This window comes from Helianthus annuus, chromosome 13, assembly GCF_002127325.2.
Source record: "Helianthus annuus cultivar XRQ/B chromosome 13, HanXRQr2.0-SUNRISE, whole genome shotgun sequence".
Lineage (NCBI taxonomy): Eukaryota > Viridiplantae > Streptophyta > Magnoliopsida > Asterales > Asteraceae > Helianthus > Helianthus annuus.
In genome coordinates, this window is record NC_035445.2 from 17,127,892 (window position 1) to 17,199,980 (window position 72,089).

At 40.2% G+C, this 72,089-nt stretch overlaps 2 protein-coding genes, 4 long non-coding RNA genes and 1 pseudogene across 6 annotated transcripts; 4 read left to right on the top strand and 3 right to left on the bottom strand.

Annotated features, from left to right (window-relative positions):
* Positions 1-6,837: 6,837 nt before the first annotated feature.
* On the bottom strand, positions 6,838-25,647 carry LOC118485425 (60S ribosomal protein L5, mitochondrial-like). Its single transcript, XM_035981517.1, has 3 exons — positions 25,258-25,647; positions 22,783-22,965; positions 6,838-7,262 (listed from the first exon to the last, which is right to left on the bottom strand). Exons 1-3 carry the CDS (start codon positions 25,516-25,518, stop codon positions 7,008-7,010), a joined length of 699 nt encoding a protein of 232 aa, XP_035837410.1. The 5' UTR covers positions 25,519-25,647; the 3' UTR covers positions 6,838-7,007.
* Positions 7,821-12,602, top strand: LOC110897497. The gene is made up of 3 exons (XR_002568696.2): positions 7,821-7,860; positions 12,048-12,108; positions 12,437-12,602. It is a non-coding gene; the product is annotated as an uncharacterized LOC110897497 (long non-coding RNA).
* Positions 20,749-22,656, top strand: LOC110897496. Its single transcript, XR_002568695.2, has 3 exons — positions 20,749-20,788; positions 21,067-21,127; positions 22,534-22,656. It is a non-coding gene; the product is annotated as an uncharacterized LOC110897496 (long non-coding RNA).
* A 9,483-nt stretch (positions 25,648-35,130) lies between the features above and the next one.
* Positions 35,131-49,187, bottom strand: LOC118485424 (annotated as a pseudogene).
* Positions 36,106-39,600, top strand: LOC110897499. Its single transcript, XR_002568698.1, has 3 exons — positions 36,106-36,145; positions 38,752-38,812; positions 39,141-39,600. It is a non-coding gene; the product is annotated as an uncharacterized LOC110897499 (long non-coding RNA).
* On the top strand, positions 47,783-48,612 carry LOC110897498. Its single transcript, XR_002568697.2, has 3 exons — positions 47,783-47,822; positions 48,101-48,161; positions 48,490-48,612. It is a non-coding gene; the product is annotated as an uncharacterized LOC110897498 (long non-coding RNA).
* An 18,190-nt stretch (positions 49,188-67,377) lies between the features above and the next one.
* LOC110900543 lies at positions 67,378-68,445 on the bottom strand. The gene has a single exon (XM_022147431.1). The coding sequence runs from the start codon at positions 68,443-68,445 to the stop codon at positions 67,378-67,380; it is 1,068 nt and encodes a 355-aa protein (XP_022003123.1).
* Positions 68,446-72,089: the final 3,644 nt, after the last annotated feature.

The following is a 72,089-nucleotide window of genomic DNA, read 5'->3' on the forward strand; positions in this document are numbered from 1 at the left end:
CAAACTCGACTTTCCGATTTTCAGGACACTAAACATGACGAAACGTACTCTCATGCTCTCGAACCACTGTAGGAGTCCAGTTGCTCCTTCAGAACCACTAAACTTGAGTGGTTTAGCCGAATTAAAACTCTTGAAATTGCATGGAGCATTTTGGTTATTGTTGGCTTGGTTCACTTGAGCTACAATGTTTGGGAGTACTGCAGCCATGTGCTGCGCCATGATATCTGCCATTTCGGCATTAGATAGCGGATTTTCGCGTCGTGGAGGCATTCTAAAAGAGGAAACATGAGAGGAAACGAGTGTGATGATTAGATGAAAAGAATGAGATGAAACAAAATCAAGAAATGCAAAGATGGTGGTCATTTGTCTGTATCACAAAGCAAACAAACGACACACAGTGACAAATCAAAGTAAATGGGTCAAAAATAATGTATCGCGAAGACATGCTCGCCTATAAGTGAACACTCACCCCAAGAGTTCCCAGGTAAGAGTGACTGGTCCGATTATGTGGATTTGTACGAACACTCTAGCCTTAGACATAAAACCCAGGGTATAGGCATTCACTCTTCCAGTTTGCACGTGTTCACACTATTTAGAACCCAAAACTTTGACAAGATTTTGAAAATTTGGAAGGCACAAGGCCAAAATCAAACTGGAAGGGTTCAAAACCATATAATAAATCATTTAAAAACAGATGATTGATTTTCAAAAAGCATTTCGGAAAATTGGGTTCTTGTTTTGGCAATCACCTAAGGATAGGTGCAGTGCATGTTTTAAGATCTAAACACAAGATAACTTGTGTTAGGGTCCTAGAAATGTTATAGTCTAGGTCAAAGCATTACTAATAACCTAATTCCCTATAACCATTGGCTCTGATACCAACTCTTCTGTCACACCCCGACCACGTAAAACATCAAATCGTGGCGGAAACGTCGAGGAGTGTTGTAACAGAATTATTGTTTCACAACGATGGCATTCAAAGTTATGTTTTATTTATCAAACATGAAAGTTACATTGTCTTAAACGAAAGAAAACGAGAGTACATAACAGAATTAAAGAAGTTCTAGCTTCATTTTTAAGTCACTAAGGCACAGGTCCGCCCTAGTGTGTCACGAACATCCTATGCAACAGCTCCTGAAAACACATGTGAAAATAGGTACGTCAGCATAAAAATGCCTGTGAGATACATAGGTTTTATGAAAATAGGATTCATGACTTAGGTTTAAAGAAATGTTTAATGAAATTTAGTCATGAATCTTGTAAGTGTTTTCTTTTATAAATCATATGAAAACGTGATAGGAAATCAGATTATATAAAAGAAAGGTGTATGGTTAATTAAATAACCAAGTAAAATGAGTTGTATAAAATAAACTGTTTTGTAAATGTCTTGTGAAAAATATGTTATTGATGTAAAATGTTATATGTCTAAACTGAGATGTTTTAAATAACGCTATGATATGTAATACCATACAAGCACTTATATATAGGAAGTACCAGCGGCGTATCCACCATACTTGTATTATATTACACACGTCTCGTTACTTAAGTCACTTAAACAAACCACCAATGTATAATGTTCATGTTTAAACCAATTGTCAAATGTTATTGTATAAACCATGTCAAAATGTTTAATGTCAAGACGTAAATCATGTAATGTGTAAACAAATGTTATGTATGGTAAGTAAAATGTGATTACTTAAACCAAATGTAAAAATGTACGAAACAAAGTATTTTGAATATATCAAAAGTCATGTTTTGCAAAATAAATGCATGCTTTACTGATACAAACAATTATGCGGTAAGTTAAACGTATACATTCAAGCCTTGAGACTGTAGGATAACCTTAGAGTAAAGGTTATCAAAATGTTTTCGGATTCAGTCATTCCTTTCATCCAAACAAACCTAGGATGTCAGGAATGGGAGTTGTCAAGTCCTATGTTACCACTACTTACTACCGAGCGGCGTAGCTAATGTTAATGAACGTATTTTAGTCCCGTTGTACAAACTAAATGTCATACCAAATGTAAACATGTTGTGTGAAAATAATGTACTATGTATGCTAAGTTAACATACAAAGCAGAAAAGTCATGTAAATCAATGTGCTAGCATGCTAAACATACATAGCAGAAATGTAATGTAAAACAATGTACTAAGTATGCTAAGTAAACATACATAGCAAAAGAAGATGTAATGTAAAACAATGTGCTAGCATGCTAAGTGAACATACATAGAAAAACATGTAAGAAATCACGTACTATAAGTGTACTAATGAACATAGTAAGCATATGATATGAAAACATGGAAATCACGAAAGTAACAAGTAGGCACATGTGTTTCACCCCCAAAATGTTTGAAAAACAGTAAAGGAGGGGTCTATGTACTCACTTGTGATTGCCTAGAAGTCCTTGAGTAACAACTAAGCAATGCTAGAGATCACGGAATCAAACGACACCTAATAGGTATCTATATTAATAAACGGACCTAATCGGGGGATCGGGTATCATGAGGGTTCGTAAACCAAATGAGTGTAAGAACTCATGCAATATGGTTTAACAAAGCCTACATACTAAAACGGAACCTATCTTAAGTGCTTTTGACCCGTTACGACCCGTTTAGTAGCTTATGCTACTTTAACGCGTCGTTCGCGTAAAACACGTTCAGATCGCCTAACTAGTCCTATGACAAGTAGAATATGCCTTAACATGTCTAATATTGTTGCTAAATCAGTTTAGGTGTCAAAAGTTATGTTACATATGCTTAAAATGAATTTTGGCGCAAAAAGGGTATTTTGGTCATTTACCTAAGGCATATAAACTACCTATCATACAACTACTTAAACGAAGTGACCATAAGGTATAACCTCGGAAGGTTATTCCCTATGCAACTATGGTCACCTAATGTGTTTGGTCGGATCCTAATGATCGACCAAATGGGTCGGGTTCGAAAGTATAAGCAATTGTTTAGATTGCTTACCTTACGACCCTATATAAGCACAAATCTAAAAGTGACGAGTTAAACATGTCAAAACATGTTTAACGAGGTTTGAAAACAAGTTTGATATCAAGACCTTTTGGTCTTGATACCCAAAAGTAGTTTGGTCACGAAATACGCAAGAATACGCATTTTGGCCGAAACTACGACTCGTCACTAAGCCTAGATAACGTGGTAATCAGTAGGTATAGTCATTAGGGACTATAACCATCGTGATTACGCTCACGTTATGAAGTTCAAACGAACTTCGTGTTGACCATAAACTGGTCAATGCAGAAAGTCAAACAAAGTTTGACTTTTAAGCTAAAAACGTAAAAGGACGAAAGAATACTTACAAAAGGTCCAAGAACGGAAGTTTGATTCCAAATATCCTCAGGTATGAAGTGATAATCACCTCAACTTAGAGGAATTTCAGAATCAAAGTGTGGGTTTGAGAATGAAGGGTGGGGCTTATATAGTTTTCACACAACTGTTAAGATCGTTCATTGAATAACGTGCTTCGATCTCGACCGTACAAGTGCACCCCTTGTTTTGTGAAACCATGGGAGCCCCTAATATGAGCCCATGGTATTGTAAAAACCATTTGCAAGTGGAAAAATTGGCTGGAACAGCTGTTAACAGCTGGAAAAACAGATCTGTGCAGATCTGGCAGATCCTCGTGGCCCGTGTAACAGACAACAGCAGCCTACGCGGCCCGCCTGGTACCCAGATCAGCAAACAGAGTTTCAATTAATGCATTTTCAGTCCCTGCAGTTGTTTTAGCTAATTTCCGACACTTTTAAGGCCTGTTACTCCAACTTCAAGGGCCTATAAGGATGCCTAAACATATTGGACATGAAACATGCTCAAAAATATGCTGGATGTCAGTTCGTTTGGTCGTACGATCGCAATATTCGCTTAATTACGACGAAATGCGCACGAACGCGAAAAACGATCCAAATTGCGCGACGAATGGATTTTTCTTATGCCAAACACTAAAATAAAATATTTTAATGCTCACATAAATTTTTGGATGTCCGGATGTATTCAGAACGTAAGTTATGCGCGAAAATGCAAACTTATGCACTTTTTGCACACCGAACCCCTCAAAGCCTATTTCTAAGCTATGTAAAGGATATTTAAGGTATGTTTAACTTATGGTCATGTTCCGTAATGTTCGTTACAGTTCAAATCGGCATACTTTCGCAGTTTGTCGAATTTAGTCCCTGTAAGCAAATAAACTTGATTTTGCCATACCAAAGCCTTCAAAACTTATTTCTAAGTTATGTAAAGGTTATTTAAGGTATGTTAAGCATAAATTGATGTTCCGGAGTGTTTTTCGCGTTAAACTGATTACGTTTACGCACCAGTTTGCGTATAACACTCTAGAAAGCGATATAGAGTTTGAAAATGAATAAAAACCAAAACATGAAAAATGTCAATCATTATTAAACAAACATTGGGGTCAAATACGCAACACATTTGGATTAAGTTGGGTAATGGCGCCAATACGAAAGTCTGGTTTGATACATGGGATACCGTGTGTCCCTTGAGCCGTTTTATTACTCTGAGAAAGATATCAAATGCGGGATTTGAGATGTGGTTCACGGTTGTGGATATGGTCCAAAACGGTGGGTGGGCTTGGCCGAATTCATGGGTGTCTAGATTCACGGCTTTGCAACAACTTTCTAATGTGATGTTACACTCACAAGTACAAGATAGGACTACTTGGCGTTCTAGAAATGGTGAAGATATGGAGTATAGCACGTATGGGGTGTGGAATGATATTCGTCAAGTTCTAGATCAGGTTGATTGGGATCGTATAGTGTGGTTTCCTCAGGCTATCCCTCGGCATTCTTTTCTTATGTGGCTCATAGTTTGCAAGAAACTCAAAACCCAGGATATCATGTGCAAATGACGAGCGTCGGGTAATGCAAACTATAACCTATTGTGCTGTTCTTTATGTACATCGGGGCCGGACTCTCACGATCACCTCTTTTTTTAATGCGATTTTGCATCTCAAGTCTGGTATGGGGTTCGTGAGAAGGCGGGTATGCAAATAATAGGGAAGAGGTGGGACGGGATTATGGATTATCTAATTCAACATGCGGATTCAAAACGTGCCTCTCACATTATTGGTAAATTAGTGGTGGCGGCGTCGGCTTACTTTATTTGGCAAGAACGTAATAACAGATTGTTCTCTTCTAATAAAAGGAACGTGGCTCAAGTTATCGAGGTGATTCTTATGACCGTTGGAATGAAATTACATACAATGAAGTTTCAAAGAACAAGTAACGTGAATCAAGTGTTAATCGAGTGGAGTCTTCCTCGAGAGTTGCTGTTGGACCAAGATGAGTGTGGCTGATTAATGAGCACGTTTGATCGTAGCCGTGTTTTGGTTACTTGTTTGTCAGCTTTTGACTTGTTTTTATTGTTTGCTTGTGAGTTGCTTGTTTTTTGAGTGTGAAACTCTAGTAATGGCATGTCATTCTAGAGAACTGAGGTGTACACTATTCCTCACTTGTTTTATTTGGTTGATGAATGAATTTTAACCGGGGTAACCCTTTACCCAAAAAAAAACATTGGGGTCAAATAACATTGTTTTATTGATAACTTGAAATGTTTACAATGATTACAGACACAGGTGTCACACTTTCTTTAATTCCCCCCATACAGAAAGAGAGGCCTTCCTGTACGAGTAATGAAGAACTAAACGATTTTGTTTTGTTGGTTGTTGACCAACGGAAAGAAAGGGAAAAAGTAATGCCAGTCACTTAGTAAAAAGGCTCTCTAAGAGTTTGGGGTCCTTTCTAAAAGCGAGAAGAAACTCCTCGCATTCAGAGACAGAGTCTAGCTCCAAACTTTCGCCATGGCTTCCAACCTCTTTCGATAAAGTGAACTAATCGGTCCTTTACAAAAAGGGTCATTTCCGCCTTTTTTTGTCTCCACACGGAGAGGATCCGTGTTAGGATAATAAGCGGGGGGGGGGGCATGGGGTGTCTCGGCAGTGGGGTTGGCGTTTATCGCCTCATCTACCGAGGGGGATGACGAATCCGGCATGGGCTCGAGAAGCACACGCTGCTTGAAACTGTTACTTGTGCTTGAGTCCGATAATGGAACCTCCTGTGACGGGCCTACCACAAGATTTTTACTTTCCGAATCTACTTATCGCCTTCCCGAGAAAGGACCGATGTCCTCTATGGGATCAGGGCTTTGGTATCGTTTTCTAGAAGTGGGCACCCATTCGATGCCCTGCCCCTGACCTTCTGAATCAGACGGCAGGTTGAGGTATTTTTCCCAACCGCCAGAGTTACCCACCGAATCCGACCCTGCGGGCATCATGCGAAGGGGACCCGCTAGTACTTCTGAGACCCAGGCTTCTGTATTGAGGCCCTTCATAAAAACCCCTATGGCCAAGGTAAGCCCCATCGGTAGGCCTAATTTGCCTAAAGTATAGACGAGGGCTCGACCCCCTAGAGCTATTCCTATTTTAAAAAGGGGGGCCTGGAAAATGCCCAGAAAGACAAGTACAAGTAGGCCCGGCAACAAAAATAGAACATAAATCCTAAAAACCAGGGATAAACTGATCAAACTACGTAAACTTTCCAGGGATAAATTGATCAAACTACGTACACTACTAGATCAATTTTTGACTCGGGTTGAAACAAAAAACAAAAAATAAAAAGAAAGTGCAGCTGCCAGAGCCCCGTATTTACCAGCGGGGTCTCGAGATATTCTATGATCAAAGGCTTTGTGGTTGTCACGAATTGGATTCGAACCAGCGCCTCTGGGAGCAACAGGCCCAGCAAACTACCATTCATTCTGATCGCGACTTTGTTTACCCGGTTCCCCTTGCGGCTAAAAGGTACATCCCGGGCGCTCGCATGGACCTACTTACCTTGCTTCTAGACCAGCTGCAGAGCTAACCCTTGTTCTATTGGTTTGATGCTACCAAGACGATTTCTTTATACCCATCAAAACATCGTTCATGTCCATTTTTAGGGCTTCTTTTGTCAACTCGTCGCTGAGTTCTTCAGTCACATGAGACTTTCGATGTTTGTCCCGCATATCACTAGATCGATCGGTATCTTTACAAATTGAGAAAGCTTTCTCAATTTATACTTAGCTGCGAGCAATCTACGTTTGCAATCTCGTATATTTTGCTTCTCCGACATCTTACTGACTTTCCCCCCCATCTTTTGAAAAAAGCCGCTCCACGGTGGTAAAGTCTCATCTTGTGTGTTGGCCGAAGTTAAAATAGTGACATGGAACCCCCTAATATGTTCGAAGATGTAACATCCTGTTTTGTGAACCAATAAAATTATATTTAAAATTTATAATTTATATATTGTTGAACGACTAAGTAACGAGTAAAATGGTTAGTTGAAATATTTAGTTGAAATATGAGACATCTGTACAAGTCCTGGCTATTATAAGAGACCGTTTAATATTAATAATTAAATATATTATTTTATTTACCTTACTCCGTTTTTAATGAAACTTAGGTTAAAACGTAGATAAAAATATGCTTGTTTTGATGACATATTCGTCGTTTTATAAAACGTCATATTTTAAAAGTTATACAAGAAAAACGAGTGAAGCAGCTGAATTAATATAACTAAGCTAGCTAGCTAGCACGTCAAGCTAGCTAGCAAGCACGTCAATGTCCCACATCACCCAGAAAGGAATTGAGGTGTCTGCTTGCTTCACATATATATAGGAGTTAAATTGTAGGATTTTAGATACACCAAAATTTTAACGGGAATGCTCTAGTATTGAGAATCCCGCGTATACGATACCCCGTTGGGTATTGTTAGTAGTCGTTTTTGGAGCACGAGTAGGAGCAGGAGTAGGGAAACTCTACATCAACGTGCCGTAGATAGTCTTGAGGTATACTTTCGTTTAAGTTTATGTTTAGTTATTTATTATTTATTTTTAGTAGTTAATATTAGTTTTATTATTAGTAATAATATATTAGTGGTAGTAGTGTTAGTATTATTTTTAGGTACTAGGGTTATTGTCAGGGGCGGGTATTGGGTAGCCAAGCCTTAGTTAGGCATGGACTGATCAACCATGCTTAAACAAGGTAGGGTTAACCAATATCCAACCATGATAATGACTAGTTTTTTGGGTAAAGGGTTACCCCGGTGATTCTATTAAAATGCAACCGCAAATAAGTACAAGTAGTGAGGATGAGTTCCACACTAGTTCATATATAGGACATGCCCCATATATGTAAAACAAACACAAATACCAACAACCAATGACCTAAAAACCCCATAACCTAGTCTACTATACATCATGACACGACATCTAGTAGACAAACATGCAAAAACCATAAAACATAATCCTCAACCACCATCATCAAAAATAAAGAAGCCACAAAACAGCAGCCCCTTCAGACGAAAAGCAGACAGCCTATCCATTAGAGAACTTGGTAGAAGAGGTGCTTGCCCCTGCTTTCGAAGAAGAAGGATGAGTACCCGATGTCATAAATGCACTAGTTTCATTATATACTTCTTCAACCTCCTCCTCATCCGATTCCTGCCTGTTACTCGACGGTTTCTTCTCCACGCGACCCACAGTGGTACCTCCCTGATTACCAGTATCATCCCTCAGAATGTCAAACGGGTTAGACGTTGAAACCTGATTCTGCATCGGGCTCTTTAAGGACGATTTTGGTTTAGGGTTAACAACTGGCCTGTAAACTACCTTAGGCTTCTGATTTTTCATGTGGATGCCTTCGTTATTCACTTTCTTCTTCTTGCCCCCTACAACCTGAAATTCATCATTGTTCTTTTCAGCATCCCCACTAGAAGGTACCTGAATGTTCTTCGGGCACAAGCTGTCATCATGACCAAGCACACAACAAGCGGAGCATCTTAGAGGCTCCCATTCATAATCAATCTTGACTTCCACCTTTGAATACCCACTACCATCCATAGATGGGATTGCAACAGTAACACTCTTTTTTAACTCAGCCCCTGCTTGCACTTCAATAAGCGCTCTAGCATAGCTACTCCTACCCCAAGATTCAGCACACATCGAGGCAGTATACGTATCCAACATCTTAGGTGTCCCAATCATAGAGGCAACTAAACTAAGCACATCCTCAGTAAATGCCTCTAATGGCACATCATGCATCTTGACCCAAACTGGAACCACTGTAATGTCCTCTTTTTCCATCTTGATAGAGGGCGACCACTCCTTCAAAATTATGGGAACACTTCTGATTAACCACGGCCCATCCTCTAGCATTTGATTCATCCCTTCCTTAGACGAAAACTTAAAGAAAAAAAACCCGTTTGCATTCATCATGAGCCGGGAAAGACCATATTTAGCCCAGTTGTTTTTAGCAAAGCCCTTATGATGTTTGTATGCCTAAGGATGAGGGTGGTCTTGGTATTCGTAGTATATCAGCTGTTAACAAAGCCCTTATGATGTCGCATATTTGGAGTATCATAACCAATCGTGAATCTCTTTGGGTTAAATGGATCCATTCTTACAAGTTGAAAGGCAAAAATTTTTGGGAGTTTCAAGGCCGTGGGAGTTTGACTTGGAGCTGGCGAAAAATTTTATCTATTTGTCCGTTGGTTAGACCTTATGTATGGACGTTGATTGGTAGTGGTGCCCAAACAAATGCGTGGAGTGACAACTGGTGCTCGTGTAGTCCGATTCGCAATTTTATTACTCCTAGGAGAATAGCTCAAGCGGGGTTTAACTTGCAGACAACTGTTGCGGAGCTTATAGATGCGGATGGTAATTGGAGATGGCCTCAAGCATGGTATGATTTATTTCCGGTCCTCATAAATATTATGGTGCCGCCTCTTATGCCTGATTTGGATGACAGGCTGGTATGGAAAAATGTGGAGGGAAAAGTTGTGCATTTTAGCTCGTGGGAAGCTTGGAATAACCTTCGGGTTAGGGATAACAAGGTGGCTTGGGAGCATATGGTTTGGTATGGCCAATGCATTCCAAGGCACTCGTTTCATCTTTGGTTGGTGTTAAAGAACAAGCTAAAGACTCAGGATAGGTTGGCGGTTTGGGAAGCGGGGAGTGAGACAAATCTTCGTCTCATGTGCTGTCCCCTTTGTAACTATGGTCGAGATTCTAGAGATCACTTATTCTTTCAATGCACTTATGCGGCTAAGGTGTGGAACATTGTTAACAGAAGGATTGATATGGGGAATGTTAATGATACGTGGAACTCAATTCTGGTGTGGATTGAGCAGAATTCTGCTTCTAAGAAGCTGGAACACATTGTTTGTAAGCTGGTTGTTGCGGCTTTTGCATATTTCATATGGCAGGAGAGGAATAACCGTCTGTTTTCAAATGTACAAAGAAACGAAGACACGGTGGCTCAAGTTGTCCTTGATATGGTTCGGCTACGTATTATGGGATTCAAGATCGGAAGAGACGCTAACCATGGGAAGCTTTTGGAAGCATGGAGACTGATGGAAGACGAACCAGGCTGATTTTGAGTCTAGATTTCTAGTTTTTGCGTCTAGTTAGCTGTGTTTTTTCGGGTTGTTTTGTTTATTGTTGGCTGTGTGTCGGGTTGTTCATTTTGTGTGCCTAGGCTTGGCCTGTCAAGTCTAGTAGTGTGTGTCAACTTTTGCCACACCCTGTTTTTTGATTCTTTATAATATTCACCGGGGTAACCCTTTACCCAAAAAAAAAACCGTTTACCCAGAAAATATCCAAACAAAGTGTTAGCATACCTATCAGTAACTTGTTGAACCGACGACAATGGAATAACAACATCAGCCCCATCAACTTTCTCGGCAGATTCCATCGCCCGAAAATTCACTTTAACCTTCTCCTTTGTATTCTTTACAATGTGAGCGAAGGAGACAGGATCTGCAGTCCCCAAAGTACGTGCTTTACCATGAACAGCCCTGTTGTCAGCCGAGAAAGATGCACCAAATAGGCCTGAATTTGGTGAAAGCTTGCTAGGGTAATCCCAAAAATTATCTGACTTTTCAACATCCCTCTTTTCCAAATGAAACGGAACTGTGACCTTGGTGAGTTCATCAATGATGTTTGAAGACTTAGGATCATTTTGAGTTCTAATCGTTACACCACGCTGTGGCTGCAAAGTGTTCCCTTCTACATCAAGAAACCGTGCAGCAATTTCTTCAAACGATGCCCGCGGCTTCCCACGAACATCCTGTTGGTTTCCACCAGAGCCGCTAAAATCATCCATCCCAAAACTGGCAAACCCTAGTAGCCGTCAACAGAGATTCAGCACAAGGAATGTCAACCCTAGTAGCCGTCACTTTCCAATAACCTGAATAATCAGCCGCAATAAACCCTAATCAGAAGAGACTTGCCGATATTCAGAATAATGAATCAGCCGCCGCAAAACCCTAATCAGATGACCAGGATGAAGACTCGATTCCGCCAACCCCTAATATTGATTCTGCCGGAAACCCTAATCAGCAGACAATTGGAACAAAGCTTAAAATGCCAAATCAATTGGGATTATGCCGTCGCTCCAAGAACAATCAGAAAAAAAACGAATTAGAAAATCAAAATCGAGCAAAACAGAACCCTAGACCACGAATTTAATCTGATATAGGTTGTCAGCTTTTCGTCTGAAGGGGCTGCGGTTTTGTGGCCACTTTATTTTTGATGATGGTGGCTGAGATTATGTTTTGTGGTTTGCATTGTTTTGTCTACTAGATGTCGTGTCATGATGTATAGTAGACTAGGTTATGGGGTTTCATAGGTCTTTGGTTTATTGTTTTTGTTTTACATATATGGGGCATGTCCTATATATGAACTAGTGTGGAACACATCCTCACTACTTGTTCTTATTTGCGGTTTGCATTTTAATAGAATCACCGGGGTAACCCTTTACCCAAAAAAAAAGAAACAAATAGTGAATCCGTAGATGCAAACCAAGATCAATCAGACCAAGAATTGAAGGAAAACGGCTAGGGTTATAGGAGACTGCTCAAAATCGCCAAAATCGCCTTCCCTAGGGTTTCTCAGGATACGGGTCTAAGTTCACTTGTGATAATGACTAGTTAGGTGTACCATTACCTAACTTAGGATTATGTAAATTGTGTCAGGACCTTGAGATAGTACCTGATCATACTAGCAATTGTATCAACGGTTAGCTACTAGCAAGAGGTGAGTTTTATGAATGCTTTTCAAATGTGAACATGGTTGTCCTAAACTGTAATAATATGGCATGACTGTTGTACGCATGTATATGACCTGAGCATGACATACACATGATATTTGTGGTCCCTTATACGTGCCGCTACGGCGGGATTTGTCGGTACTACACCTGTGGTGTAGTGGGCATTAACTGTATGGTTATGTAAGTTACGTGGTAACGTTGGGTTATGATAACATGGGCGGGTACAAGTCATGATTAAATAATGTGAATTTTAAATTGTGTATATTCATAAACTCACCAGTGTAATATCTGACGTCTTTTAAGCATGTGTCACAGGAAATGATGGTTAGTCTTGGGCGGGTTGTTTATCTCGGATAGGCGTGACTAGTGAAATAAAGTATCTCAAACTTTCTTATCTGGTGGAAATTTTGCGTGATCAGCTAATAGTAGTTTGACCAAACTTTGTACCTTTAAGTTTCCAACTTTTGTACATTACCGTTTGTATCAATAACGTAAGTATTTACTGGTAAGTTGGTATCAATTGGGTATGGTGCATCCTTATCTGGGTGTGGTGTCACAGTTGGTATCAGAGCCAAAGGTTTTAGCGAATTAGGTATTTGGTATGGATACCTAGGCTTCAACCTAAGAGAACACGCCAGCTTATGTAATTTTTAGGATGCTCTGGCTGACTTTGAAATACGAATAATAGATAAATCCGGGTATGAACTTACTAAGGATATAGAGTCATTAGAAAATACCCATAGTAATAATTACAACCTATAAATCCTCATTTCGTTACCACTTTGTACACACTGCCCTTTTTTTTTGGGTAATGGGTTACCCTGGTGATTTTATATCATATCAACAAAAAAAAACAAGTAGGAAGGCTGAAATACCCCCTAGTTCTCTTGGTGGCATACCACCAAAGAGGAAACAAGAACACAACCAAACACAAACAACCAAAATTAGACAACTATTACATTTCTTCTAACAATGGTCATCAAAGGTCTCTACCCCATGCACGTTCCACTTCTCCAAAAACCTGCTGACATTGGCACTGGCTTTGTACTTGAAAGAGAGCAATTTTGTTCGGACCGTATGCAAAATAAGTTCCACAATTTGTTCCGGCGGTCTAAGTTGGTTGTTGAAAAATCTAGCATTCCTTTCCATCCAAATAAAATACGCCGAAGCTTCCACTATAAGTCTGCTCGTAACCTCCTTAATAGATCGATGAGTAGCTCTAGGCACCAACCATTGCATTATGACGTCCCATTTTTCATTGACCCGAGACATTTCTCCTTTCTCTCGAACTTCATACCACACCTTTTTTGAATAATTGCATTCAAAAAACAAGTGGTCCCTCATTTCAATACCTGTATAACAAAGAAGACAACACATTTGATTCATAGAACCAGTTACGGTATGATTCCAGTGAAGAATCCTGTCTTGAGTCCACAACTTCCTCTTTAGAATCAGCCAACTAATGAATGCATGTTTAGGGATATTAAACCGAGACCAGACAACATTCGACCATTCAACAGAGTAACACCGAGAACGAATAGCCGCCCACACCTCTTTAGACTCAAACGAGACCAAGTTACCTTCCGAATTCATCCACATAATTCTATCTTGAACACCAGCCGATAACGAAACGGGTTGGAGCTGAAATAGGACCGGGAATAAATTCCTCCAAGCTTCAGGCCAAACCCAGTTGCCACCATCTATAGCATCCGCAAGCTTAGAAAACATACTAAAACCATGTTGAGCCATACGTCTATGAGTAACAAAATTACTCAGCGGACAAAGACTACACCACTTATCAAACCATAAGGATATTGTTTCACCATTACCGATTTTGGACCAGAAAAAAGGCCTAACGAGATGTCTAAACTTCAGTAATTTCTTCCAACCCCATGGCGAATTACTTTGGATAGGAACGTCCCAGATGGTACGATTTTTTAACCTATGAATCAAGACCCACTTAGTCCAAAGGGATTTCCTTTCCGAAAGAATACTATAGATGTGGTACGTCATAAGAGATCGATTAACATCAAGAATACGTCTAATGCCTAGCCCCCCTTCAGACTTAGGAAGACATACCTCTTTCCAGGCAACTTTGGCTCTACCTTTAGCGGCCGTACCATAACCCCATAAGAACCACTTCATTTTATTCTCCAGCTCCTTAATTATACTCGATGGTAACAAGAAAACCGAAGCCCAATACGCATGAATAGAAGACAGGACAGAAATGACCAGCTGAAGCCTACCAGCAAACGAAAGGAACTTATTTTTCCAATCCATGATCCTCTTATCCATTCTTTCCACAAGAACTTTACAATCTTTTACAAGAAGCCGAGACGCCAAAAGAGGAACCCCAAGATATTTAATCGGCAACTTACCCTCCTCAAAAGGAACAAACTCCATGATTCTGGATTTAATGCTACTAGACACGTTGCAAAAAAACGCAGAACTTTTAGAGTTACTTGGAGCAAGCCCAGAAACATCCTTAAAATTCATCAAAGAGTCCATGATTACCCTCGCCGATTGAGTATCACCCCGAGCAAAAATAAGCAGATCATCTGCAAAGCAAACATTAATAATCATCTGTTTTTCGCACTTGTTATGGAATCTAAAAGACGGTTCCGAGTCAGCCGCTTTTCGAAGAAGTAAAGTTAAAACTTCCATAACCATGGTGAACAAATAAGGAGACATAGGGTCTCCTTGACGCAAACCCCTCTCACCCCGAAAGTATCCGTGTATGTTTCCATTGATGCTGAGAGAAAAAGAAGTGGATGTAACACATTCCATAATCCAACCGATAAAACGCTGGTTAAAGCCAAACCCATGGAGGATATCACGAAGAAAATCCCAATCCACCGTGTCGTAGGCCTTCTAAATGTCCACCTTGAAGGCACACCTCGGAGGACCAACTTGCCGGTGATAATTATGCATGAGTTCTTGAGTTAGAAGAATGTTATCCGAAATTCTTCTCCCTGGGACAAACGCCGATTGGTTCTCACTAATTATCTCATTGAGGTCCTCAAGAATCCTGTTGGTGATGATCTTGCTAATACCTTTGTAAATGACATTACAACATGAAATCGGCCTGTAGTCCGTGACAATACTAGGAGTGGCAACCTTTGGAATCAAAGCTAAGAACGTGTGGTTGATTTCTTGGAGCAATCTGCCTAATTCAAAAAAATCGAGGACCGCCATAGTGACATCAGAACCGATGATCTCCCATGATTTTTTAAAAAATTCAGACGTATATCCATCCGGACCCGGGGATTTGTTCTCATTAATAGAAAATAGAGCACCCTTTACCTCTTCAATAGTGACTCGCCTACTCATATGAGTAGCGACCTGAGAACTAAGCTTTGTTGAGATGATAACAATAACTACTCGTAAATCTTGTCTTCTTTACTCGTTAGGAGAAAATAATAGTAATAATAATAATAATAAAATCTAAAAGATAAAATGTAATACGTATATGTTGTATACATGAAGTGCATATATATAATGATACTTGTGTATTATTTGAGTAAGTAACATTTCTTCTCAATCAAGTATCATAGAGTAAAAAAAAATGAAGGCGGCCAATAGCGTAGTTCATTGTTAATATAAATAGATGCCAACCTCCTTCATACAAATCATACACAACCTTCTCTCGCACATAAAGCACATGAGCAGGTTAGTAGTATGTTTAGTTAAACATTGCCAACGCACAGGGACGCGAACGTCAGAATACAGAACGATCAGGGCAATCTGAGGGAAGCACTGCACCTACACCTACACCAACTCCACGAGAAGAACCTCGCCCGGAAAAGAAGGTAGATGATACGAAAGTATCTAAAGCTATAGAAACAGAAATCTCTAAAGAATGTAATTACAAGACTTTCATTTCATGTAATCCTCCTTCATTCGACGGGAAGAAAGGTGCTATTGAGGCACATGAATGGCTAAGTGAGGTAGAAGCCATTCTAGACGTCAGTGATTGCCATGAAAGAAATAAAGTTAGGTTTGCTGTTCATTTGTTTAAATCCGAAGCCTTATTTTGGTGGAGGATACAAAAGCAAACTAGAGGTGATGATCTGGCACATCGCCTGAGTTGGAAGGAGTTTTCAGAACTGTTTACAAATTACTTCTGTCCACCAAGCGAAACTGACAGAATAGAAAAGGAATTTTTGCATCTTGAACTCGGGAATAAGACATACCGGGAATATGTCACCAAATTCAATGAAATGTCTCGAATAGTGTCTTACTTGGTGAACCCTGAAGAAAATCGTATTCGAAGATTCCTGTGGGGACTCCCCACAGAATATCGCACGTTTATCAAGTCTACCAAACCAACTACCTATCATGATGCGGTAGAGGCTGGGGCAACTATCGCCACTGAGATCCAACAAAAGAAAACCCCAGAAACTATCCCGAAAAGGAAATGGGAAAACTACCAAGAACAAAAGAAACCCAATTACAGAGATTTCAAGAGGCAACGAGGACCCCCACCTAGGTGCCCAACTTGTGGAAAAGGACATTCCGGTCCATGTAACCAGTTAGTCTGTAGAAACTGTAAGAAACCTGGACACAACTATCGTGATTGTAGAGAGCCACGTAAGTGTTTTAAATGTGGAGAGACGGGCCACTATAGTGATAGTTGTCCTAAGAGGAATGAGGAACCTAATAAAGCAAGAGGGAGAGCTTTTGTTCTGAATACTGAAGAGGCTCATAGGAACCCTGATGTCATAACAGGTATATTTCTCCTTAACAACTTTTATGCTAAAATACTATTTGATACTGGTGCTGATAGAAGTTTTATATCTGAGCACTTTAGAGTTTTGATTAATCAGACTCCTTGTAAGCTAGATAAGCCATTTATAGTAGAACTAGCAGATGGGAGGGAAGAAGAAATTGTGAGTGTGGTAAAGGATTGTACCATCCAGATTAGTAAGACCCCAATATCCATAGACTTACTACCACTGAAACTTGGAGAGTTCGACGTAGTAATAGGAATGGATTGGTTATCTAGTCACCAAGCTCAAATATTGTGTGATAAGAAGCAAATTCAAATTAAGGACCCAAAAGGGGGAGCTGTAACAATTGATGGGGAAAGACCTAGTAAACCCATAAGTTTTATTTCCATGATAAAAGTATCCAAGTGTATTCAAAAGGGTCATTTAGCTTACCTAGTATATGCACTAGAGGCAAAGGAAGAAAAGAAACTAGAAGAGGTAGCAGTAGTGGCTGAATTCCCTGAAGTATTCCCTGAAGATCTTCCCGGATTACCACCTGACAGACAAATTGAGTTTAGAATCGACTTGATCCCAGGAGCAACCCCTATTATCAAAGCCCCGTACCGCCTTGCCCCGACTGAAATGAAAGAGTTGAGAAACCAACTCCAGGAGTTACTGGACAAAGGATTCATACGTCCTAGCACGTTACCATGGGGAGCGCCAATTCTCTTTGTCAAGAAGAAAGATGGCTCAATGAGGATGTGTATTGATTATAGAGACCTGAATAAGATCACTATAAAGAATCGATACCCACTCCCAAGAATCGATGATCTTTTTGATCAATTACAAGGCGCAAGCTACTTCTCGAAGATAGACTTAAGATCTGGGTATCATCAATTAAAGGTTAGAGAAGAAGATATACCCAAGACTGCCTTTAGGTCAAGGTATGGTCACTACGAGTTCCTAGTGATGCCTTTCGGCCTCACTAATGCACCAGCTGCCTTCATGAACCCTATGAACCAAGTCTGCAAACCATACTTGGATCAATTTGTAATCGTCTTCATAGATGATATCCTAATCTACTCTAAGAGTAGAGAAACACACGAGGGTCATCTCCGTGCCATTCTTAAGTTACTAAAAGAAGAAAAACATTATGCCAAGTTCAGTAAGTGTGAATTCTGGACTAGGGAAGTCCAATTTTTAGGGCATGTTGTTAATGAAAAAGGCATACAAGTGGACCCTACAAAGATTGAAGTAGTTAAGAACTGGGAGGCACCAAGAAATCCCACAGAAATTCGACGTTTCCTAGGGCTAGCAGGGTATTATAGAAGGTTCATTCAAGATTTCTCTAAGATAGCGATGCCTCTAACGACACTGACTCAGAAAAATGCCCCATTTGTCTGGGGCAGCCAACAAGAAGAAGCTTTTAATCTTTTGAAAACAAAGTTATCCACTGCCCCAGTACTTGCATTACCCGAGGGTACCGAAGATTTTGTAGTATATTGTGATGCTTCTCATTATGGACTAGGGTGTGTGTTGATGCAAAGAGGCAAAGTTATCGCCTATGCATCTCGACAGTTAAAGATACATGAAAGAAATTACACCACCCATGATCTAGAACTCGGAGCAGTAGTATTTGCCCTCAAGATATGGAGGCATTACTTATATGGAACTAAGTGTGTGATCTACACTGATCACCAAAGCCTAAAGTATATATATTTGAGCAAAAGATGTTGAACATGAGACAGAGGAGATGGATGGAGTTGTTGAATGACTATGATTGTGAAATTCGTTACCATCCAGGAAAAGCTAATGTAGTAGCAGATGCCTTTAGTCGGAAGGACAAAGTTAAACCTTTAAGAATACGTGCATCTAGAATTGAAGTGAAAATAGGTTTACTAGAACGAATTAAGGATGCACAGACACATGCCCTGAAAGTTGAGCAGATTAACAAAGAAAGGATGGTGGGAAAACAAGAACTACTTGTTAAAGGAGAAGATGGAATACTAAGACTCCACAATAGGATTTGGATACCTATTGTGGGAGGACTCAGGGATATGGTGATGGAAGAAGCACATAGATCAAAGTATACAATGCATCCTGGCAGTACGAAGATGTACAAGAATATTCGAGATGAATATTGGTGGCCAGGGATGAAGCAATCAATCAATGAATATGTGGAAAAATGCATGACGTGTTCACAGGTCAAAACAGAACATCAGAAGCCTGCAGGATGTTTAATCCAACCGGAGATCCCTGAATGGAAATGGGAGATGATAACCATGGATTTCATTACTAAACTTCCACGAACTAAGAATGGTCATGATACTATTTGGGTTATAGTAGATCGTTTAACTAAGTCTGCTCATTTCTTGCCAATACGAGAAGATTATAAAATGGATAAATTAGCAAGAATTTATGTCAAAGAAATTGTCACCCGTCATGGCGTACCTATCTCCATTATATCAGATAGAGATAGCTGTTTTACGTCCAGATTTTGGCAAAGCTTCCAAAAGGAATTGGGAACAAAAGTAAATTTAAGTACGGCTTATCACCCACAGACAGATGGCCAAAGTGAAAGAACCATACAAACACTGGAAGACATGCTTAGGGCATGTGTGATAGACTTTGGAGGAAACTGCGATGAGCATTTACCTCTAATAGAGTTTGCATACAATAACAGTTGTCACGCAAGCATCAAGGCGGCTCTGTTTGAAGCACTATATGGAAGGAAGTGTCGTACCCCAGTTTGTTGGACTGAGATTGGTAGAAATCCATTAGCTGGACCCGAAATTATTGAAGAAACTACCAATAAAATCATACAAATCCGAGAAAGAATGAAGACTGCTAGAGATAGACAGAAAAGTTATGCCGACAGACGAAGAAGACCCTTAGAATTTCAAGTTGGCGACAAGGTATTACTTAAGGTCTCGCCTTGGAAAGGTATCATTCGTTTCAGGAAGAAAGGAAAACTAAGTCCGCGCTATATTGGACCATTTGAGATAATCAAAAGAGTTGGTCCTGTAGCATATAGGTTAAAATTGCCAACAAAATTACAAGGAATTCATGACACGTTTCACGTGTCAAATTTAAGAAAGTGTCTAGCGGACGAGTCACTTAAGATACCCTGGCAGGAGATCCAGATCAATGACAAGTTGAACTTCACAGAGCGTCCCATTCAGATCATAGATCGACGCATAAAGAAATTAAGAAACAAGGAGTTTCCTCTAGTACGAGTCAAATGGGATGCAAGGAGAGGACCTGAAGAGACATGGGAAAAAGAAGACGAGATGAAACAAAAATATCCACATCTCTTTGCTTAAATTTCGCGGACGAAATTTCTATAAGGTGGGGAGAGTTGTAACATCCTGTTTTGTGAACCAATAAAATTATATTTAAAATTTATAATTTATATATTGTTGAACGACTAAGTAACGAGTAAAATGGTTAGTTGAAATATTTAGTTGAAATATGAGACATCTGTACAAGCCCTGGCTATTATAAGAGACTGTTTAATATTAATAATTAAATATATTATTTTATTTACCTTACTCCGTTTTTAATGAAACTTAGGTTAAAACGTAGATAAAAATATGCTCGTTCTGATGACATATTCGTCGTTTTATAAAACGTCATATTTTAAAAGTTATACAAGAAAAACGAGTGAAGCAGCTGAATTAATATAACTAAGCTAGCTAGCTAGCACGTCAAGCTAGCTAGCAAGCACGTCAATGTCCCACATCGCCCAGAAACGAATTGAGGTACCTGCTTGCTTCACATATATATAGGAGTTAAATTGTAGGATTTTAGATACACCAAAATTTTAACGGGAACGCTCTAGTATTGAGAATCCCGCGTATACGATACCCCGTTTGGTGTTGTTAGTAGTCGTTTTTGGAGCACGAGTAGGAGCAGGAGTAGGGAAACTCTACATCAACGTGCCGTAGATAGTCTTGAGGTATACTCTCGTTTAAGTTTATGTTTAGTTATTTATTATTTATTTTTAGTAGTTAATATTAGTTTTATTGTTAGTAATAATATATTAGTGGTAGTAGTGTTAGTATTATTTTTAGGTACTAGGGTTATTGTCAGGGGCGGGTATTGGGTAGCCTAGCCTTAGTTAGGCATGGACTGATCAACCATGCTTAAACAAGGTAGGGTTAACCAATATCCAACCATGATAATGACTAGTTAGGTGTACCATTACCTAACTTAGGATTATGTAAATTGTGTCAGGACCTTGAGATAGTACCTGATCATACTAGCAATTGTATCAACGGTTAGCTACTAGCAAGAGGTGAGTTTTATGAATGCTTTTCAAATGTGAACATGCTTGTCCTAAACTGTAATAATATGGCATGACTGTTGTACGCATGTATATAACCTGAGCATGACATACACATGATATTTGTGGTCCCTTATACGTGCCGCTACGGCGGGATTTGTCGGTACTACACATGTGGTATAGTGGGCATTAAATGTATGGTTATGTAAGTTACGTGGTAACGTTGGGTTATGATAACATGGGCGGGTACAAGTCATGATTAAATAATGTGAATTGTAAATTGTGTATATTTTTTTTTTGGGTAAAGGGTTACCCCGGTAAATTTTATATCAACCAAAAAAGCACAAAAGTGCAACTGAAATGTTACACACCCGCTAGCCTTGACAAACCAAGACTAGGACAACCAAAACAACCACAACCAAAAAACAGAAAACAACAACCACACAAACAACCTAGCAAACACGGCCCTAACCAATAAACCAGAAACCGGCCTAAACAATCCGCATCTAGCCAGGATCGATGACCAAGTTCGTATCCGGAATCTTCCACTTCTCGAGAAAAGATCTGCTCACAAAACCCATCTTGAACTTTAGTGTCATGAGTCGCATACGAACAATATTAATGATCTCCTCAGCCAGAATCTTCTCCGTACGCTGATTCCGAGAGAACAACCTAGAATTCCTTTCTTGCCACACAAAATAAGAAGCCGCCGAGACCACCAGCCTTCCCGTAACGTTGGCCGGTTGCTGCATATTCGAGTTCACCGTCATCCATTGCATTATGTCAGACCAACGTCCACTAACATCGCCCATACCTGCAATATCCTTGATACTATCCCAAACCTTTGTAGAGTAGAAGCATTCAAAAAACAGATGGTCCCTCGAGTCCTTTCCATAGTTACACAAGGGGCAACACATGAGGTTCAAGTTCGTGGCACTTCCCGCCTCCCAAACGGACAATCTATCTTGGGTTTTAAGTTTGTTTCTAATAACCAGCCACAAGTTGAAAGAGTGCCGTGGAATACATTGTTTAAACCAAACCATATTAAACCAATCAACAATATTCTCTCGATGCCGGAGATTATTCCATACTTCCCTCGAAGAAAAGTGAACCGGTTTACCTTCAGTATCAATCCAAACCAAACGATCTGGAGCTTCATGAAGAACCGGAGCCTGAAAATTGATTAAGACGGGAAACAAATCAAACCAAGCAACCGGCCACTTCCAATGGCCGCTAGAATCCACCAACTCTGCCACAGTAGCTTGCAAGTTAAAACCTGCATTTGCAATGTTTCTCGGACTAACATAAGCACGGATCGGACAATTAGAACACCACATGTCGCTCCAGACATTCGTAAATTGTGTATATTCATAAACTCACCAGTGCAATATCCGACGTCTTTTAAGCATGTGTCACAGGAAATGATGGTTAGTCTTGGGCGGGTTGTTTATCTCGGATAGGCGTGACTAGTGAAATAAAGTATCTCAAACTTTCTTATCTGGTGGAAATTTTGCGTGATCAGCTAATAGTAGTTTGACCAAACTTTGTACCTTTAAGTTTCCAACTTTTGTACATTGCCGTTTGTATCAATAACGTAAGTATTTACTGGTAAGTTGGTATCAATTGTGTATGGTGCATCCTTATCTGGGTGTGGTGTCACAGAAGATCTCGAAATGATCTTCCAGTTCTGAGGAGAATTTGAAAAACTCCATTTCCATCAAGAATTGAATGGACTTTTCTCGTATTTCGACCGGAAAATCTAACGGAGACATTATTGCGGAGATTTTTACCAAAAAATGAGACATTCCATGACCTCGGAGAGTGCTTTGCCGTGCTAGGTCACTAACATTGTGACAACTCGAACTTTAGACTCGTTTTGGTGTAACACTATGTGCATATGTGAACTAGACTATATGGTTGGACTAAATAAATGCTTGTTATTTTGTGCTATGTGAGCTTTGTGAATCATGTGTTGTGTTGTAATGTATGCTTGTATGTATCAAACCAAACGCACAACACCACAACCACACAAGCCCTAGTTGGGCCGTATGGATTGCACTAGCCCTTTGGGGCCGAATAGCATTAGGACAACCCATGATTGGGTTCGGCCCACTCTTGTTTGAACCGTGTAAACACAACCTTGGGGTTTTGTTTTCCATTCGTCACCAAGCAACCACACACACACACAACCCTAATCCTCCTTCTCTCTCTCGGTTACCTTGGAACCCGGCGGCACAAGATCACCCAACCATCCTTCTACTTGGATCACCTTGTTGCCTCCTAATCGGTTAGTGATTGTATGGTTTTGTTTAATTGAAAAAAATTTCATGATTGATTGTTAAGTGAATTCTGTAATAATGATCGGGCCACTCGTATGAATTGTATGATGATTGACGGCTGCTATATATTTGATTAGGGTGGTATGCGATGATGTTGATATTAATGATAATGTTTTCGTTGAATCGGTTGCATGATCATGAAATCAGAATGTATGGTATAAACCCCAATGTTAGCCGATGATGTTTACAAAATCGGCCGATGTGCTAGGTGATTCGGATTAAATGTTATGTTATGTGTTCATGTGAATCATTGAGAATTGTTCATATGTTAAAATTAGGGTTCATAAGAATTAAGGTAATAAAACCCTATTTGATCGAGTCTATGCTAGTTGAATGATGGAAATTGTGTTAATTTACATGATAAATATGGAAACTGATTTAATTAGTTGTAACCGATCGCTTGTTATTCGGTTATGTAAAACCAATCGCACAATTAGGTTGAGTCACACAAGGCCCATTCGCACAGGCCGGTTCGGTCGCACAAGAACCCCTTGGGTCGCACAAGCTGCGATGATTGGGCCGGACGTACAGTTCGGGCCGTACAAGCCCACGCTGAGTCGCACAATCTACTCCCAGTCGCACATCAAGCCCTGACCGCACAAGGGTCTTCCGACGCACAAGCACACGCTAACCGCACAAGTTGACTGTTTCGCTATTTGGGCTGCATATGTTAAATGATTATTTGATTATTTGGGCCGATCAAGTATTGGACTGTTTTATTAAATTGGGCCGAGATCATTAGGTTTGAGTTGTTAATTGATTGGGCCGTGCATGTTCAAAATGTTTGGGCAGGGTATTGTTTGGGAAACATATGATGAATCGCACAAGTGTATGACTATTGTATGCTCTTGATTGGTTACGTGCATACGTGCTTGCTTGATGTATACGTGCAATACTTGAACACCGAACCTGACTTGTATTACAACCATGCTAGGACGTGATTGACAAATTACTAGCTTATCTATACTCTTTGTGTATCTGCCGAGCAAACCAAGGTGAGTTCACACAGCCAAGGCATGGGATTCCCGGGTTGGGAATTGGGTTGGATATGATAAATGTGGAATGATTACTCGTACTTACGCATATACCAGACTATAGACCATCGTCCTCAGGTTAGTCAGGACACGTTACGTAAAGCCTACGTAACCCAGTATACTTGCCATATGTCTCCCGGGTCGGGAAGGACACGTTACGTAAAGCCTACGTAACCCAATACCATTCACTGGCTTCCAGGTCGGAAGGCCACGCTGCGTAAAGCCTACGTAGCCCCCACGCGTACCACTGTCCTCGGGGAAGGGCACGTCACGTAAAGCCTACGTGACCCTGTACGTTTTCCTGTTCTCGGTAAAGAAGAACACATGGTCGGAAGTTAGTCTAGTAAGTACCGTTGATGAGAAGCCCTCATTAGCCAGGATAAACAGGGGAAGCCCCCACTAGTTAACTCACGCACTATGATTATGAACTTACATACTGTGAACTCGCTCAACTAGTTTGTTGATTATTTGCTGCATGCCTTGCAGGGCCTTAGGTATACTTGGAGCTTGCACCAGAGGAGAAGCGGGTCGTTGTGGACAAGAACTCGTGAATGCTTATTTAACACTTTTACATTCACACATTGATACTTATGTTTTGGGTTTTACATTTAATGCTTCCGCTACTTAAACAGTGTTTGGTTTTGAACACCAATTATGTCTTTGATTATTATTAAATGCTATGTTTGATATAATTGGTGGCTTGATCCTGGTCAGTCACGCTCCCAAGCGGTGGTGCTCCGCAGGTGGATTTTGGGGGTGTGACAAACATATCCTTTTTTTTATTTGACCCCAAGGATGGATTGGATCGAAATGGCTTTCCTGTCGAAGCCCTTTGTGTTTGTATTAATTTTTGCCCGCACGGAATCTCCATAGCCAATTTTCCATTTTTTATTATGAAATCAGAAGGTGCTGCCTTTGGTACTACTCTTATTTTACACGATCCAGGAACTTCCATAACGTTGGCGTGATTCGGTTTGAGCAACGGATCCTGACGTGATACATCTTGGTAATGAAAATGGAGTGTATACATTCTCTGATTGCCTTTCTTTGATTCCCCCCATACAGAAAGAGTGGCCTTCCTGTACGAGTAGTGAAGAACTAAACGATTTTGTTTTGTTGGTTGTTGACCAACGGAAAGAAAGGGAAAAAGAAATGCCAGTCACTTATTAAAAAGGCTCTCTAAGAGTTTGGGGTCCTTTCTAAAAGCGAGAAGGAACTCCTCGTATTCAGAGACAGAGTCTAGCTCCAAACTTTTGACGATGTTGGAGGATACCTCCATATAGTGGTCATAGGTCCGTGAGAATTGCCATGGCCTCCAACCTCTTTCGGTAAAGTGAACTAATCGGTCCTTTACAAAAGGGTCATTTCCCCTTTTTTTTTGTCTCCACATGGAGAGGATCCGTGTTAGGATCATAAGCGGGGGGGGGAGGGGGTGCTTCGGCAGGGGGGTTGGGTGCCCCGGCGTTTATTGCCTCATCTACCGAGGGGGATGACGAATCTGTCATGGGCTCGAGAAGCACACGCTCCTCGAAACTGTTACATGTGCTTGAGTCCGATAATGGAACCTACTGTGATGGGCCTACCACAAGATTTTTACTTTCCGAATCTACTTGTCGCCTTCCCGAGGAAGGACCGACGTCTCTACGGGATCAGGGAATCGGTCTCGTTTTCTAGAAGTGGGCTCCCCCTCGACACCCTGCCCCTGACCTTCTGAATCAGACGGCAGGTTGAGGTATTTTTCCCCAACCGCTAGAGTTACCCACCGAATCCGACCCTGTGGGCATCATGCGTAAAGGACACGCTAGTACTTCTGAGACTCCGGCTTCTTTAATGAGGAGGCCCTTCGTAAAAACCCCTATGGTCAAGGTAAGCCCCATCGGTAGGCCTAATTTTCCTAAAGTATAGGTGAGGGCTTGACCCCCCAGAGTTATTCCTATTTTAAAAAAGGGGCCTGGAAAACGCCTAGAAAGACAAGTACAAGTAGGCCCAGCAACAAAAATAGAATAGAAATCCTAAAAAACAGGGATAAACTGATCAAACTACGTAAACTTTCCAGGGATAAATTGATCAAACTACGTACACTACTAGATCAATTTTTGACTCAGGTCGAAAAGGGCATTCTATCTTTCTTTTCTATTCGCTCATGATCTGGCCTTGTCGACCCAATCATGATTTGAAGGATGGGACCTTTTCTCGAACTCGAAAAATCCTGCCGACATACGGGCATTCTTTTTTGTACCTTGGTACACTGCCCTGGAAAAAAGAAAACTACAAGTAATCATGAAACTTGCAAAGCTTGATCTCCATTTTCTCATGACGAACACGTTGGATCATTTTAACAATTTTGAGGAGATCGCGCATCAGCTCTAAGATATTCCTTAACCCTTTTTCCGCTCTAGGAAAAGAAAGAGGTAGAATTTGTTACCGGAGTATCCTCCGCCAACTAACCTGAGCATGGTCTCTAACATCACATACGAAATTCTTTGTCTGGCTTTTATAACTCCTTAAGGAAGTGTCTCTTCCGAGTATTTTCTCACTTGCTTTCCTAAGCTAAGTCAGATATTCAAATCAAGGAAAGCGAATGAGAAACCTTCTTGGAATCAGCTTTTTTTTTGGTAAAGGGTTACCCCGGTGATTCTATTATAAAACAACCGCAAATAAGTACAAGTAGTGAGGAAGAGTTCCACACTAGTTCATATATAGGACATGCCCCATATATGTAAAACCAACCAACAAAAAACCTATTACACCACATAACCTAGCCTACTAAACATCAAAGATGACTATCTAGTAGACAAACAAAATAAAACGAAACCAAACATCATCCTCCATCATCAAAAATAAAATTGCCGTGAACCGGCAGCCCCTTCACATGACCCCGAGACAATCTATCCATTGAATAATTTTGAGGAAGATGTGCTTGCTCCTACTCTCGCAGACGATGAGGTCATAAATCTATTTGTTTCATTGTATACTTCTATGACCTCCTCATTATCCGAGTCTTGCTGATCATTATGAGCCTCACTACTAGTCTGACCCATATGAAAACCCTTATCCCGTAAAACACCGAAGGAATTCTTAGATAAAATATTCGATTGCTGAGCCGATGTATTGGTTCCCCCGTGAGGTTTAGGTCCAATCGGCCTATACTCAAACTTCTGTTTCTGCTTGTTTACAGGAAAACCTGCTTTCCTGGCCGCTTTCTTACGAGCCACATCCATAAACCCATCCTTGTCTACTACCGGCTGTTTCACTTGTTGTCTATTATTCCCTTCATAATGTTTCTGACTGTTGACCGGCTCCTTAGGATCCCTCTTAGTCTGCCTCGGGCATGTAGCATCAGAATGCCCAAACACTTTACAATGAGCACACCTATAAGGACTCCATTCATACTCCACATACAGTTTCTGTTTGACGAAACCTTCACCTTCAAGGTCAGAACTGCTATAACTATCTCCTCCTTAAAATCATTATCAGCTGAGATTTCTACTAACGCTCTAGCATAGCTACTCCTTCCCCAAGTATCCATACACATGGACGAGGTGTACGAGTCCAACAGCTCCTGAAAACACATGTGAAAATAGGTACGTCAGCATAAAAATGCCTGTGAGATACATAGGTTTTATGAAAATAGGATTCATGACTTAGGTTTAAAGAAATGTTTAATGAAATTTAGTCATGAATCTTGTAAGTGTTTTCTTTTATAAATCATATGAAAATGTGATAGGAAATCAGATTATATAAAAGAAAGGTGTATGGTTAATTAAATAACCAAGTAAAATGAGTTGTATAAAATAAACTGTTTTGTAAATGTCTTGTGAAAAATATGTTATTGATGTAAAATGTTATATGTCTAAACTGAGATGTTTTAAATAACGCTATGATATGTAATACCATACAAGCACTTATATATAGGAAGTACCAGCGGCGTATCCACCATACTTGTATTATATTACACACGTCTCATTACTTAAGTCACTTAAACAAACCACCAATGTATAATGTTCATGTTTAAACCAATTGTCAAATGTTATTGTATAAACCATGTCAAAATGTTTAATGTCAAGACGTAAATCATGTAATATGTAAACAAATGTTATGTATGGTAAGTAAAATGTGATTACTTAAACCAAATGTAAAAATGTACGAAACAAAGTATTTTGAATATATCAAAAGTCATGTTTTGCAAAATAAATGCATGCTTTACTGATACAAACACTTATGCGGTAAGTTAAACGTATACATTCAAGCCTTGAGACTGTAGGATAACCTTAGAGTAAAGGTTATCAAAATGTTTTCGGATTCAGTCATTCCTTTCATCCAAACAAACCTAGGATGTCAGGAATGGGAGTTGTCAAGTCCTATGTTACCACTACTTACTACCGAGCGGCGTAGCTAATGTTAATGAACGTATTTTAGTCCCGTTGTACAAACCAAATGTCATACCAAATGTAAACATGTTGTGTGAAAATAATGTACTATGTATGCTAAGTTAACATACAAAGCAGAAAAGTCATGTAAATCAATGTGCTAGCATGCTAAACATACATAGCAGAAATGTAATGTAAAACAATGTACTAAGTATGCTAAGTAAACATACATAGCAAAAGAAGATGTAATGTAAAACAATGTGCTAGCATGCTAAGTGAACATACATAGAAAAACATGTAAGAAATCACGTACTATAAGTGTAGTAATGAACATAGTAAGCATATGATATGAAAACATGGAAATCACGAAAGTAACAAGTAGGCACATGTGTTTCACCCCCAAAATGTTTGAAAAACAGTAAAGGAGGGGTCTATGTACTCACTTGTGATTGCCTAGAAGTCCTTGAGTAACAACTAAGCAATGCTAGAGATCACGGAATCAAACGGCACCTAATAGGTATCTATATTAATAAACGGACCTAATCGGGGGATCGGGTATCATGAGGGTTCGTAAACCAAATGAGTGTAAGAACTCATGCAATATGGTTTAACAAAGCCTACATACTAAAACGGAACCTATCTTAAGTGCTTTTGACCCGTTACGACCCGTTTAGTAGCTTATGCTACTTTAACGCGTCGTTCGCGTAAAACACGTTCGGATCGCCTAACTAGTCCTATGACAAGTAGAATATGCCTTAACATGTCTAATATTGTTGCTAAATCAGTTTAGGTGTCAAAAGTTATGTTACATATGCTTAAAATGAATTTTGGCGCAAAAAGGGTATTTTGGTCATTTACCTAAGGCATATAAACTACCTATCATACAACTACTTAAACGAAGTGACCATAAGGTATAACCTCGGAAGGTTATTCCCTATGCAACTATGGTCACCTAATGTGTTTGGTCGGATCCTAATGATCGACCAAATGGGTCGGGTTCAAAAGTATAAGCAATTGTTTAGATTGCTTACCTTACGACCCTATATAAGCACAAATCTAAAAGTGACGAGTTAAACATGTCAAAACATGTTTAACGAGGTTTGAAAACAAGTTTGATATCAAGACCTTTTGGTCTTGATACCCAAAAGTAGTTTGGTTACGAAATACGCAAGAATACGCATTTTGGCCGAAACTACGACTCGTCACTAAGCCTAGATAACGTGGTAATCAGTAGGTATAGTCATTAGGGACTATAACCATCGTGATTACGCTCACGTTATGAAGTTCAAACGAACTTCGTGTTGACCATAAACTGGTCAATGCAGAAAGTCAAACAAAGTTTGACTTTTAAGCTAAAAACGTAAAAGGACGAAAGAATACTTACAAAAGGTCCAAGAACGGAAGTTTGATTCCAAATATCCTCAGGTATGAAGTGATAATCACCTCAACTTAGAGGAATTTCAGAATCAAAGTGTGGGTTTGAGAATGAAGGGTGGGGCTTATATAGTTTTCACACAACTGTTAAGATCGTTCATTGAATAACGTGCTTCGATCTCGACCGTACAAGTGCACCCCTTGTTTTGTGAAACCATGGGAGCCCCTAATATGAGCCCATGGTATTGTAAAAACCATTTGCAAGTGGAAAAATTGGCTGGAACAGCTGTTAACAGCTGGAAAAACAGATCTGTGCAGATCTGGCAGATCCTCGTGGCCCGTGTAACAGACAACAGCAGCCTACGCGGCCCGCCTGGTACCCAGATCAGCAAACAGAGTTTCAATTAATGCATTTTCAGTCCCTGCAGTTGTTTTAGCTAATTTCCGACACTTTTAAGGCCTGTTACTCCAACTTCAAGGGCCTATAAGGATGCCTAAACATATTGGACATGAAACATGCTCAAAAATATGCTGGATGTCGGTTCGTTTGGTCGTACGATCGCAATATTCGCTTAATTACGACGAAATGCGCACGAACGCGAAAAACGATCCAAATTGCGCGACGAATGGATTTTTCTTATGCCAAACACTAAAATAAAATATTTTAATGCTCACATAAATTTTTGGATGTCCGGATGTATTCAGAACGTAAGTTATGCGCGAAAATGCAAACTTATGCACTTTTTGCACACCGAACCCCTCAAAGCCTATTTCTAAGCTATGTAAAGGATATTTAAGGTATGTTTAACTTATGGTCATGTTCCGTAATGTTCGTTACAGTTCAAATCGGCATACTTTCGCAGTTTGTCGAATTTAGTCCCTGTAAGCAAATAAACTTGATTTTGCCATACCAAAGCCTTCAAAACTTATTTCTAAGTTATGTAAAGGTTATTTAAGGTATGTTAAGCATAAATTGATGTTCCGGAGTGTTTTTCGCGTTAAACTGATTACGTTTACGCACCAGTTTGCGTATAACACTCTAGAAAGCGATATAGAGTTTGAAAATGAATAAAAACCAAAACATGAAAAATGTCAATCATTATTAAACAAACATTGGGGTCAAATACGCAACACATTTGTTGGAGAACAAAATGAAAGAGTTTTTATGGGGTAATGGTTCTGGTTCAAAGGGTAGAGCTAAAGTGGCATGGAAGGAGGTGTGTCTTCCAAAGATGGAAGGTGGGTTGGGCATAAGGCGGATATCGGATGTCAATAAATCTCTGATGGCGTATCATATTTACAGCATTCTTTCGGGTAGGAAGTCGTTGTGGACTACCTGGATAGAGTTGTATAGGCTGCGCGGCCGGAGTTTATGGGACATACCGGTTCAAGTTAATTCTCCTTGGGGCTGGAAACGTCTTATGAAATGTAAAGATATTTTTCGTGAGCATTTATGGACGAAGATTGGTAATGGTCATAGCACATCGCTTTGGTTTGATAAATGGACGTCTGAGTGCCCGTTGCAATATATAGTGACTCCTCGTCAGATGGCTCGATATGGTTTTAATATCAAATCTAAAGTGGTTGAGGCGATTAGTGACGGCCAGTGGCTTTGGCCGGAAGCTTGGAGAAGTGTCTACCCGATCCTATTTCAGCTCCAACCTCTTAACTTGGCGGATACAAAGGATATAGTTTTATGGATGAATTCGGATAACAAGCTGGTTCCGTTCTCATCTAGGGAGGTTTGGGATTCTATTCGATGGCGTGATCAGCAAACATCATGGGCGAAGGTTGTTTGGTCCGCTTTCAATATTCCAAAACATGCGTTCCTTTGCTGGCTTATTTACAAGAAGAAGCTATGGACACAAGACCGGATTCTTCGTTGGAACCATACGGTTACAGGTTCGATGAATCTCATGTGCTGTTTATTATGTTATTCAGGGTTAGAGAACCATGAGAACCTTTTCTTTGAGTGCCCTTACTCGAAGATGGTATGGAGTAAAGTGAGGAAAAAAACCCGAATGGATACGGTTCGAGAAACATGGGATGACATCACTTCGAAGCTTGTAGCTGCGGCAAACTCGAGATCGGTTTATGCTGTGGCTAGTAGATTAGTGGTGGCAGCTTCAGCTTATGCTATTTGGAGGGAAAGAAACTCGAAACTCTTCAAAAACAAGCTGAGACCCCCGGAGCAACTTGCTGATGATATTATCGACACTGTCAGATTAAAGTTAACTTCTTTCAAGTACAAGCGGAATGTGAATGTCAAGCGGTTCTTGGAAGAATGGATGATGGATAAGGAAGAATTCTTGGATGAAGAGTGAAGACCATTTTTGTTATGTCAATTGATGTAATTGGTTGTTTTTTGGTTTTGTGTTTCACTCTTTAGTGGTATGCCACTAAGAGAACTAGGGAGTATTTTCAGCTTCCTACTTGTTTTTATTTATTTTTATAAAATCACCGGGGTAACCCTTTACCCAAAAAAAAAATACGCAACACATTTGGATTAAGTTGGGTAATGGCGCCAATACGAAAGTCTGGTTTGATACATGGGATACCGTGTGTCCCTTGAGCCGTTTTATTACTCTGAGAAAGATATCAAATGCGGGATTTGAGATGTGGTTCACGGTTGTGGATATGGTCCAAAACGGTGGGTGGGCTTGGCCGAATTCATGGGTGTCTAGATTCACGGCTTTGCAACAACTTTCTAATGTGATGTTACACTCACAAGTACAAGATAGGACTACTTGGCGTTCTAGAAATGGTGAAGATATGGAGTATAGCACGTATGGGGTGTGGAATGATATTCGTCAAGTTCTAGATCAGGTTGATTGGGATCGTATAGTGTGGTTTCCTCAGGCTATCCCTCGGCATTCTTTTCTTATGTGGCTCATAGTTTGCAAGAAACTCAAAACCCAGGATATCATGTGCAAATGACGAGCGTCGGGTAATGCAAACTATAACCTATTGTGCTGTTCTTTATGTACATCGGGGCCGGACTCTCACGATCACCTCTTTTTTTAATGCGATTTTGCATCTCAAGTCTGGTATGGGGTTCGTGAGAAGGCGGGTATGCAAATAATAGGGAAGAGGTGGGACGGGATTATGGATTATCTAATTCAACATGCGGATTCAAAACGTGCCTCTCACATTATTGGTAAATTAGTGGTGGCGGCGTCGGCTTACTTTATTTGGCAAGAACGTAATAACAGATTGTTCTCTTCTAATAAAAGGAACGTGGCTCAAGTTATCGAGGTGATTCTTATGACCGTTGGAATGAAATTACATACAATGAAGTTTCAAAGAACAAGTAACGTGAATCAAGTGTTAATCGAGTGGAGTCTTCCTCGAGAGTTGCTGTTGGACCAAGATGAGTGTGGCTGATTAATGAGCACGTTTGATCGTAGCCGTGTTTTGGTTACTTGTTTGTCAGCTTTTGACTTGTTTTTATTGTTTGCTTGTGAGTTGCTTGTTTTTTGAGTGTGAAACTCTAGTAATGGCATGTCATTCTAGAGAACTGAGGTGTACACTATTCCTCACTTGTTTTATTTGGTTGATGAATGAATTTTAACCGGGGTAACCCTTTACCCAAAAAAAAACATTGGGGTCAAATAACATTGTTTTATTGATAACTTGAAATGTTTACAATGATTACAGACACAGGTGTCACACTTTCTTTAATTCCCCCCATACAGAAAGAGAGGCCTTCCTGTACGAGTAATGAAGAACTAAACGATTTTGTTTTGTTGGTTGTTGACCAACGGAAAGAAAGGGAAAAAGTAATGCCAGTCACTTAGTAAAAAGGCTCTCTAAGAGTTTGGGGTCCTTTCTAAAAGCGAGAAGAAACTCCTCGCATTCAGAGACAGAGTCTAGCTCCAAACTTTCGCCATGGCTTCCAACCTCTTTCGATAAAGTGAACTAATCGGTCCTTTACAAAAAGGGTCATTTCCGCCTTTTTTTGTCTCCACACGGAGAGGATCCGTGTTAGGATAATAAGCGGGGGGGCATGGGGTGTCTCGGCAGTGGGGTTGGCGTTTATCGCCTCATCTACCGAGGGGGATGACGAATCCGGCATGGGCTCGAGAAGCACACGCTGCTTGAAACTGTTACTTGTGCTTGAGTCCGATAATGGAACCTCCTGTGACGGGCCTACCACAAGATTTTTACTTTCCGAATCTACTTATCGCCTTCCCGAGAAAGGACCGATGTCCTCTATGGGATCAGGGCTTTGGTCTCGTTTTCTAGAAGTGGGCACCCATTCGATGCCCTGCCCCTGACCTTCTGAATCAGACGGCAGGTTGAGGTATTTTTCCCAACCGCCAGAGTTACCCACCGAATCCGACCCTGCGGGCATCATGCGAAGGGGACCCGCTAGTACTTCTGAGACCCAGGCTTCTGTATTGAGGCCCTTCATAAAAACCCCTATGGCCAAGGTAAGCCCCATCGGTAGGCCTAATTTGCCTAAAGTATAGACGAGGGCTCGACCCCCTAGAGCTATTCCTATTTTAAAAAGGGGGGCCTGGAAAATGCCCAGAAAGACAAGTACAAGTAGGCCCGGCAACAAAAATAGAACAGAAATCCTAAAAACCAGGGATAAACTGATCAAACTACGTAAACTTTCCAGGGATAAATTGATCAAACTACGTACACTACTAGATCAATTTTTGACTCGGGTTGAAACAAAAAACAAAAAATAAAAAGAAAGTGCAGCTGCCAGAGCCCCGTATTTACCAGCGGGGTCTCGAGATATTCTATGATCAAAGGCTTTGTGGTTGTCACGAATTGGATTCGAACCAGCGCCTCTGGGAGCAACAGGCCCAGCAAACTACCATTCATTCTGATCGCGACTTTGTTTACCCGGTTCCCCTCGCGGCTAAAAGGTACATCCCGGGCGCTCGCATGGACCTACTTACCTTGCTTCTAGACCAGCTGCAGAGCTAACCCTTGTTCTATTGGTTTGATGCTACCAAGACGATTTCTTTATACCCATCAAAACATCGTTCATGTCCATTTTTAGGGCTTCTTTTGTCAACTCGTCGCTGAGTTCTTCAGTCACATGAGACTTTCGATGTTTGTCCCGCATATCACTAGATCGATCGGTATCTTTACAAATTGAGAAAGCTTTCTCAATTTATACTTAGCTGCGAGCAATCTACGTTTGCAATCTCGTATATTTTGCTTCTCCGACATCTTACTGACTTTCCCCCCCCCCCCCCCATCTTTTGAAAAAAGCCGCTCCACGGTGGTAAAGTCTCATCTTGTGTGTTGGCCGAAGTTAAAATAGTGACATGGAACCCCCTAATATGTTCGAAGATGTAACATCCTGTTTTGTGAACCAATAAAATTATATTTAAAATTTATAATTTATATATTGTTGAACGACTAAGTAACGAGTAAAATGGTTAGCTGAAATATTTAGTTGAAATATGAGACATTTGTACAAGTCCTGGCTATTATAAGAGACCGTTTAATATTAATAATTAAATATATTATTTTATTTACCTTACTCCGTTTTTAATGAAACTTAGGTTAAAACGTAGATAAAAATATGCTTGTTTTGATGACATATTCGTCGTTTTATAAAACGTCATATTTTAAAAGTTATACAAGAAAAACGAGTGAAGCAGCTGAATTAATATAACTAAGCTAGCTAGCTAGCACGTCAAGCTAGCTAGCAAGCACGTCAATGTCCCACATCGCCCAGAAAGGAATTGAGGTGTCTGCTTGCTTCACATATATATAGGAGTTAAATTGTAGGATTTTAGATACACCAAAATTTTAACGGGAATGCTCTAGTATTGAGAATCCCGCGTATACGATACCCCGTTGGGTATTGTTAGTAGTCGTTTTTGGAGCACGAGTAGGAGCAGGAGTAGGGAAACTCTACATCAACGTGCCGTAGATAGTCTTGAGGTATACTTTCGTTTAAGTTTATGTTTAGTTATTTATTATTTATTTTTAGTAGTTAATATTAGTTTTATTATTAGTAATAATATATTAGTGGTAGTAGTGTTAGTATTATTTTTAGGTACTAGGGTTATTGTCAGGGGCGGGTATTGGGTAGCCTAGCCTTAGTTAGGCATGGACTGATCAACCATGCTTAAGGATGAGGGTGGTCTTGGTATTCGTAGTATATCAGCTGTTAACAAAGCCCTTATGATGTCGCATATTTGGAGTATCATAACCAATCGTGAATCTCTTTGGGTTAAATGGATCCATTCTTACAAGTTGAAAGGCAAAAATTTTTGGGAGTTTCAAGGCCGTGGGAGTTTGACTTGGAGCTGGCGAAAAATTTTATCTATTTGTCCGTTGGTTAGACCTTATGTATGGACGTTGATTGGTAGTGGTGCCCAAACAAATGCGTGGAGTGACAACTGGTGCTCGTGTAGTCCGATTCGCAATTTTATTACTCCTAGGAGAATAGCTCAAGCGGGGTTTAACTTGCAGACAACTGTTGCGGAGCTTATAGATGCGGATGGTAATTGGAGATGGCCTCAAGCATGGTATGATTTATTTCCGGTCCTCATAAATATTATGGTGCCGCCTCTTGTGCCTGATTTGGATGACAGGCTGGTATGGAAAAATGTGGAGGGAAAAGTTGTGCATTTTAGCTCGTGGGAAGCTTGGAATAACCTTCGGGTTAGAGATAACAAGGTGGCTTGGGAGCATATGGTTTGGTATGGCCAATGCATTCCAAGGCACTCGTTTCATCTTTGGTTGGTGTTAAAGAACAAGCTAAAGACTCAGGATAGGTTGGCGGTTTGGGAAGCGGGGAGTGAGACAAATCTTCGTCTCATGTGCTGTCCCCTTTGTAACTATGGTCGAGATTCTAGAGATCACTTATTCTTTCAATGCACTTATGCGGCTAAGGTGTGGAACATTGTTAACAGAAGGATTGATATGGGGAATGTTAATGATACGTGGAACTCAATTCTGGTGTGGATTGAGCAGAATTCTGCTTCTAAGAAGCTGGAACACATTGTTTGTAAGCTGGTTGTTGCGGCTTCTGCATATTTCATATGGCAGGAGAGGAATAACCATCTGTTTTCAAATGTACAAAGAAACGAAGACACGGTGGCTCAAGTTGTCCTTGATATGGTTCGGCTACGTATTATGGGATTCAAGATCGGAAGAGACGCTAACCATGGGAAGCTTTTGGAAGCATGGAGACTGATGGAAGACGAACCGGGCTGATTTTGAGTCTAGATTTCTAGTTTTTGCGTCTAGTTAGCTGTGTTTTTTCGGGTTGTTTTGTTTATTGTTGGCTGTGTGTCGGGTTGTTCATTTTGTGTGCCTAGGCTTGGCCTGTCAAGTCTAGTAGTGTGTGTCAACTTTTGCCACACCCTGTTTTTTGATTCTTTATAATATTCACCGGGGTAACCCTTTACCCAAAAAAAAACCGTTTACCCAGAAAATATCCAAACAAAGTGTTAGCATACCTATCAGTAACTTGTTGAACCGACGACAATGGAATAACAACATCAGCCCCATCAACTTTCTCGGCAGATTCCATCGCCCGAAAATTCACTTTAACCTTCTCCTTTGTATTCTTTACAATGTGAGCGAAGGAGACAGGATCTGCAGTCCCCAAAGTACGTGCTTTACCATGAACAGCCCTGTTGTCAGCCGAGAAAGATGCACCAAATAGGCCTGAATTTGGTGAAAGCTTGCTAGGGTAATCCCAAAAATTATCTGACTTTTCAACATCCCTCTTTTCCAAATGAAACGGAACTGTGACCTTGGTGAGTTCATCAATGATGTTTGAAGACTTAGGATCATTTTGAGTTCTAATCGTTACACCACGCTTTGGCTGCAAAGTGTTCCCTTCTACATCAAGAAACCGTGCAGCAATTTCTTCAAACGATGCCCGCGGCTTCCCACGAACATCCTGTTGGTTTCCACCAGAGCCGCTAAAATCATCCATCCCAAAACTGGCAAACCCTAGTAGCCGTCAACAGAGATTCAGCACAAGGAATGTCAACCCTAGTAGCCGTCACTTTCCAATAACCTGAATAATCAGCCGCAATAAACCCTAATCAGAAGAGACTTGCCGATATTCAGAATAATGAATCAGCCGCCGCAAAACCCTAATCAGATGACCAGGATGAAGACTCGATTCCGCCAACCCCTAATATTGATTCTGCCGGAAACCCTAATCAGCAGACAATTGGAACAAAGCTTAAAATGCCAAATCAATTGGGATTATGCCGTCGCTCCAAGAACAATCAGAAAAAAAACGAATTAGAAAATCAAAATCGAGCAAAACAGAACCCTAGACCACGAATTTAATCTGATATCAATTGATTGGAACCTAAAGAAACAAATAGTGAATCCGTAGATGCAAACCAAGATCAATCAGACCAAGAATTGAAGGAAAACGGCTAGGGTTATAGGAGACTGCTCAAAATCGCCAAAATCGCCTTCCCTAGGGTTTCTCAGGATACGGGTCTAAGTTCACTTGTGATAATGACTAGTTAGGTGTACCATTACCTAACTTAGGATTATGTAAATTGTGTCAGGACCTTGAGATAGTACCTGATCATACTAGCAATTGTATCAACGGTTAGCTACTAGCAAGAGGTGAGTTTTATGAATGCTTTTCAAATGTGAACATGGTTGTCCTAAACTGTAATAATATGGCATGACTGTTGTACGCATGTATATGACCTGAGCATGACATACACATGATATTTGTGGTCCCTTATACGTGCCGCTACGGCGGGATTTGTCGGTACTACACCTGTGGTGTAGTGGGCATTAACTGTATGGTTATGTAAGTTACGTGGTAACGTTGGGTTATGATAACATGGGCGGGTACAAGTCATGATTAAATAATGTGAATTTTAAATTGTGTATATTCATAAACTCACCAGTGTAATATCTGACGTCTTTTAAGCATGTGTCACAGGAAATGATGGTTAGTCTTGGGCGGGTTGTTTATCTCGGATAGGCGTGACTAGTGAAATAAAGTATCTCAAACTTTCTTATCTGGTGGAAATTTTGCGTGATCAGCTAATAGTAGTTTGACCAAACTTTGTACCTTTAAGTTTCCAACTTTTGTACATTACCGTTTGTATCAATAACGTAAGTATTTACTGGTAAGTTGGTATCAATTGTGTATGGTGCATCCTTATCTGGGTGTGGTGTCACAGTTGGTATCAGAGCCAAAGGTTTTAGCGAATTAGGTATTTGGTATGGATACCTAGGCTTCAACCTAAGAGAACACGCCAGCTTATGTAATTTTTAGGATGCTCTGGCTGACTTTGAAATACGAATAATAGATAAATCCGGGTATGAACTTACTAAGGATATAGAGTCATTAGAAAATACCCATAGTAATAATTACAACCTATAAATCCTCATTTCGTTACCACTTTGTACACACTGCCCTTTTTTTTTTTGGGTAATGGGTTACCCTGGTGATTTTATATCATATCAACAAAAAAACAAGTAGGAAGGCTGAAATACCCCCTAGTTCTCTTGGTGGCATACCACCAAAGAGGAAACAAGAACACAACCAAACACAAACAACCAAAATTAGACAACTATTACATTTCTTCTAACAATGGTCATCAAAGGTCTCTACCCCATGCACGTTCCACTTCTCCAAAAACCTGCTGACATTGGCACTGGCTTTGTACTTGAAAGAGAGCAATTTTGTTCGGACCGTATGCAAAATAAGTTCCACAATTTGTTCCGGCGGTCTAAGTTGGTTGTTGAAAAATCTAGCATTCCTTTCCATCCAAATAAAATACGCCGAAGCTTCCACTATAAGTCTGCTCGTAACCTCCTTAATAGATCGATGAGTAGCTCTAGGCACCAACCATTGCATTATGACGTCCCATTTTTCATTGACCCGAGACATTTCTCCTTTCTCTCGAACTTCATACCACACCTTTTTTGAATAATTGCATTCAAAAAACAAGTGGTCCCTCATTTCAATACCTGTATAACAAAGAAGACAACACATTTGATTCATAGAACCAGTTACGGTATGATTCCAGTGAAGAATCCTGTCTTGAGTCCACAACTTCCTCTTTAGAATCAGCCAACTAATGAATGCATGTTTAGGGATATTAAACCGAGACCAGACAACATTCGACCATTCAACAGAGTAACACCGAGAACGAATAGCCGCCCACACCTCTTTAGACTCAAACGAGACCAAGTTACCTTCCGAATTCATCCACATAATTCTATCTTGAACACCAGCCGATAACGAAACGGGTTGGAGCTGAAATAGGACCGGGAATAAATTCCTCCAAGCTTCAGGCCAAACCCAGTTGCCACCATCTATAGCATCCGCAAGCTTAGAAAACATACTAAAACCATGTTGAGCCATACGTCTATGAGTAACAAAATTACTCAGCGGACAAAGACTACACCACTTATCAAACCATAAGGATATTGTTTCACCATTACCGATTTTGGACCAGAAAAAAGGCCTAACGAGATGTCTAAACTTCAGTAATTTCTTCCAACCCCATGGCGAATTACTTTGGATAGGAACGTCCCAGATGGTACGATTTTTTAACCTATGAATCAAGACCCACTTAGTCCAAAGGGATTTCCTTTCCGAAAGAATACTATAGATGTGGTACGTCATAAGAGATCGATTAACATCAAGAATACGTCTAATGCCTAGCCCCCCTTCAGACTTAGGAAGACATACCTCTTTCCAGGCAACTTTTGCTCTACCTTTAGCGGCCGTACCATAACCCCATAAGAACCACTTCATTTTATTCTCCAGCTCCTTAATTATACTCGATGGTAACAAGAAAACCGAAGCCCAATACGCATGAATAGAAGACAGGACAGAAATGACCAGCTGAAGCCTACCAGCAAACGAAAGGAACTTATTTTTCCAATCCATGATCCTCTTATCCATTCTTTCCACAAGAACTTTACAATCTTTTACAAGAAGCCGAGACGCCAAAAGAGGAACCCCAAGATATTTAATCGGCAACTTACCCTCCTCAAAAGGAACAAACTCCATGATTCTGGATTTAATGCTACTAGACACGTTGCAAAAAAACGCAGAACTTTTAGAGTTACTTGGAGCAAGCCCAGAAACATCCTTAAAATTCATCAAAGAGTCCATGATTACCCTCGCCGATTGAGTATCACCCCGAGCAAAAATAAGCAGATCATCTGCAAAGCAAACATTAATAATCATCTGTTTTTCGCACTTGTTATGGAATCTAAAAGACGGTTCCGAGTCAGCCGCTTTTCGAAGAAGTAAAGTTAAAACTTCCATAACCATGGTGAACAAATAAGGAGACATAGGGTCTCCTTGACGCAAACCCCTCTCACCCCGAAAGTATCCGTGTATGTTTCCATTGATGCTGAGAGAAAAAGAAGTGGATGTAACACATTCCATAATCCAACCGATAAAACGCTGGTTAAAGCCAAACCCATGGAGGATATCACGAAGAAAATCCCAATCCACCGTGTCGTAGGCCTTCTAAATGTCCACCTTGAAGGCACACCTCGGAGGACCAACTTGCCGGTGATAATTATGCATGAGTTCTTGAGTTAGAAGAATGTTATCCGAAATTCTTCTCCCTGGGACAAACGCCGATTGGTTCTCACTAATTATCTCATTGAGGTCCTCAAGAATCCTGTTGGTGATGATCTTGCTAATACCTTTGTAAATGACATTACAACATGAAATCGGCCTGTAGTCCGTGACAATACTAGGAGTGGCAACCTTTGGAATCAAAGCTAAGAACGTGTGGTTGATTTCTTGGAGCAATCTGCCTGATTCAAAAAAATCGAGGACCGCCATAGTGACATCAGAACCGATGATCTCCCATGATTTTTTAAAAAATTCAGACGTATATCCATCCGGACCCGGGGATTTGTTCTCATTAATAGAAAATAGAGCACCCTTTACCTCTTCAATAGTGACTCGCCTACTCATATGAGTAGCGACCTGAGAACTAAGCTTTGTTGAGATGATAACAATAACTACTCGTAAATCTTGTCTTCTTTACTCGTTAGGAGAAAATAATAGTAATAATAATAATAATAATAAAATCTAAAAGATAAAATGTAATACGTATATGTTGTATACATGAAGTGCATATATATAATGATACTTGTGTATTATTTGAGTAAGTAACATTTCTTCTCAATCAAGTATCATAGAGTAAAAAAAAATGAAGGCGACCAATAGCGTAGTTCATTGTTAATATAAATAGATGCCAACCTCCTTCATACAAATCATACACAACCTTCTCTCGCACATAAAGCACATGAGCAGGTTAGTAGTATGTTTAGTTAAACATTAATTCTTTTAAGTTTCAATATTAAAAATCTTTACTATGATTAATTAATTTATAAATTTAATTATAGTAAAATGTTCATAGTAGAGTTATATTTTTAACATGTTACATTTGAAAAATATTGTATTATGTGAATTAATTATTCTAAGTGCTTATTAATAAATAGAATATTGAAGTAGTATTTTTCATGAAAATATAGAAAATGTCGGCAGAACGGGTTAACAACAATCGTCAACCTAACCCATCAGTTAATCCTGCTCGTCATAGCGAACCTGTAAACTTAGGAGATGACATGATCGATCGGATTGCCGTCCGAGTTGCGCAAATCCTTGCCAACGCACAGGGACGCGAACGTCAGAATACAGAACGATCAGGGCAATCTGAGGGAAGCACTGCACCTACACCTACACCAACTCCACGAGAAGAACCTCGCCCGGAAAAGAAGGTAGATGATACGAAAGTATCTAAAGCTATAGAAACAGAAATCTCTAAAGAATGTAATTACAAGACTTTCATTTCATGTAATCCTCCTTCATTCGACGGGAAGAAAGGTGCTATTGAGGCACATGAATGGCTAAGTGAGGTAGAAGCCATTCTAGACGTCAGTGATTGCCATGAAAGAAATAAAGTTAGGTTTGCTGTTCATTTGTTTAAATCCGAAGCCTTATTTTGGTGGAGGATACAAAAGCAAACTAGAGGTGATGATCTGGCACATCGCCTGAGTTGGAAGGAGTTTTCAGAACTGTTTACAAATTACTTCTGTCCACCAAGCGAAACTGACAGAATAGAAAAGGAATTTTTGCATCTTGAACTCGGGAATAAGACATACCGGGAATATGTCACCAAATTCAATGAAATGTCTCGAATAGTGTCTTACTTGGTGAACCCTGAAGAAAATCGTATTCGAAGATTCCTGTGGGGACTCCCCACAGAATATCGCACGTTTATCAAGTCTACCAAACCAACTACCTATCATGATGCGGTAGAGGCTGGGGCAACTATCGCCACTGAGATCCAACAAAAGAAAACCCCAGAAACTATCCCGAAAAGGAAATGGGAAAACTACCAAGAACAAAAGAAACCCAATTACAGAGATTTCAAGAGGCAACGAGGACCCCCACCTAGGTGCCCAACTTGTGGAAAAGGACATTCCGGTCCATGTAACCAGTTAGTCTGTAGAAACTGTAAGAAACCTGGACACAACTATCGTGATTGTAGAGAGCCACGTAAGTGTTTTAAGTGTGGAGAGACGGGCCACTATAGTGATAGTTGTCCTAAGAGGAATGAGGAACCTAATAAAGCAAGAGGGGGAGCTTTTGTTCTGAATACTGAAGAGGCTCATAGGAACCCTGATGTCATAACAGGTATATTTCTCCTTAACAACTTTTATGCTAAAATACTATTTGATACTGGTGCTGATAGAAGTTTTATATCTGAGCACTTTAGAGTTTTGATTAATCAGACTCCTTGTAAGCTAGATAAGCCATTTATAGTAGAACTAGCAGATGGGAGGGAAGAAGAAATTGTGAGTGTGGTAAAGGATTGTACCATCCAGATTAGTAAGACCCCAATATCCATAGACTTACTACCACTGAAACTTGGAGAGTTCGACGTAGTAATAGGAATGGATTGGTTATCTAGTCACCAAGCTCAAATATTGTGTGATAAGAAGCAAATTCAAATTAAGGACCCAAAAGGGGGAACTGTAACAATTGATGGGGAAAGACCTAGTAAACCCATAAGTTTTATTTCCATGATAAAAGTATCCAAGTGTATTCAAAAGGGTTATTTAGCTTACCTAGTATATGCACTAGAGGCAAAGGAAGAAAAGAAACTAGAAGAGGTAGCAGTAGTGGCTGAATTCCCTGAAGTATTCCCTGAAGATCTTCCCGGATTACCACCTGACAGACAAATTGAGTTTAGAATCGACTTGATCCCAGGAGCAACCCCTATTATCAAAGCCTCGTACCGCCTTGCCCCGACTGAAATGAAAGAGTTGAGAAACCAACTCCAGGAGTTACTGGACAAAGGATTCATACGTCCTAGCACGTTACCATGGGGAGCGCCAATTCTCTTTGTCAAGAAGAAAGATGGCTCAATGAGGATGTGTATTGATTATAGAGACCTGAATAAGATCACTATAAAGAATCGATAGCCACTCCCAAGAATCGATGATCTTTTTGATCAATTACAAGGCGCAAGCTACTTCTCGAAGATAGACTTAAGATCTGGGTATCATCAATTAAAGGTTAGAGAAGAAGATATACCCAAGACTGCCTTTAGGTCAAGGTATGGTCACTACGAGTTCCTAGTGATGCCTTTCGGCCTCACTAATGCACCAGCTGCCTTCATGAACCCTATGAACCAAGTCTGCAAACCATACTTGGATCAATTTGTAGTCGTCTTCATAGATGATATCCTAATCTACTCTAAGAGTAGAGAAACACACGAGGGTCATCTCCGTGCCATTCTTAAGTTACTAAAAGAAGAAAAACATTATGCCAAGTTCAGTAAGTGTGAATTCTGGACTAGGGAAGTCCAATTTTTAGGGCATGTTGTTAATGAAAAAGGCATACAAGTGGACCCTACAAAGATTGAAGTAGTTAAGAATTGGGAGGCACCAAGAAATCCCACAGAAATTCGACGTTTCCTAGGGCTAGCAGGGTATTATAGAAGGTTCATTCAAGATTTCTCTAAGATAGCGATGCCTCTAACGACACTGACTCAGAAAAATGCCCCATTTGTCTGGGGCAGCCAACAAGAAGAAGCTTTTAATCTTTTGAAAACAAAGTTATCCACTGCCCCAGTACTTGCATTACCCGAGGGTACCGAAGATTTTGTAGTATATTGTGATGCTTCTCATTATGGACTAGGGTGTGTGTTGATGCAAAGAGGCAAAGTTATCGCCTATGCATCTCGACAGTTAAAGATACATGAAAGAAATTACACCACCCATGATCTAGAACTCGGAGCAGTAGTATTTGCCCTCAAGATATGGAGGCATTACTTATATGGAACTAAGTGTGTGATCTACACTGATCACCAAAGCCTAAAGTATATATATTTGAGCAAAAGATGTTGAACATGAGACAGAGGAGATGGATGGAGTTGTTGAATGACTATGATTGTGAAATTCGTTACCATCCAGGAAAAGCTAATGTAGTAGCAGATGCCCTTAGTCGGAAGGACAAAGTTAAACCTTTAAGAATACGTGCATCTAGAATTGAAGTGAAAATAGGTTTACTAGAACGAATTAAGGATGCACAGACACATGCCCTGAAAGTTGAGCAGATTAACAAAGAAAGGATGGTGGGAAAACAAGAACTACTTGTTAAAGGAGAAGATGGAATACTAAGACTCCACAATAGGATTTGGATACCTATTGTGGGAGGACTCAGGGTTATGGTGATGGAAGAAGCACATAGATCAAAGTATACAATGCATCCTGGCAGTACGAAGATGTACAAGAATATTTGAGATGAATATTGGTGGCCAGGGATGAAGCAATCAATCAATGAATATGTGGAAAAATGCATGACGTGTTCACAGGTCAAAACAGAACATCAGAAGCCTGCAGGATGTTTAATCCAACCGGAGATCCCTGAATGGAAATGGGAGATGATAACCATGGATTTCATTACTAAACTTCCACGAACTAAGAATGGTCATGATACTATTTGGGTTATAGTAGATCGTTTAACTAAGTCTGCTCATTTCTTGCCAATACGAGAAGATTATAAAATGGATAAATTAGCAAGAATTTATGTCAAAGAAATTGTCACCCATCATGGCGTACCTATCTCCATTATATCAGATAGAGATAGCTGTTTTACGTCCAGATTTTGGCAAAGCTTCCAAAAGGAATTGGGAACAAAAGTAAATTTAAGTACGGCTTATCACCCACAGACAGATGGCCAAAGTGAAAGAACCATACAAACACTGGAAGACATGCTTAGGGCATGTGTGATAGACTTTGGAGGAAACTGCGATGAGCATTTACCTCTAATAGAGTTTGCATACAATAACAGTTGTCACGCAAGCATCAAGGCGGCTCTGTTTGAAGCACTATATGGAAGGAAGTGTCGTACCCCAGTTTGTTGGACTGAGATTGGTAGAAATCCATTAGCTGGACCCGAAATTATTGAAGAAACTACCAATAAAATCATACAAATCCGAGAAAGAATGAAGACTGCTAGAGATAGACAGAAAAGTTATGCCGACAGACGAAGAAGACCCTTAGAATTTCAAGTTGGCGACAAGGTATTACTTAAGGTCTCGCCTTGGAAAGGTATCATTCGTTTCAGGAAGAAAGGAAAACTAAGTCCGCGCTATATTGGACCATTTGAGATAATCAAAAGAGTTGGTCCTGTAGCATATAGGTTAAAATTGCCAACAAAATTACAAGGAATTCATGACACGTTTCACGTGTCAAATTTAAGAAAGTGTCTAGCGGACGAGTCACTTAAGATACCCTGGCAGGAGATCCAGATCAATGACAAGTTGAACTTCACAGAGCGTCCCATTCAGATCATAGATCGACGCATAAAGAAATTAAGAAACAGGGAGTTTCCTCTAGTACGAGTCAAATGGGATGCAAGGAGAGGACCTGAAGAGACATGGGAAAAAGAAGACGAGATGAAACAAAAATATCCACATCTCTTTGCTTAAATTTCGCGGACGAAATTTCTATAAGGTGGGGAGAGTTGTAACATCCTGTTTTGTGAACCAATAAAATTATATTTAAAATTTATAATTTATATATTGTTGAACGACTAAGTAACGAGTAAAATGGTTAGTTGAAATATTTAGTTGAAATATGAGACATCTGTACAAGCCCTGGCTATTATAAGAGACTGTTTAATATTAATAATTAAATATATTATTTTATTTACCTTACTCCGTTTTTAATGAAACTTAGGTTAAAACGTAGATAAAAATATGCTCGTTCTGATGACATATTCGTCGTTTTATAAAACGTCATATTTTAAAAGTTATAAAAGAAAAACGAGTGAAGCAGCTGAATTAATATAACTAAGCTAGCTAGCTAGCACGTCAAGCTAGCTAGCAAGCACGTCAATGTCCCACATCGCCCAGAAACGAATTGAGGTACCTGCTTGCTTCACATATATATAGGAGTTAAATTGTAGGATTTTAGATACACCAAAATTTTAACGGGAACGCTCTAGTATTGAGAATCCCGCGTATACGATACCCCGTTTGGTGTTGTTAGTAGTCGTTTTTGGAGCACGAGTAGGAGCAGGAGTAGGGAAACTCTACATCAACGTGCCGTAGATAGTCTTGAGGTATACTCTCGTTTAAGTTTATGTTTAGTTATTTATTATTTATTTTTAGTAGTTAATATTAGTTTTATTGTTAGTAATAATATATTAGTGGTAGTAGTGTTAGTATTATTTTTAGGTACTAGGGTTATTGTCAGGGGCGGGTATTGGGTAGCCTAGCCTTAGTTAGGCATGGACTGATCAACCATGCTTAAACAAGGTAGGGTTAACCAATATCCAACCATGATAATGACTAGTTAGGTGTACCATTACCTAACTTAGGATTATGTAAATTGTGTCAGGACCTTGAGATAGTACCTGATCATACTAGCAATTGTATCAACGGTTAGCTACTAGCAAGAGGTGAGTTTTATGAATGCTTTTCAAATGTGAACATGCTTGTCCTAAACTGTAATAATATGGCATGACTGTTGTACGCATGTATATAACCTGAGCATGACATACACATGATATTTGTGGTCCCTTATACGTGCCGCTACGGCGGGATTTGTCGGTACTACACATGTGGTATAGTGGGCATTAAATGTATGGTTATGTAAGTTACGTGGTAACGTTGGGTTATGATAACATGGGCGGGTACAAGTCATGATTAAATAATGTGAATTGTAAATTGTGTATATTCATAAACTCACCAGTGCAATATCCGACGTCTTTTAAGCATGTGTCACAGGAAATGATGGTTAGTCTTGGGCGGGTTGTTTATCTCGGATAGGCGTGACTAGTGAAATAAAGTATCTCAAACTTTCTTATCTGGTGGAAATTTTGCGTGATCAGCTAATAGTAGTTTGACCAAACTTTGTACCTTTAAGTTTCCAACTTTTGTACATTGCCGTTTGTATCAATAACGTAAGTATTTACTGGTAAGTTGGTATCAATTGTGTATGGTGCATCCTTATCTGGGTGTGGTGTCACAGAAGATCTCGAAATGATCTTCCAGTTCTGAGGAGAATTTGAAAAACTCCATTTCCATCAAGAATTGAATGGACTTTTCTCGTATTTCGACCGGAAAATCTAACGGAGACATTATTGCGGAGATTTTTACCAAAAAATGAGACATTCCATGACCTCGGAGAGTGCTTTGCCGTGCTAGGTCACTAACATATCCTTTTTTTTATTTGACCCCAAGGATGGATTGGATCGAAATGGCTTTCCTGTCGAAGCCCTTTGTGTTTGTATTAATTTTTGCCCGCACGGAATCTCCATAGCCAATTTTCCATTTTTTATTATGAAATCAGAAGGTGCTGCCTTTGGTACTACTCTTATTTTACACGATCCAGGAACTTCCATAACGTTGGCGTGATTCGGTTTGAGCAACGGATCCTGACGTGATACATCTTGGTAATGAAAATGGAGTGTATACATTCTCTGATTGCCTTTCTTTGATTCCCCCCATACAGAAAGAGTGGCCTTCCTGTACGAGTAGTGAAGAACTAAACGATTTTGTTTTGTTGGTTGTTGACCAACGGAAAGAAAGGGAAAAAGAAATGCCAGTCACTTATTAAAAAGGCTCTCTAAGAGTTTGGGGTCCTTTCTAAAAGCGAGAAGGAACTCCTCGTATTCAGAGACAGAGTCTAGCTCCAAACTTTTGACGATGTTGGAGGATACCTCCATATAGTGGTCATAGGTCCGTGAGAATTGCCATGGCTTCCAACCTCTTTCGGTAAAGTGAACTAATCGGTCCTTTACAAAAGGGTCATTTCCCCTTTTTTTTTTGTCTCCACATGGAGAGGATCCGTGTTAGGATCATAAGCGGGGGGGGGGGGGGAGGGGGGTGCTTCGGCAGGGGGGTTGGGTGCCCCGGCGTTTATTGCCTCATCTACCGAGGGGGATGACGAATCCGTCATGGGCTCGAGAAGCACACGCTCCTCGAAACTGTTACATGTGCTTGAGTCCGATAATGGAACCTACTGTGACGGGCCTACCACAAGATTTTTACTTTCCGAATCTACTTGTCGCCTTCCCGAGGAAGGACCGACGTCTCTACGGGATCAGGGAATCGGTCTCGTTTTCTAGAAGTGGGCTCCCCCTCGACACCCTGCCCCTGACCTTCTGAATCAGACGGCAGGTTGAGGTATTTTTCCCCAACCGCTAGAGTTACCCACCGAATCCGACCCTGTGGGCATCATGCGTAGAGGACACGCTAGTACTTCTGAGACTCCGGCTTCTTTAATGAGGAGGCCCTTCGTAAAAACCCCTATGGTCAAGGTAAGCCCCATCGGTAGGCCTAATTTTCCTAAAGTATAGGCGAGGGCTTGACCCCCTAGAGTTATTCCTATTTTAAAAAAGGGGCCTGGAAAACGCCTAGAAAGACAAGTACAAGTAGGCCCAGCAACAAAAATAGAATAGAAATCCTAAAAAACAGGGATAAACTGATCAAACTACGTAAACTTTCCAGGGATAAATTGATCAAACTACGTACACTACTAGATCAATTTTTGACTCAGGTCGAAAAGGGCATTCTATCTTTCTTTTCTATTCGCTCATGATCTGGCCTTGTCGACCCAATCATGATTTGAAGGATGGGACCTTTTCTCGAACTCGAAAAATCCTGCCGACATACGGGCATTCTTTTTTGTACCTTGGTACACTGCCCCGGAAAAAAGAAAACTACAAGTAATCATGAAACTTGCAAAGCTTGATCTCCATTTTCTCATGACGAACACGTTGGATCATTTTAACAATTTTGAGGAGATCGCGCATCAGCTCTAAGATATTCCTTAACCCTTTTTCCGCTCCAGGAAAAGAAAGAGGTAGAATTTGTTACCGGAGTATCCTCCGCCAACTAACCTGAGCATGGTCTCTAACATCACATACGAAATTCTTTGTCTGGCTTTTATAACTCCTTAAGGAAGTGTCTCTTCCGAGTATTTTCTCACTTGCTTTCCTAAGCTAAGTCAGATATTCAAATCAAGGAAAGCGAATGAGAAACCTTCTTGGAATCAGCTTTTTTTTTTGGTAAAGGGTTACCCCGGTGATTCTATTATAAAACAACCGCAAATAAGTACAAGTAGTGAGGAAGAGTTCCACACTAGTTCATATATAGGACATGCCCCATATATGTAAAACCAGCCAACAAAAAACCTATTACACCACATAACCTAGCCTACTAAACATCAAAGATGACTATCTAGTAGACAAACAAAATAAAACGAAACCAAACATCATCCTCCATCATCAAAAATAAAATTGCCGTGAACCGGCAGCCCCTTCACATGACCCCGAGACAATCTATCCATTGAATAATTTTGAGGAAGATGTGCTTGCTCCTACTCTCGCAGACGATGAGGTCATAAATCTATTTGTTTCATTGTATACTTCTATGACCTCCTCATTATCCGAGTCTTGCTGATCATTATGAGCCTCACTACTAGTCTGACCCATATGAAAACCCTTATCCCGTAAAACACCGAAGGAATTCTTAGATAAAATATTCGATTGCTGAGCCGATGTATTGGTTCCCCCGTGAGGTTTAGGTCCAATCGGCCTATACTCAAACTTCTGTTTCTGCTTGTTTACAGGAAAACCTGCTTTCCTGGCCGCTTTCTTACGAGCCACATCCATAAACCCATCCTTGTCTACTATCGGCTGTTTCACTTGTTGTCTATTATTCCCTTCATAATGTTTCTGACTGTTGACCGGCTCCTTAGGATCCCTCTTAGTCTGCCTCGGGCATGTAGCATCAGAATGCCCAAACACTTTACAGTGAGCACACCTATAAGGACTCCATTCATACTCCACATATAGTTTCTGTTTGACGAAACCTTCACCTTCAAGGTCAGAACTGCTATAACTATCTCCTCCTTAAAATCATTATCAGCTGAGATTTCTACTAACGCTCTAGCATAGCTACTCCTTCCCCAAGTATCCATACACATGGACGAGGTGTACGAGTCCAACATCTTCGGATCACCAATAGCCGTAGCTATCATACTCAATCCATCCTCCGTATACGCAACAATCGGAACATCATGGATTTTGACCCACAGTTGCAATTTCTTAACCTCCTTCTTTTCCAGTTTCGAAGTGGGAGACCAAATATTAAGAAATATAGGCTGACCTCAAATAATACATGGTCCTTCTTTCAGCACATTCGTCATCCCGTCTTTATCAGCAAACTTGAAAAAGAAGAAACCATTAGCATTCTGTTGGAACTTGAGGTTTATACATAGAGAAATATGAAAGTTTAGGGTTTTTTTTTTTTTTTTGGGTAAAGGGTTACCCCGGTGAATTTTATACCAATAATCAAAACAAGTGAGGAAAATGCAGACCTCAGTTCTCTAGTTTGACATGCCAAACCAGAGTTTAACCATAAAACCACGCATACAAGCAAACAAGACTAAACAAATACAATGATTAGTCAAAACAACTCAAAAAAAGACTCTAGCCGCAATCATCGTCTTCAATCACCAGGCCACGCGGGAGACTCCAATCCTGTAAGATGCTATCCACTTGACTCGTTCTTTTGAAACGCATGGTGTGAAGTTTCATCCTTACGGTAGTCAAAATAACTTCGATAAGCCGATTTGCTCCTCTCTTCTTTGTAGAAAACAAACGAGCATTTCTTTCCTGCCAAACAAAGTAGCCTGCTGCACTCACTACCATCCTGCCAATCACATGCTTCGCGTTCTTCGAACCCCGGAAATGCACCAAATGATCGTATATGCTTCCCCAAGAATTAGTTACATTATGTAACCCCGCTAAATCCTTTACACCCTTCCATACCTGATCGCTATACGGGCATTCAAAAAATAAGTGCTCGTGAGAATCCGGCCCCAACGTACACAGCGAACAGCACATCAAGTTGAAATTCATATTTCCCGAAGATAACCACCTAGCCATGATATCTTGCGTCGAAAACTAATTAGTTTAACTAATTAGTGTTTTGGGTCGAAAACTATGTATGGGTCAAATAAGGTTTCGGTTGGGCTTTAGTGGGTTCACGGCCCATAGTGTTTAGTATATAGTAAAACCTCATTAGTTGTTTTGAGGTTGATCAGTTGTGAAGAACTAGGGGAGCCAAAACCTTATTGAAGTCTTGTATCAGTCACGAATCAATCAGTGAATGCAAGTTCTGGTTTGTTTTGATTATATTGTTGTTGGTTTCAATTACTAATATACTTGAATCAACTTGTGTTTGATTTCCGCACTTACACAAGTCATAGTTTGATATCATTGAAAGATCCTAATAGGGTTTTACAATTGGTATCAGAGCCAAGAAACCAATTCTTGGTTCGGTTTTGATATCATTCATATTCAAGGATATCTTATATTACTGATCTAGTTTTGATAGTGTTTGTTTTGCAGTGACAACAGTTTTGGTTGCATGTTCTGTTTTTCGGATCATTCAATCTTCAAACTGTTCTTAGAAATTATTGAAAGAATTTACTGATTTTGGTTTGTGTGATTTCAGTGAATTGAGTTGTTTGCTGATTTTTCGGAAGTTTGTTGAGGATTAAAATTCAAAGATTTCAAAATCGTTGGATTTTGGAAGCTGCTGATAATCAGGGATTTCTGCTGGTTTTATCACTTTGTTTGTTTTGCAGGGCCTCGACTCGAAATCAGCATATCTTGACTTGTGAACTTGCTGTCTCGACTCGCAACCAGCCTTGGTCTCGAGTTGTTCGCTTCTAGTCTCGAATCGCAACCATTTTCAGTCTGGAATTGTCTGCTTTTGGTCTCGACTCGTAACCATCTATGGTCTTGAGTCATTTTCATTATTGTCTCGACTCGCAACCGTGGTCTCGACTCGCAACGACATTTTGCTACGTGATTTGGACTTTGGACTTTGAACTTTGAACAGAATCTTTGGACTTAAAATAATTAATTGATTAATTAATCATGTCTTCAAATAATGTTGACCTGGCTGCCCTTAACAAACAACTAGAACTGGATTCAAAGGTTGGAACCACTACACGCATTCCAAGGTTGACCGATGCTAACGACTTTCCTGAGTGAAAGTGCCGTTTTGAACAACATGTAAAGGTCAAGGATTCTAAAATTTGGAGAAGTATTATGAGAGGTCCAAGGGAGATCATGACAGATAGTCCTACTGAACCAGGAGTAAAAGTAAAGAAACTCAAAAGTGAATATACTGAAGATGATTTCAATATAATTGAAGAAGATGAAAGAGCACTGTCCTATTTGACCATGGGATTGGGTCCAGATATTGCTATTGGCTTTCGTACCTGCAAATCTGCCAAGGAACTGTGGGAATCTCTGATCGATGTTTATGAAGGAAATGAGGACATGAAGGAGAGTCGAAGAAATTTGTTGAGACAAAATTTCAACAATTTCAACCATATCTATGGAGAAACTGTTGATAACCAACTTCAGAGGTTTGTCAAACTAGTCACTCAAATGCAGATGGAAGAAATTCATACATCAAATGCTTCAACAAATAGACTACTTTTGAATGCATTACCAAAGAGCTGGGAGCATCATGTTGCAATGATCAAGAAAACAAAAGATCTTGCTAGGTGCAGTTTGTCAGAGATGATTTCTCATATCAAAGCCTGTGAACTAGATGATAAACAAAGGGAAACCAACCTTTACTACAACGAGCCCCATTAGAAGACCAATGCCATGAACGAAACACCGACTTGCATATATTAGACAGATTACACGGATCAATGTGAGTTTCAAGAACAGCACACAAACTTAATTTAAACTCTTTGATAGTTTGACGAACCTCAGCTTGCTTAATAGGGCGGTTCAAACCCCGAATATTCCAAGAGGCGATATTAACCATTAATAACCAGCGAAGAAGGAGTGCTTGCCCTTTTTTTATAATCGTTTTTAGACGAACCCTGCCTCAAAAAACCATCCATCTCGTAACCATCGACCTCCGAATAAACCTCATCCACCACCTCATCTTCCACATTAACCCGTGCATCACCAGACTTGCTACTCTCACCAACCTCAATAACGCTTGGATCATTAAGCACATCAAACGGGTTTGCCGTTTGAAACTTCGGCTCACTCGACCCACAACCCTTATAGGCTTTTCTTGGCTACCACGGGCCGGTACTCAAATTTCGGCTTCGGCTTGTTCATCGGGAAACCAGACTTCCTAGCGGCCATCTTACCATAAACCCCAGTATACCCCTCCTCATCCACCACCGGTTTCTTACCATTCTTAGACGCATTATGGGCATTTATCTGAATCTTAGGCTGGTACGGACAATGATCGTCAGAATGACCAAAAACACAACAGTGAGTACAACGCAACGGGTTCCATTCGTATTCAACCGACAACGATTCTTTAATAAAGCCCTCCCCCTCCGGTTCAGGTATGGCTAACTTGATCTCCTCCCTTAAATGCTTATCAGCCGACACCTCTATCAGAGCTCTCGCGTAACTGCTACGGCCCCACATATCCATGCACATCGCTGAGGTGTACGAATCCATAGCTTTAGGCTCTCCAATTGTGGTTGAAATTAAACCTAGACCATCCTCCGTGTAAGCATCAATTGGGATATCATGGATTTTTACCCATATTTGCACCTTTTTGACACCCTTTTTTTCCAGCTTAGTAGTCGGGCTCCAAACATTTAGAAATAACGGTTGAGACCGAATAATCAATGGGCCATCCTTCAACACATTCAACAAACCTGCCTCGTCAGAGAACTTGAAGAAAAAGAATCCGTTACTGTCACACCCCCAAAATACCACATGCGGAAACCCCCACGAGGCGCGTGACGTACCAGGATCCAAGCCACCAATCACATTGAACTCATGAATGTATTTAAATAAACTTTCATTCATTGACATAATGTATTACAAATGTTACTTGTCATTCATTGTATACAGCGGAAGCATAATTCATTTGTTAAGTATTTCATAAACCATGTGTACATAAACCATTAAGCTTGTATGGAGATTCTTTGTTTCTCGACCCATGACCACTCCAGCCTTCCAGACAGCAAGTTCCACAAGATATAACCCTATAAACCTGCAAGCATGCAGACAAGTGTGTCAGACGACGCTGGTGAGTTCAAAGTTTTGTTAACGCGTTTAGTTACCAGTTGTGTGTTTAAAACAGTTCAATGTTTTGTTTTGATGTTGTTATTACTCGATTACCGTATGTGGCGACTAGATGTGAATGCCAAACCCCAATGCCTCCAATTAAGCATTGGTCATGTTGCCAAGGTATCAAACAACCTTGAATAGATGTAAGGGGTCTTATATATACACAATGTGAATGCCCAACCCCAATGCCTCTAATTAGGCATTGGTCATGAGGTCCAGGTAATTAGTTCACGCCCGTCATTTCGGCCCGGTGTGAGGGTGCCAAACCTAATAGCGCTATCAACTAAATACCTCGTTGCTTCTTCAGTAACACGGTAGATGTATGGGGTCTTACATGATTTATTCTGTGTTCAATAACCAACATCCCAAATAAACAGTTTACCCAGTATTCCCTTTAGAAACGTTTACCAGATGTCCCAAACCACCGGCTGTGACACCTGTGTCACCACGAACACCAAACAAATGCCAAACCTATGAAACATTGTGTTTCATACCTGGGATTTGTATAAATATGTGTATCCTTTGCACATATCAATTCTTGTTCAATTCCGAGCTTTAAATCGCTTTCTGGAAAGTTATATGTGCACTGGTGCGTAAACGTAATCAGTTTAGCGCGAAAAACACTCCGGAATAGTGAAATAGGCTTAACATACCTTAAATGACCTTTACATAACTTAGAAATAAGTTTTGGAAGGTTTGGTATGGCAAAAACAAGTTTATTCAATCGTAGGGACTATTTGCGTCAAACTGCGAAACTATACCGATTCGTATGGTGTCGAACAGTCCGGAACTTGATCATAAGTTAAACATACCATATATAACCTAATCATAGCTTAGAAACAAGCTTTGAGTGGTTCGGTGTGCGAAAACATGCTTATATGATCATTTAGGGACTAAAAGTGTCAAAAACGGCGTAAGTTTGCATTTTCGCGCATATCTTGCGTTCTGGACACATCTGGACATCCAAAATTTTTGTACACACTAAAATATTTTTATTTTAGTGATCGCCATGCAAAAATTCCATTCGTCGCTTAATTTGGATTGATTTTGCGTTCGTTACGACTTCCGTCGTAATTAACCGAACAACGCGATTGTACGATCAAACGAACCGACATCCGAGATGTTTTTGAGCATGTTTTGAGTTCCCTATACTTTAACTTCATTTTAGAGCCTTGAAATGAGGTTAACGGGGTTTAAACGCATCGAAAAAGGCTTTAAACGCGTGCAGGGACCATTTCTGCCATTTTTGAAACTTTGCTGAATCAGACACACCGTAGCGTAGCGCGAGCCCTCCTGCCTATGCCGTCGCGCTACGCGAGTGCCACATCTGGGCAGAAAGTGTGTTTTCAGCAACAGTTTGTAAATTCAGGGGCCAATCTTGCAATTTCTTTGTGTGGTAACCAAGTTACCACCTCTCCAAGGCTTTGCACCTGCATCAAACAAATGTATGGCTAGGATTAATGCTTAATGACCAAGCAAAACAAGTGGAATGATCTTGTTAATCCACTACAACTATAAATAGCCATCAACTTTCATTCATTCCATGCTCATACCTCATTCTTCTCCTCTCTAATCTGCCTTGGAGCTCTCTTCTAAGCTTTTTGGGACTTGTCTTCTTTGTAGAAGATAGCAAGGACTATTGTGAGCCTTCTTTCATTCTTTTATTTGCTTTTTTCCTTATGTAGTGCAGAAAGTCAAACAGTTTGGCCAACAGTTTGACTTTCGGTTTTGACCATCAATTGGTCAAGTCAAAGTTCAATTGAACTTTGAAACGTGATTGTAATCACGATAGTTATAATCCTTCGTGATTATAACCGCTGATTACCACGTTAGCTAGTTGTAGTGTCGAGTCAAAGTTTCGGTCAACATGCGCTTTAGCACGCATTTTGCAACGAAACTACTTTAGGGTATCAAAACACTTTGTTTTGATACCAAATCAGTAGGTTAGATGTAACACCCCAACCCGGAAAGGCTGACGTGTCACAATAACGGTAACATAAACAAAAGTCATAATTCCATTTTATTCATTTATTTATTAAGGATACAACCACACGACCATAAAAATTAAGATTATTATACAAGTGGAGACAGTTGTCTTAATTAACTAACATCTTTAGATTTATTCCTAGGCTTTATTCTTCTCTCTTTTCCACTCCCAAAGTAACCTGTGGACCTGTATATACAAAAAGTTTACGGAATGAGCCGAATGCTCAGTATGGAATTTTAGGCTCAATTAACAACTAAATGCTTCATATGAAATCTTATCCGGATGAAACTTTAGGCGAAAATGATACGATGCAAGAACAAAATTTCATAATCATATCTTACGGATGTACCCATGAGCAAACTTAAAACATGACAATACACAGGTAGCTACTCCTGCATAGTTATCACATGAGATGGCGAATTGGCATACCCGTTATCCACCTCCTTATACTTAAATCCTAGGATCGATCCATACGCCTCCTAATAGCCTTATGTACCACACTTGTACTTAAGAGACGCCGTGAACTGATCTCTCCGTCACGGATGGAGCACATGATGTTGATGCCACAACAACATGCTCGTGGGACACTCCACGAGAAGCGATACTCAGGGTATCAGAGTACAAATGATCTTATTCACATAACTTATAAAACTTATTTTCATAATAAAACGGAACATATATTGGAACATGCGATAATGAGTATAACATAATACTATCGCATGATATGAAAGCTAAATCAAATGATTAGGATAGGAATCGAACGGACTGTCAAATGAATCGATAATCAAAGACGTGAGGAGTTTTTAACAGATATAGTAATTTAGTAGTTTTATAACAATTTGAATTGAAGCAATAAAGAGTGGGGTAAGGATCCGTACCTTAATAACTTCAAAGTGAGCTACCTTATGCTAATATTTTAGATTTATTTGAGCAGAGTTTCGACTATGGATCAATTCTTTTTTTTGGGTAAAGGGTTACCCCGGTGAATTTTATATCAAAAAATAAACCAAGTGTGAAGCAAAAGCACTTCACAGTTCTCCCAAGCAACATAACACAGGGGAGTTACAACTCGAAAACATACGAGACAACAAGACAAACGCAAAAGACACACTCCTAACAAACAAGGAGGCCACTACAAACAAAAACAGACACACGACACTAGCCGCAATCATCATCCGCTACCAGCAATCCACGGGGCAGCCTCCACTGTTGTAATGCTCTTTCAGTCCGACTGGATGCTCTAAACCGCATTGTCTGAAGCTTCATTCTCACTGTGTTTAGAATGATATCCACAAGCTGATCTCTGCTTCTCTTCCTAGTCGAAAAAAGTCTAGCATTCCTCTCATCCCAAACGAAATATGCAGCCGCACTTACCACCATTTTTGAAATGATATGATCAGCTGATTTGGAAGCCGCAATATTCATTAAGTAATCCAGAATCTGGCTCCACTGATGCTGGGTCGACGCCATATTTGCACGATATTTCACCCCATCCCAAACTCTAGAAGCATACTCACACTCAAAGAACAAGTGCTCATGTGAGTCTGGGCCTCTCGTACATAACGAGCAACACAAAAGATTAAAATTTGCATTTCCTGAAGCGTTCCATCTACTCATGATATCCTGTGTCTTTAATTTTGTATTAAGAATCAACCACATGAGAAAGGCGTGTCTTGGAATAGCTTGCGGAAACCACACAACCTTGGCCCATTGAACTTCATCATGACCTATCCTGAGATCATCCCAAACCGTGGAGGAAGAAAATCCGGTATCAACCCCTTGTCGAGTTCTCCATATTATTTCGTCTTTGCGGAGGGGATCCAGCTGAACTCCTTGAACCTGTTGAAGCAAAGGAAACCGGTTCACCCATTCCATCGGCCATCTCCATTCACCATTAACTAGAATTTCCGCCAGCTTAGAATTTAGGTTGAATCCCGCATTTGCTATCAATCTAGGAGTGATAAAGGAGCTAATCGGACATATCTCATGCCACTTATCAAACCAAATCATCGTGCCAGTACCATCCCCAACCTTTACCCATATGTAGTTACGTATAATCGGTCGTAACTGAAGTAATTTTCTCCAACTCCACGAAACATCATTCTTAAGCGGAATATCCCAAAAACTTCTATCTCTAATACGGTATGAATGGATCCATTTAACCCAAAGAGATTGTCTATTATTAACCAAGCTCCATATATGAGAAGCCATTAAGGCGATGTTCATATCTTGTACTCTACGAATACCCAAACCCCCTTCACATCTCGGACGACAAACCGTTTTCCATCTGACCTTCGCTTTGCCTTTGATCTTATTCCCTTGAGACCACAAAAAGCATCTCATCTTCTCCTCCAGCTCCTCTATAACCCGTTTCGGTAAAATAAAGACCGAAGCCCAATATATATGCATAGAAGCCAAAACCGAACGAATCAGCTGCACTCTACCCGCAAAAGACAAACATTTAGCTTTCCAGTCAGTGATTCTTGATTCCATACTCTCAATTAGCCTTTTACAATCCTTATATTTCAGCCGAGTAGAAACAAGTGGGACCCCCAAGTAGCGAACTGGAAGAACCCCCTCCTCAAACGGCATAATACTAAGGATTCTTGCTTTCACCTGATCCTTAACATTCCCAAAGAAAACTGTACTCTTCGCCATGCTAGGAACCAGACCCGACATGGATTTAAACATGTTAATAGCCGTCATTATGACCTGAGCGGATTTATAGTCGCCTCTAGCAAATATAAATAGATCATCCGCAAAACACAAGTTTATAATACTTTGCTTTTCACATTTATTATGGAACCTGAAGTCATTAGATAGCGATACCTGCCGGTTTAATATCAACGTAAGAACTTCCATCACCATCGTAAAAAGATACGGAGACATTGGATCTCCTTGCCGGAGACCTCGTTTCCCTTTAAAATACCCAAAAAGGTTACCGTTGATTGCTAGCGAAAATGACGTAGATGAGACGCACGCCATAACCCACTTAATCATTTTAGCATGAAACCCAAACCCTTTCAGAGTGTTTTCCAAAAAACTCCATTCGACCGTATCATACGCCTTCTGGATATCTATCTTGAACGCACATCTAGGAGGACCAAAGTTACGGTGATAGTTATGCATAAGCTCCTGTGTTAAAAGAATGTTGTCCGAGATCCTTCTCCCCGGGACAAATGCGGACTGATTAATACTAACGATGTCCACCAAGCCATTCTTCATCCGGTCACTGATAATTTTGCTAATACACTTATATAACGTATTACAGCACGAGATTGGCCTATAATCCGTTATAGAATCAGGAGTTGGGACCTTAGGTATTAACGAGATCACTGTGTGATTAAGTTGTTGAAGAAGTTTGCCATTATGGAAGAACTCTTTCACCGCATTGCACACATCATTACCCACCTCATTCCACGCCCTTTTAAAGAATACCGAAGTATATCCATCAGGCCCCGGCGCTTTATTTCCTGCTATCGAGAACATAGCTTTTTTTATCTCATCATCCGTAACTTGTCTTACCATCCACTCTGCCTTCTCATTTGTCAACTTTGTATGGAACAGATCCGGTATTGGCTGCATACTAACATTCATTGTCGACCCAAAGAACTTTGCATAATGATCAACCATAGCATCATACACCATATCACCTTCAAAGCGTTTACCACTCGCATCCTTAATTGAAAATATTCTACTCCGGTGATTTTTTGCTTTGACAACATTATGAAAATACTTGGTATTCGAGTCGCCCAGATCTAACCAGTCCAATTTAGATTTCTGTTGAAGAAACAAGGCTTCGTCTCGCACCGCTAACTTGTATACCTGAAGTAATTTCGTGCCTTTTTCCAATAACTCAGAATTTGTTGGGTCATTATCAATGGCACTTTGACACTCATCAACCTCCTTCCTAGCCCGAATGACATTCTCATGTAAGTTTCCCTGTTGCTTCATGAGTTTTCGTAATGGAGTCTTTAACAGCTTCAGCTTCTTAACAATTTTAAACATGCTCACTCCCTGAATATCCAAACTCCATATTCGTTTAACCTCCTCCTCAAATCCTTCTTTATCCGCTAAAAGATTAACGAACTTGAACGGTTTTGGTTTTTCTCTAGTAACATTTGGCAATACTAGAATCCCCGGGGTGTGATCCGATAACCGATACGGCCTAAAGCATGCAGCAGCCGAGTGGAACGTGTCTATGAATTTCGTATTTCCCAGGATTCGATCAATTTTCTTAAACACCGCCCGTTGGTTCTGCTGTTTATTTGTCCAGGTGTAGTGAAGACCCGAGCTATTAACGTCAAACACCTCTATGGACTCAACACAATCCTTAAACTCAGCCATCCCTATATTATTAGACGAGGAACCCGAAAGTGTATCTTCAAGGAATAAAGAACAGTTGAAATCGCCCATGAGAATCCATGGTTTATCTCGCATGAAGGATTGATGCATACATAAGTTTTCCCATAGAGCTCTTCTATTCTTGTAATGATTATCAGCATATACAAACGAGCAAAACACTGCTTTCCGATCTGCTTTAAAAAGAATTTGAGTATGGATAACTTGGTCAGATTGCGCAAGAACCATTACATCCACCAGATTGACATCCCATCCCACCATTATTCGAATACCCTTATTGCAGTGAACCGCGTTATTAGCCCAACTCCACGAAGCAAACAGATTTTTACAAACATTATGAACGTTTAACGTATTAACATGAGTTTCCAGAATTGCGCACACATGTAAATGGTTATCCTTAATCAGCTGCCGAACCTCTTTCTGTTTAAGCGGGTGGTTCAACCCTCTAATGTTCCATGCAGCTAAACTACCCATCAACACCCGCTTGACCGGGTGTGCTTGCACCCTCAGACTTTTTTCCATCTTTTTTACTATCACCAGCAGTGTTTGTGCTTCTCAGTTGTTGGTTTTCGTTTTTCTTATCCTTATACTTAGGAATATCAGCCAGCAGGTCATCAATCTTTACCTCATCTACAATCAGCTCATCGACACTTGGTTTTGTGTTTCCATTTTTAATATTTTCAGGATTCAGCGGCCTGGCTTCTGTATTTCCTTTCTCAAACTCCACATCATCCACCCCCACCTCATCTCGCAATGCCTCAAACTGATTCGACATGGGAACCTTATTCTCATTCTGACGCACATTATCTCTTGATTTTGGTTTAGCAACAGGACGATACACCAATCTTTGCTTCAAGTTTTTCATCTGAATACCTGGGTTATAACTTTTCTTCGTTTTTTTCACAGCTTCTTGGTAACCCTCATCCTCCTTTCGATTATCCTCCTCCGGAGCCGGTCTCGGGTGTTTCGGACAAGAAGTTTCATCATGCCCAAAAACACAGCAAGTAGGGCATCTCATCGGGACCCAATCATATTCTAATTTAACCTCCGCTTTAGTAAATCCTTTCCCATCAAGTGAAGGGATAGCAATAGTAATGCTCTTTTTCAGATCTGAGCCAGCATGTACCTCAATTAACGCTCTAGCAAAACTGCTACGTCCCCATGATTCTAGACACATATTTGCCGTGAAAGAATCTAGCATCTTGGGAGTTCCTATTTTAGAAGCTAAAAGACTAAGCCCTTCCTCAGTGAAAGCTACCAACGGAACTTCATGCATTTTTACCCAAACCGGGACTGAAGTAATGTCCTCTTTTTCCACCGCGACAGACGGGGACCATTCCTTTAAGATTATTGGAACATTCCTGATCATCCACGGCCCTTCTTCCAACAACTGATCCATTCCCTCTTTTGTTTTGAACTTAAAGAAAAAGAAGCCTTTTGAGTTCATCATTAACCTTGACAAGCCATATTTCACCCAGTTATTTTTAACAAAATAGTCAACTACAGGAAACGCAAGCCTTTTACCCAAGAAATATCCATATAAAGTATTAGCATAACGATCACTAACTTGCTTTACCGATGCTAACGGAATAACAACATCCGCTCCATCTATAGTTTCAGTGTTCTCCATCGTTCTGAAGTTGACTTTAGCACTAACCTTTCTATTCTGAACCACCCTTGCAAAAGACGGCTTCTTACTATTATCTTCCTTCCCCTCCGGCTTCTTTGAATCAGCCCCAGATGTCGATGATTTAACCTAATTTTACCATAATGCACACAAAACGGAGTTATTGATCAATACAACGATTACGATAATTCCCCGAGATCAATTTGGACAATGAATGTCCAAGTGCAATACTTCGGCTCATTTATCAAAATGACAAACGATAAAGTACAGTACTTCGGCTCGTATATCGAATCATCGACAACGATAAAGTACACTGCTTCGGCTCAGTCATCGGATTACCGATGATAGATGAAGCATAACCCAAATATGGGCAGCACTTAGATATTCTTTGGGATATATTGATTCCGGACAATGAATCGTAATAGCGATCGAGTAATTACCCTGATTGCGGCAGCACCTCGATAATAGTGTGTGTGTTAATTGAAGTAAAACGACGATAACTCTGTGTATATTGTGAGTTTTTCCGTCGATTTTGTGCCAGAAATCAAGTCCCAGACTCCTCTATTTATACCCGAATTTTGACACCGTCGCGTAGCGCGAGGGGTATCACTTGTAGGCGTCGCGCTACGCTATTGGTAATTTATGTTAGGCGAAATTTGTCCCTGTCGCGTAGCGCGAGGGGTAACCCCTATACGTGTCGCGCTACGCGAGTGGTCACCTATTTTCTATAGGTAGCTTCGTGTCTAAGTAGCTTAGCTGAGTTGATAAAATTGTAAAATTCAAAACGGCCAGCAAGTTATTTAGATAATCGTAACTAGGGTTTTGCCCCCCCTGAGTTTTAGGGGCCCTGATCCTGATTCCTATTGTTCTAAAAATTTTTAGGGTTCATGCCAATTTACTTGGGTGTCTCATTTAGGGTTTCCTTAATAAATAATTACTATTATTCTTTTTATTTCTATAATAATGATTTTAAATTTATGGGCATTACAACTATTACCCCCTTAAAAGAAATTTCGTCCTCGAAATTTTTCAAATAAGAATATAACCTATTGCATAAGTAACAGAAACGAAACTTTTATAGCAGAGTTACTAACTTATATAACCAGAATCTCCTAATCACACATGTGTATCTGAAATTCATAACTAAGGTCATGACTGTACTTGTCAATTATCTTATATATGTGTCCTACTGTATCCTAATAAAATATCTTATCGTATAAGAAGTCAATAGAGACTTACAGATATTTAGAGTGATTATTAGTACTGATATTTAGTCATAGCTAAAATATATTCACACAAGGTAAACGTAAATGAATGTAAACAGAAACAAATAAACATATATCAAAGAGCAAGATTTATCGTTACTTGTTTATAATTCTATTACGAGAATAGATTAGGGTATAGAGAACGAATTGATTCTTCGGATTCCCATGTTGCTTCGCGTCCAGAGTGATTTTTCCAAAGGACTTTAACAAACGGAATTACTTTCCTACGTAAAACCCTTTCTTGTCGATCTAAGATGGCTTCTGGTTCCTCTTCGTAGGACAAATCTTCGTGAATTGAAAGTAACGGATAACTAATGACATGGAGTGGATGATAATTATATCCTCTTAAAGAGGATACATGAAAAACGTTATGAACGTGAGAGAGTTGAGGCGGTAAAGCCAGTCGATATGACACTTCTCCAATTCTTTCAAGGATTTCAAATGGACCGATGAAACGGGGACTAAGTTTCCCTTTAATTCCAAATCTACGAACACCATGCCAAGGTGATACCTTTAAGAATACGTGGTCACCAATTTTAAATTCGAGGGGTCGTCTATCTTGATCTGCATAGCTCTTTTGTCTACTCTGAGCTTCTTTCAGTTTTTCTCGGGCTATAATGACTTTTTCATTTGTAATCTGAACTAATTCTGGCCCTTCAATAATCTTTTCTCCGACTTCATCCCAGCATATGGGTGCGCGACATTTCCTACCGTACAAAAGTTCAAAAGGTGCCATGCCAATACTTGCTTGCCAACTATTGTTGTAAGCGAACTCAACAAGACATAGATATTCATCCCAGTTTCCAGACCATTCAAGTGCACATGCTCGGAGCATGTCCTCCAAGGTCTGAATCGTACGTTCTGACTGCCCATCTGTTTGTGGATGGAAAGCCGTACTAAACTTTAGTCGTGTCCCCCAAGCTGCCTGAAAACCTTTCCAAAATCGTGAGGTGAAACGCGGGTCTCTATCGGAAACAATGGAAGATGGTGTGCCATGGAGTCGAATAATTTCTTGAAGAAATATTTCGGATAACTTATTAACCGAAAATCCTTGCTGAATTGGTAGAAAATGTGCTGACTTTGATAACCTATCGACAACAACCCATACAACATCATTCTTCTTGAATGTCTTAGGTAAGCCAGTAACAAAATCCATTGTGATCTCATCCCACTTCCATATGGGAATATCCAATGGCTGCAACAGACCGCTTGCTCGTTTGTGTTCAATTTTCACTTGTTGGCAAGTGAGGCATTTACTTACGTATCGAGCAACGTCTTCCTTCATGCCATTCCACCAGAAGTTCTGTCTTAAATCTCTATACATCTTGGTAGATCCTGGGTGAATTGAAAATGGTGAGCTGTGAGCTTCGGCTAACAATGACTCACGAAGGGTGGAGTCATCGGGTACACAAAGTCTTTTGCCACACCAAATCACCCCCTGATGGTCTATACTAAATTCAGATTGCTTACCCACCTCGAGATTTTGCACAATTGCCCAAAGTTCTCCATCTTGCTTTTGTGCATCTTTGATCCGCGATATGAGGTCGGGTTAAATCTGCATTCTAGCTAGATATCCATCAGATTTACTAAACTGGAGCCAAATGTTCATCCTTTCAAGATCCCTCCTAATATGAGGTTGAATTTGTAGGCAAGATATAGTCCCGGAATTCTTTCGGCTTAATGCATCAGCTACAACATTGGCTTTGCCTGGATGATATTGAATATTTGCATCATAATCTTTTAAAAGTTCTAACCACCTTCTTTGCCTCATATTTAGCTCCTTCTGCGTAAATATATACTTGAGGCTCTTGTGGTCGGTAAAGATGTCACATCTTTCACCATACAGATAGTGTCGCCAAATCTTAAGTGCAAAGATGACTGCGGCCAGTTCTAAATCATGTGTAGGATAGTTAACTTCATAAGGCTTCAACTGACGGGAGGCATAAGCGATAACCTTCCCATGTTGCATTAGCACACAACCTAATCCTTTCTTTGAGGCATCACTGTAGACTTGGTAACCTCCTGATCCAGAAGGGAGAGCGAGTATCGGAGAGGATACAAGTCGTTTTTTTTGGGTAAAGGGTTACCCCGGTGAAATTTTATATCAATCAAATAAAACAGGGTGTATCGCGACATCGACACACACTACTAGACTTGACATGCCAAGCCTAGAGTAAACCAACCTAAACAAAACAAAACCCAACAAACAGCACAATCCAGAAAAAACTACCAAGAAATAACACAACCCAACACACACCCACTAGGCTACAGAAAACACATTAGACTCGATTAGCCCGGATTCAGCTCCATATTCTTCGAGATCAGCCATGTCTCCAATATCTTCCTATGCTTCGGCTCTCTACCAAGTTTGAAACCCATAATCCTCAGCCGAACCGAATCAATAATGGTCTTCGAGAGATCACACGTCTTCCTTTGAAGTTGCGAGAACAATCGACTATTCCTTTCTTGCCATATAAAGTACGTTGTAGCTGATAGTAAGATCTTACAAATAATATGCTCTAAGGTCTTCAAATGAGCATTGAGTTCCATCCATAACATAATAGAGGACCACGAATCCGTAACACTTCCCATGTCTACCATATTCCTCACTAAGCCCCAAACCTCCGAAGCATAAGGGCACTGGAAGAAAAGATGATCTCTAGAATCACGGTCCTGTTTACACAAGGGGCAACACATGAGTCTCAGATTTGTAGCGCTGCCCGCTTCCCAATCTGCCAATCTGTCTTGAGTCTTCAGCTTGTTTTTGATGACTAACCACAAGTGGAAGGAATGTCGAGGGATGCATTGACTGAACCAGACCGCATTTACCCAGAACACCGTTCCCTCTCTATGTCTCAAGCTATTCCAAGCCTCCCAAGTTTTAAAATCTTGAAATCTACCATCTGTGTCCTTCCAGTGGAACCGATCTTCCACATCAGGAATAATCTGGGGAACATTGACATCAATAAGAACCGGAAATAGGTCATACCATGCTTGAGGCCATAACCATTGGCCATTTTCATCAATAAGATCAGCAACCATAGAGCGTAAAGATAACCCAGCATTTGCAATGACTCGAGGGGATATAAACGACCGAAGGGGACTATAATCACACCAATTATCACTCCACGCATTAGTGTTGCATCCGTTTCGAATAGACTTCCAAAAGCAAGATCGAACTCTAGTGCGAAGAGCCAATAGTTTCCTCCATCCCCAGCTGATGTTACAACGACTCTGGACATCCCAAAAGCTAGCACCTTTCAACTTGTATGAATGAATCCATTGTACCCAAAGGGACTTTCGATTGGTAATAATGCTCCAAATGTGAGATGTTAGAAGGGCTCTATTGACATCCATAATACTCCTGATGCCTAGGCCACCCTCCTCTTTGGGCAAGCAAACATCCTTCCAGGCAACTTTAGCACGGACCGATCCCTGCGTACCACCGTTCCATAATTCTTCAAAGCTTTTCTCTTGTTCCTCATTCCATGAGTACTTCACCCCTTTCTTTAGGAGTTTTGTGAGTGGTAAAGCAATTACCGAGAATCTTTCAACAAATCTTCGGTAATAGCCAGCAAGACCCAAGAAACTTCGTATTTCGGTAACAGAAGTGGGTCTTGGCCATTTTGTAATAGCTTCAACCTTTGTTGGGTCTACCATAATTCCCTCTGCTGATATGACATGACCTAGAAATGATACTTGGCTAAGCCAAAAGTCACATTTGGAGAACTTCGCGTACAACTTCTCATGCCGCAAGGTTCCAAGTACTTCATGTAGATGTGCTTCATGCTCTTTGCGACTTTTAGAATATACCAGAATGTCATCGATAAAGACAATAACGAATTTGTCTAGGAATTTGTGAAATACGCGATTCATCAAATCCATAAAGACTGCGGGTGCATTAGTTAGTCCAAAGGGCATAACCAAAAATTCGTAATGACCATATCGAGTACGAAAAGCGGTCTTGGGAACATCCTCATTCTTGACCTTTAACTGATGGTACCCAGACCTTAGGTCGATTTTTGAGAAGAACTGAGCCCCTTGAAGTTGATCAAAGAGATCATCAATGCGAGGCAGAGGATACTGATTACGAATAGTAATCTTGTTCAGCTCTCGGTAGTCAATACATAAACGCATACTACCGTCTTTCTTCTTCACAAATAAGACCGGAGCACCCCAAGGTGAAACACTGGGTCTTATGAATCCTAAATCTAACAATTCTTGCAATTGTTCCTTCAACTCCTTCAGTTCCATTGGGGCCATACGGTATGGAGCTTTAGAAATAGGTTCGGCACCAGGGATCAAGTCGATGGTGAATTCCAACTGACGGTCGGGTGGTAATCCCGGGAGTTCATCCGGAAATACATCAGGATATTCACGAACAACGGAGTGGCTATCGATACTCTTAATACTAGCAGAAGTATCCTTAATTGATGCTAGGAATCCAGCACAGCCGTTTGATATGGATTTTCGAGCCTTAAGTGCAGAGATAATTTTAAGAGATTTATGGGCTTGAGTTCCCTGATATATAATATCAGGATGATGAAGATCACCAAAAATAACTCGGCGAGAATGACAATCTATAGTTACACGATGTCTAGACAACCAATCTATTCCTAGAATAATATCAAAGTCACACATATGTATTGGAAATAAGTCTGCCTTACACACAATAGATTCAATACGGATCGGACAATCCTTATATACGTAAGTGATTACGGATGAATTTTCCATGGGAGTGGAAATGGTGAAAGTGTGATCTAAGAGAGTTGGTCTTATCGGAAGATACTTAGTAAACGAATGGGATACTAAAGAATGAGTCGCTCCTGTATCGAATAACACATAGATACTACGTTCACCAATCTGAAGGGTTCCAGATACAGTACCTGGAATATTAGCAGCGTCAGTAGCGGAAAGTGCGAAAATTCTTCCTCCAACATTGGGTTGATTATTCTTCTTAGTATCTTTCTTAGGACATTCCTTGATCATGTGTCCAGTTTGGCCACATTTAAAACATGCTCCTGTACTTCGGTGACATACGCCCTGATGTCTTTTACCACAAGTATTACATAGAGGATATGTAATCTGATTCGGGTTTACTTGTTGATTCAGTGGTTGGGCTCTAATAGGTTCTGCATATAACTGAATCTGGTTTTGAGCAGGTCTCGGGTTTTGAAGTCTAGGTTGCCATTGACGTGCTTGATTTTCAAAGTTTTGATTTCCTTGCACTTTACGATCTTGATGCTGTGGCGTAGTGGATGACTGGCCGATTTCTTGCTTAAATTGGCCTTCTCTATTTCTCTTCTTATTATCCCCAGTTCGAGATAGGAATTCTTTCCTTTCGAATTCAAAAGTTTTGATTGTATCAGCAACTTCGGTGATATCCTTAAATTTCATGTACATGATCGACTTCCGAATTCGATCATTAACTGCCCACTTGCATTTTTCTGCCTGGACTTCTGCTGATCCGGCAACATCTCCTACAATACTAGCCAACCTTGAAAATCGAGTAATGAACTCAGAGGCTGGTTCATCACTCCCCTGTCGAATTACTGCATACTCCCTGATATAAGCTTCTTTATCAGCGGTCGAAAAATATTTATCGTAAAAGATATTACGAAAGTCGACCCATGAAAGATTAGCGTCAAAATCATCCCCTCCTTTGACTTGCTTATATCCTTCCCACCAAGTTTGTGCGTCATCTTCAAATTTGTAGGTAGCCAGTCTAACTTTGTATTGCTCCGGAACTCCAAGAACTCCGAAGATCTTTTCAATGTGAGCTATCCAGTTTCTTGCTTCGACTGGATTAGTAGCGTGACTAAAGGATTTCGGTTTTTGTTTTTGAAATTTACTAATCCATATGTCTATAGTATAAGTAATATTGTTCGTGGTATTCTCACGGGTTTGACCACCAGAGATTGGATTAGTGTTAGTGTGTTCTGGATGACGAGTTTGTTGAATAACGGCCTCAGCTGTTTGGGCAACAAGGTTTGGAAGCAACCCAGCAACAGCCTGGTTGATAGCATTAACTATGTTTGGATCAACTGGAGTCTCATTCGAAGAAGTGTTGTTACGTTCATGGTTAGTACGAGTATTCCTACGTGGCGGACGACGAGGAGGCATCTATAAGAATAGACATAGGAATTAAATCAAATAAGAGATCAAGTTGAATCCTATCATAGATATCTACCCATTCCTCACAGGTCTTAATTACTATCTTCAAGTTTTCTACAGGAAAGAGCCTTTGCTCTGATACCATAGCTGTAACACCCCAACCCGGAAAGGCTGACGTGTCACAATAACGGTAACATAAACAAAAGTCATAATTCCATTTTATTCATTTATTTATTAAGGATACAACCACACGACCATAAAAATTAAGATTATTATACAAGTGGAGACAGTTGTCTTAATTAACTAACATCTTTAGATTTATTCCTAGGCTTTATTCTTCTCTCTTTTCCACTCCCAAAGTAACCTGTGGACCTATATATACAAAAAGTTTACGGAATGAGCCGAATGCTCAGTATGGAATTTTAGGCTCAATTAACAACTAAATGCTTCATATGAAATCTTATCCGGATGAAACTTTAGGCGAAAATGATACGATGCAAGAACAAAATTTCATAATCATATCTTACGGATGTACCCATGAGCAAACTTAAAACATGACAATACACAGGTAGCTACTCCTGCATAGTTATCACATGAGATGGCGAATTGGCATACCCGTTATCCACCTCCTTATACTTAAATCCTAGGATCGATCCATACGCCTCCTAATAGCCTTATGTACCACACTTGTACTTAAGAGACGCCGTGAACTGATCTCTCCGTCACGGATGGAGCACATGATGTTGATGCCACAACAACATGCTCGTGGGACACTCCACGAGAAGCGATACTCAGGGTATCAGAGTACAAATGATCTTATTCACATAACTTATAAAACTTATTTTCATAATAAAACGGAACATATATTGGAACATGCGATAATGAGT

Coding starts and splice junctions, on each gene's coding strand:
- LOC118485425 (XM_035981517.1), bottom strand. CDS start 25,518: ATGTATACACTCCATTTTCATTACCAAGATGTATCACGTCAGGATCCG. Junction 22,966..25,257: donor GGTCAAATAAAAAAAAGGAT/ATGTTTGTCACA, acceptor TCGAGTTGTCAC/AATGTTAGTGACCTAGCACG. Junction 7,263..22,782: donor AACTGGAAGATCATTTCGAG/ATCTTCTGTGAC, acceptor ACAGGATGTTAC/ATCTTCGAACATATTAGGGG.
- LOC110900543 (XM_022147431.1), bottom strand. CDS start 68,445: ATGGATGTCAATAGAGCCCTTCTAACATCTCACATTTGGAGCATTATT.